General features: G+C 45.0%; 1 long non-coding RNA gene across 1 annotated transcript; it reads right to left on the minus strand.

Annotated features, from left to right (window-relative positions):
* Positions 1-8,267: 8,267 nt before the first annotated feature.
* On the minus strand, positions 8,268-11,606 carry LOC121834857. The gene is made up of 3 exons (XR_006077360.1): positions 11,575-11,606; positions 11,045-11,106; positions 8,268-8,526 (listed from the first exon to the last, which is right to left on the minus strand). It is a non-coding gene; the product is annotated as an uncharacterized LOC121834857 (long non-coding RNA).
* Between the last annotated feature and the right edge of the window lie 60,483 nt (positions 11,607-72,089).

A 72,089-nucleotide genomic window follows, 5' to 3' on the forward strand; every position in this document is an offset into this window, starting at 1 on the left:
CACTCCAGAGCTTGCCTTGTACAAGGACGAGGTAGTATTGTTGACGCGGACGTAGGCTTGCCTATCAGACAAATAGCTTTTTAACAAATTGTATACCGAACCACATAGTCCGTACGAAGAAAGCTTGTATAAGAGGATGTTGTGGTTGACTACGTCGAATGCCTTACTCAGGTCGAAATAAAAAACATCAAGCTGACCTCTATTACAAACTACTTCAGAGGCAGCAGACATAAAAGATACGAGATTGGTGGATGTCGATCTGCCGGACATGAAACCATGCTGATTAGGAATGACTATACTACGAAACTTGAAGGAGAGAAATTGATAGATTACCATTTCAAAGAGTTTGGAAAAAGAAGAGAGAAGAGAAATCGGTCTGTAATTAAGAACATCACCACTATTTCCAGATGTCAGGACCGGAACAACCGCTGCCAGTTTCCAGTCGTCAGGGAATATCCCTGACGTCAAGGAGTTATTGAAAATTGTGCACAGTATAGGCGTAAGTAATTCATGATAAGCCTTAACAATTGCAGCGGGTATCCCGTCATGACCTGCAGACAATGTGGGTTTCATTTTCTTAATACATAGCCTAACACATTCCTCATCGACAACCACAGAACCTAATGAGTCGCCAAAAACGTCCGAGTGAGGCAAAATAGATGAGGAGCAGTTATTATTATTAATGTAAATTGACGCAAAGTGATCAGCAAACAACTCAGACATGCCCTTCGCACTGTCGCTATGCTGATCCAAGACGATTTCAGACTCAATATTCTTCCCCAAGCGCGAATTAGCGTACCTCCAAAATTTCTTGGGATTTTTAACAAGATCTGATTCCACCGAGTCAGAATGCGCCTGGCGATCACGGTTTAAAATTTTCTTACATCGCTTTCTGCAAATTTTAAATTCAACTTCCCACTTTGGAAGACCACTTTTCTTAAACTTCCTGTGCAAAAAATCTTTCCGTTTTAAAAGCGTTCTGAGTTCACGAGAGAACCAGATAGGGAAGCGAGATTTTTTAGACGTTTTAAGAGGGATATACATGTCCATAGCCTCCTGAACAACAGTTGTGAGGAGACATACTTGGCCGTTGATATCAGACGACTCCAGGATAGAAGCCCAGTCAACACCCGAAAGATGGTAATACATTCCAGTGTAGTCCCCCGCTGAATACTTATATGATGTGTGTGGGGAAGGACCATTAGAGGGACTGAGGACCGGAGGATCAAAAACAGAAAGAACTACATCAAGAGCAGGGTGATAGCTATCCTCAGGAACCATAGAAAGTTCACTTCGAGCCACACGTATACCGTCCGTGTTTGAAAAGCATAAATCTAAAGCATTACCTTGGTCGTTTAGAATGTTATTGTGCTGTCTAAGATCTAAAAAGGAAGTAAAGTTGAGGAGATAGTTGCACTTTTGTTTACAATAAAAGTTGCCAGTAAGGACATTGAATTGTGTCCAGTTAATCCCTGGAGCGTTAAAATCCCCCAAGATTAAGATATTGCTCCCCTGTGAATCATTAATAGTATTTTCAATGTCAGCAAGACATCTTTGGAAATCATCTGGTGTCGTCTGAGGAGGAAGGTAAAACAGACCTATTAAAATACGTTCCCTGCTAGAACACTCAATTTCAACCCACAGAGACTCGGGAAATCTCTCCAGATCCTCACGTCTTCGTGAACTATATTGTTTGTTAACCGCGACCAATACACCGCCTCCTACTCGGCCCCGGGAAGAGAAATTACGATCATGACGGTAGACATCAAAACAGGCGGAAAGTAGTCGGAGGAACTAACACTAGGACATAACCAAGTTTCCGTTAAGCAAACAATTGAGTAATTAGATAGAGTAATGTTGGCAAAGAAACATTCAGCTTTCGTCCGCAGGCCACGGACATTCTGGTAAAACAAATCGACGTTACTCATCTTTGTATTTAGTGTTGGGCTTGTGGGCTTCTTCAGACGAGTGAAGGAGTTCTTGACGAAGAGCGCCTCTGAAAGGTTTAAAAAGACAATCCTTCGGCCACAAAGCAGGGTCAGAGAGTTTCTCAAAGTCTTCGGCAGCTACAGAGACGTGAAAAGAGGCGTAAGTGTTGTAGCGAGTCTTCAGTCGGTGGCACTTCAAGTTTTCCACATCGAGGGAACACAGATGCCCAACGACGTCAGTAGAGGTGGTGACCGGATCCAGCTTGGTCACAAACAATGCCCTCCGGCGGGAAGATGAGGGGGCAACGCTCAGCTTGCACGCCACGGACGCTCCGGCTTGCGCGGGGATTCGAGTCTTCGGGCTGATCGGATTGGGCTTCACAGAAAGTGGATCATCTACCGACGCCTCGCTCACCAGCGCAGAGACCGGTGCCTGCGGGCTCATGGGGTTCGGCTTACCAGGCAGCGCATCACCTTTCGTCGTCCCGTCTGCCGGTGCACCTGCAGGCTTTGCAGAGAGAGCCGAGGCAGGAGGGAAGCGCAGGGCTGCAGCAAATGTTTTTCCTCCACAGGGCCCTGCCTGATTACAGTATATATATATATATACTGTAAGCGACTTCATTTTCGCGGGAACCTAATTTTCGCGAATTAGGTTCCCGTGAATCATTCACAATTCGCGAAAAATAGGTCCCGCGAACAATTCCGGTAAAACGTGAACACATTGGAATCTATATTGAGATCCCACCGCGTCGCGAAAATTAGAACCCGCGAATTATTACAAAACTTCAGCCTTGACCTAAAAGGCGAAATATTGAACCCGCGAAAAATCCGTCGTTTACAGTATATATATACACAAAACTATTTGCCCTTAGGAGACGGTCGTCCAAATCAAGGAGAAGATCGCCAAAAAGGTTGTGTCTGCTGAAACGTTACAAGCCTGGTAGGCTCTTCGTCAGTCTGCGAAAGAACACTTCGTTTTCCTTTTCTTTCAATCAAAGCAAAAACGGCCGCAAAGAAGCAATTGAAAAAAGCTTACCGGTTAGCGGTTTTCTACTAAACTAATTTCTCGCTTAAAAGTCTAATATATCCCGATAAAACAATAACAGTAAAATTTTATTGAAATACAAGTTGTGAATGCGTGTCATGGGGCAAGTTAGGAAGATTTTATTGACATAAATTATAAGAGAAATTTGCGAGAACTTATCCCGGAACATGAAGATAGATCGCTGAAGTTGGATAAAAGCAATCAATTACTCCGTGAAGGCAGTATGTATACTAACGGTATGATTTGTAAGTTTTCTTGAGATTTTTAGATACCTTGGATGTAATATATGGATTGCACATTGTGAAATACATTTGAGATTATTTTCAATGTTTTGTTCATTAAATTGTCTGTACCTTTGAGGCACTCCATCACTTTTACGGGTTTACGGGGAATATTTTTGATTTGCTAAGTATCTTAATGATTCAAGCAAACTCTTTCGTGTAAAAGTTATATTCTATCAGCATCAATCAAAGAAAAAGTATTTCTTCTTCGGAAAAAAAAAAAAAGAATGGCGCATATCGAAGTTAACAAATTGAAAACTCACCTCGTCTTGTAATGACAAATACTGCTTAGGCTGCCCTCCAGTCGTTTCTATCGTGGTACTTAGAAACTCACTTTATATACACACTTTTAAAATCGATGAAAACGGCTGTCATTAGTAGTTGGAACGCAGGTGCTGTACTACATATATTTCTGTGTCACAAGCCGAGTCGGCCTATTTTTGTACGAAATATGCTTTCATGGTATGCAGCCAATAAGGGATCGGCCGCGCGACGCAGTTTTGCATGTTATTAAAAAAAGAAAAAAAGTGCTTCGTGCGAAATTTTTTGCGTGGGTATGCTCGTTCCGTATTTGTCATTTGGCTCACTGCACACATTTGAAAGGAGAGAACTGAAATAGATAATTATTTATCAGCTAGGGAAGGACTGATTTAAAATCTTTTGCATGGCGATTCTCCGCATACGTTCTTTTCGAACAAATTGTGTGGTTTGTACATCAAAGTGCATCTGCTCACGTTTTTTTTTTTTTTTTTTTTTTTTATAAAGTTGAATTCTTATATTCGTCATGCTTCACAGAAAATAGTTTCGATGTATTGTGCGCACAGGATAGAAAAACTCTGTGCACGACCTTCTCAAAAGCCCAGAGATGAAAGCAACACCGCTGCAATGGACACAGAAAGCGGAAGAAGCGTTTACAGTAGTCAGAGGGGCCATCGCAAGCACCACTATGTTTATGAATCCCAGAAGTGACGCTTCCACCTCCCTCATCGTTGAGGCCTCAGACACCGCTGTCGGGTGGGTCCTACAACTCATTGGGAACTCCTGGCGTCCTCTGGCATTTTTTTTTCTCTCGAAATGTTTAAGTGCCACTAAAGCCCGCTACAGCACTTTTGGTCCAGCGCCCTTCGCCATTTATCTCGCCTTATGACAGTTTCGACACTTTAATGATGGCCCCCATTTTAATGTGTTCACGGATCACGAGGCTTTCACGTAGTCGAACAGCACGACACATACACCTTGAAAAGACCGACAGCTTCTCTACATATCCGAATTTATAACCGATATCCGCTTTGTAAAAGGTTCCGACAACGCCGCAGCAGATGCACTCTCCCGGCTAGGTGTCAACCTCTCCGATTCCGACTGTCCCGAGATATCCTATACACAGAACTGACTGCAGCCAAGCAAGAGGATGCAGAACTCCAACGCCTACGAACATCACCTAGCACACTCGTGTCCGAAGATATGGAGGTGCACGGCTCTTGTGACACAGTGGCCTGCGACGTGTCCACTGGCCCTCCCCGCCCGTTGGACATATATTATTCGGGCGCAAGGTTTTTGAAGCTGTTCACTCACAGGCTCATGCTGGCATACGAGATACACAGCGACTCATGGGCTCTCGGCTCGTATGACCGCGCATGAACACTGACGTGCGATAGTGGACAAGAACGTGCATCCAATGCCAACGCTACAAGTATCAGCTTCATGATGTCACTGAGTTGATCGCCTTCAATCCACCTGACGCGCTATTTGCCCACATTCATGCCGATCGTGTCGGTCCGCTCCCTCCATCGCACGACTGCCGTTACTTCTCAACTTGCGTCAAGAGGTTTACGTGATGGCTGGAAATAGCCCCCATGAAAGACACATCAGCGTAGACCTTCGTCCGCACGCTCGTCGAAATGTGGCTGACTCGCTTTGGGGAACTCAAGACAGTTACCACAGATCGCGGGCTGCAGTCAGAGTCGTTACTGTTTCGCAATTTGTCTCAATCACTGGGTGCACTCTACATACACACTACCGCCTACCATCCGATAGCCAATGGAATGGTAGAGCGATTCCACCGGCAATTGAAAGTGGCCACAAAAGCTCTAGATGAAATGTTTCTGTGGAATGAGACCCTTTCCTCGGTGATGCTAGTCATGCGGACAGCATTCAAAAGCGTCCTCAATTGTAGCCTAGCGGAATTGGTATATGGGACATTCGTTCTCATACCAGGAGAATTCTTTCGATCACCAAGCAAGCAACCCTCCAATTTCCAGCTCGGAAAATACGTCCATTGGTTGCGGCTTCCGACGCAAGACCTGCGGCCGATAGCATCAAGAATCCTTTCCACGCGCAACACTTTCATCGGTACAGATCTCGCAAAGTGCTAGCACGTTTTTCTTTTCTTTGGCACGACGGCGTCAAGAGGCCTCTACAATCACCATACGATGGGCCGTTCTCCATCATACATAGAGACACCTAGACTTTTACGATATTTGTTAGTAAACAAGAATGAGTGGTATCTATCGACCGAGTGAAGCCTGCTCACTTAGGCTCAGCTTCCGCACTGCCTCTCCTACATATTGCCGCGCGCAAGGTCACGGACTTCTAGAACTTTCTCGTTTATTCTTGCTCCGGACATAACTTCTGTCGTTTATCCCTGCTTATGTTGTTCTAGAAAGTGCGTGTTCATTCTCGCCCCGAGCGCGCTACGCTCGAACCTTCTCCGCCGAATCTTCGAGATAGTGCCTCATTCTAGATAAGAGGCCACCCGTAACCTTGTCGAGTCAGTTTCGCCTCAGCGTTCGACCTTGCTGCTTCGCCGCCTTCGACGCCCGCGACGCTCTGTTGTTATCTTTCTATTTCCTTTTATTTTTGGCACAAGTTCGCCACATTAAACGTTTATTTATTCCTGTTTATTTCTTGTTTATTGGTCACCACCCGTGACAATATTTCTCGTCGCACCCTAAGGAGCGGTACCTGAGAGAACTGCGCAAACCTACTTTAACCCTCCGGCCCTAACACTCAAGTTCCTAAAAAACACATGAAAAAAGAACACCGTTTGGTTACGGTTCTTTAGGCTAGGGAGGGGGTTGGATATTGTAATGAACAGCAGGCACAAGATCCGACGCCACAGGTTCAGAGGAACTTGAACAAAATCCTGGCAGAGATTTTCAAAAAATACCCTGAGTCCTAGAGCCTTTACTTGCGACTTATTTGCAGGAATGGCTCCGCTCCAGGTTTTTTATGGCCTTCCAAAGATCCACAAACCCAATGTGCCTTTATGACCTATTGTGGACTTTACAACAGCACCGCTTCGGGCTCTATCCAATTATCTTCACCGGACTTTGGCTCCCCTCGTCGGAAACACGTCGACCCATGTAGAAAATGCTGGCCACTTCGTGGAACGCGCCTCGCAAATACATCTCAGCGACAGTGACGCCATGATGTCTTTCGACGTGGTGTCCCTCTTCACAAGTGTCCCAGTTCCTTTTGCAGTTGCTGCATCCCGCGAAGCTCTCAAAAAAGACAGCTCCTTGACCACAAGAACCAATCTCACTGTGGAGGAGCTGTGCCGTCTGCTCGAGTTTCGTCTCGGGAGCACATACTTCGCCTTCAAAGGGGAGCTTTTCAAACAGGTCAGTAGCACTGCAATAGGTGCGGCCATCTCGGTCACAACGGCGAACCTCACGATGGAGGCAATCGAGCAAAAAGCGCTGAGGTCTTTCCCCAACAGCCCCAAAGTATTCATGCGCTATGTAGATGATTGTTCCTGCATTCTCAAGGAACGGGACGTGACTAATTTTTTGGCGCACCTCACATCTATCGAGCCGGCCATTAAATTTACCGTGGAATATGAGACGGATGGCACCTTGCCGTTCCTTGATGTGCTGGTGAACCGACAAGGACAAGATGTGACGTTTGCGGTGTATCGAAAACCAACACACACCGGGCGCTACCTCGATTTTGACTCCAACCATCCAACGAGTCATAAGGCCTCAGTGGTTTCGACCCTGCTGCGTAGGGCAACGACTATCTGCTCGTCGGAAACCGATAGAAAGAAGGAGAAGAAGACCGTAATTGAAGACCTAAAGAGAAATGGCTACTCTAGTAGCTTTATTGAGCGCATCGCCCGACGCCAAGGTCTCGCCAGACAAAACCAGATGCCAATAGAAGAACGACAGCCCCATCGAGTCGCGCGCTTAAGCGTTCCCTACGTAAAGGGAACCTGCGAAGCGCTCGCACGAGTACTGGGAAAGGAAGGTATTCTGGTGGCCACAAGCCCACGTCCACACTGGGAAGGTTTACGCCAAGACCGAAAGACCGTCTACCAAAGGAAAAAGCACAGGGCGTGGTTTACACCATTCCTTGCGCAGAGTGCCCCGCAACCTACATCGGCGAGACAAAGAACTTTCCCGAGCATATCCGCCAACACAAGAACGACGTACGGAAGTTTGACAGTGAGCGCAGCGCCATCGCCGAACATTGCGATACCCTACGAGATACACAGCGACTCATTGACTTCGCGAACGCGCACGTGGTGGACACAGAGCCCAATTTTCTAAGAAGACTTTTCTTGTAATTGTGGCAAATCCAGCACACGCCAGGAAACCTAAACAGGTCGCTGGGCGCTCTGCCCTCTGTATACGCTCATGGCCTACGCGTGACCTGACGGAAAAGCTGAAGAGACGACCATCTTCATAACTAACAAGCTATTTTACATCTTTTTTTTTCAATTTCCTAACTTCTCCTTTTAATTTTTCCATTTCTCTTTCTTTCTTTTCTTTTCTTTTTTGAAGACGAAGAGGTTGGGAGCTGCCGGTGTGTCCGTGTGCCTTCAGTCACCCCTGAAGAATAAACCCTGTTGGTTTTGAAACGTCGGGTTGCTTTTCAATTTTTGGTTGGAGATACATTTTCAGACTTTAACTCACACCCAACCAGGCAGATATTTGTCAAATATGTTTACTTTCAAGTCCCAACGGTGTGTACTCTCGATAACGGTGTCGTATCTAGAAGTTTTACCGCAGACACTTCCTTCGAGAACTTTTATTGTAGATGCATACTTCGAATTAAACAGTGGTTTAGCATCAATGAACGTAGTTCTCTCAATGGGAATGCTTCTAGGCTGAAGTCCCGTTCCCGGAGACTCGGTTACGGGCATCCTCGATGACTTTCTGATAATATGCCCGCATCTTAGCGTAGTAGTCCATGAGTTGTTGCCAGGCATCCTGTCCGGAAGTTCCGTTGACCGCATCGATTCCGACGACATCATGAAGGACCACGGCCAAAACTGAAAGTGAGAGGAAGTTTAATAAAAACACTTGCACGACCGAAAACGCCGTGCGAAGGTGCAACCACTCGAGGCTGGTTCACACGCTTGCCATTTTGTTTACGACAGAGTTCTTGTGATCTCTTATTATGAGGAAACACACCGGCACGCTGGAACCATCTATGAGGGGATTCTGGAACTGCATTTCCCTAAAGAGCGAAGCTTCTGCAGTTGACTGCAAAACATCGCCAAAAGATGTTTTAGAGCCAACAAAGAAAAAGCGATGCGCAAAAAAAAAAAAAAAAAGAAAAGAGAAACACACGGACCAAGGGTTCCCCGGCACCCCGTTAGATGGCGCCAGTCTCTCGTCCCTTCAGATCACAAGGCACTCGCGGTCGTAAGCAGTACCGACAAGTGTGCGAATCAGTCTTCGGCTTTAAAGCGACATCCAATGATACACTTTCCCAACGTCGAGGCACATTACAACGTGCACAGATATATTCTCTCTCAAGTCTAATAAGAGCACATGTGTTCTAATATTGTCGTTCTATATTACAAAAAAAAAATTGAAACACGTAATGGTGGTTAAGACATTGTAGTCCGTGTCAGTTCAAAAGGGCGAATGGCGTTGCGAATTCTGAGCATCTCATTGCTGCTCCGCTGTCAATGAGATTGCAGCGTTAGCTTACGCCGAAAAATAAATGACAAACCAAAAAAGCTAGATATAATGAGGAAGTTTGGTGATTAAAAATTAGTAACTGGGTTTGAAACGCTGTGTTTGTCTTCCCCCCCTCGTGGCACATAAAATACCGGCATGACCGCGAATGTCGTTATGGGGAAGCTATGTATACTGGCCATAGGGCGCACAGTCCTCGAATATTACTACTAGGCGAGATGGTCACGCGTTATTGCCACCAAGCGGCAAGACTCGCAACTACAGTACCCCTGATCGTGCGAGAACTATCGACGTCACGAGCGCGACGCGCATCGCGCTTCTAGCTGGCCGACTTAGAAGCGAGGCGTAGAGAGCTCGCGCTCACGTCATATCGTTTCCGTACCCCTTTAAGGGCGAACGGAGTATATGGCCGTCATCGCAGCGAGCGGCAACGAGTCACTGCCCAAGTGCATGTCGAGGCATTGATTGTCACGAGCCCAAATCGAATGCTCACGCTACGTTCGTGTTCACAGTGTGAGCCGCACGTATATATTGCCACCGCGGGGATCAAATTGTTGACAACGCCAACAATGCCTCCCCCACAACGTTGTCATCAAGTTTTGCGAAAGGGAGGGAGACTGAGAGAAAACGCTGGCTTTTATCCTTGAAATAGAACATATGAGAAAATGTTCGAACGTCTGGCAACACTGTGCGCTGCCATCTCTGCTACGTCGAATTTTCTCTGCTGTTTGTTGATTCCGGAGCCTTGTCGGTAACAATCGAGGCCTACTGCTCGCCGTCAACTATCCTCACCCACACCTGCGAGCTAAGGGTTATTATTATTATTTTACGTGCTCGACGCACCGCCGGACGCTGGTTTCTCGCCTCAATCAACATGGCGGACGTACACATCTGCTCGAAGTTTGGCTGTGAGTGCCGGCAAAGGCACGGGCGCGGGCTGTTTTCGAAAACGCTTTCTCTGCGAGAGTGCTCGTACGAGCGAAGGATTCTTCACAACTACGGTTTCACGTCCTGACCTTTGCTACCTTTTCCAGCGCCGAAGCCAGCTGGTGAGACGAAGCATGTTCTTTGGCAGCCCACTAGATGGCGCTGCGTATTTCGCATATGGTTTATTACGCGGCGACGAAGAAGCTGTTTGGCCCGTGGCGTTGCGTACGTGTTTGCTTGGGTCCCACTAGTGCCAGTAAGCGTGTGTAAAGTGAGAAACATTCCTACGCATTATCGCTGCACGGCTCCCTTAATAATGCGACAAAACAGCAGCCAGCGACTATCACAACCTTTACGTCTGCATAGCCCCGTGCGAAGGAGACGTACTGGTTTCTGAACTGTTGCTAGCAACACGTCTCTGACTTCAAGCGCCTAGAGTACCAACCGAACTCTACCTATCCCAGCAAGTTCCGTGCACAGAGTAGCCGGATTCACAAGCGAAGCCGACTGGGGTAGTGCCGACTCTTATGTCCGCGCCGTAGGTGACGTCAGCAGTGGAAAGCAGTGCATGGGGCGGAAGGATCGACGTCATTGGCGGTCTGTGTGCGCTTAGTTTCGATTTTTATGCACGGCTAGACCGAAGTGAAGACAAACGTCAATTCTAAAAAACTTTATGACCCCGAGAAATAAATAAGAAAGGTTAAAGTAATAATGTTTTAAAGAAAATGAGCTAACTATTCACCAATATTTCCTCTTTTTTAGTGCTTTCCACGTCCACCAACATAGAAGCAGGGATAATGAAAACCCTGACGCAGGTTAGACATTACTTAGAAACATTTTTTGAGGGGAGGAGTTTTCAAGCATCTCTGTATTGTTCTTGTCAAAAATTAAGCATTCCAAAACACTTCAGCTTGACACATAGAAGAACCAACTCACCTAAAATTACGATCAAGCATTTTCCAGTGCTGCCAAGCATATTGAAAAGTTTGTTTCCAATCCTGCATAAAACAATGAACAAAACAAGATGCTTTACCCATAAATATTTAATAAAATAAAACAGGCGAAAAATTAGGTGTCCCACCATTTTTCCAGTTCTTCGGTAAATAATATACTGTAGCAAAAATACCCTTTTTGTGCCTCACATTGCTTTGTAATATTATAAATATCATTCTGGAAACACAATAGACCCTCCCCTACCCTACAGAAATGCTTTGTTCAAAAAGTTGCATCCAACGCATCAATTTTATGTTGCCATTCAATCTAGACTTTTTACACTATTTCAGGGACTTTTAGTTTCATTTTATGGCCAAACAGTAATTAAAGATTGAATTAGAAATGAGTAAATGTTGCAGGGAACCTTCATTATTTAAAATATATTACTTACAAAATAGTTAGTAAAACTTAGTCAGTGTTTGAGGAAAAAAAAGTGCGACAAAGAAAATAAAACGGTTAGTGTTTTGGCTCACCTCTGCAATGAATACCAACAAGATCTTTGGTTCTGTACATCTCTATACCTTCCGACAAGGTTTTTATAGCCCCTATGGACTGCGTAGCAGAACCGGATGCCACTTAATGCTGGTATTGTTCGGGAATTCTATTTCGAGCAAAAACCAATTAAAATTGTCGTTTGAAAGTCCATTCGCAGAGACAACTTTGTTTTTTCATCCACCTAAGGTCACCCAACCTGAATTGCCGCTTGCAATGCCAACAAACCGGCATATTTGCTTTTCGAAATATACTTGTATTTTCTTTTACATCTAGAACCTGACGTGGCATGCATCGTGACCGGGATTTTAATTTAAAGTTATTTATTTGGCTATGTTTTAGTTAACTTACAAACTATCGGTATCGCTTTAGCCTCTCTCGTCGATAGCAGAATTGGGCACCCTCATGCAAATGTTTTAAAGTAAAACTCAGAGGGTTTTTTTTTTGTCACGAACGAGGGTTAATAGAACGTAAAAAAGTATTCGCGCGAAAGTCCCAACATTTTCTTAGGTAAAACTGTTTAAGGGTCATCGTTATTATGTAAAACTGAGCAATTAACTGAAAAGAAAAAAAAAAAACAGTGACATGATAAATCCCTTGAAAATAAAAAAAGAGCATACAATTAAAAAAAGCTCGAAATGACCGCACAATCGTAGAAAAAAGTAAAGAAAATCGTTTCCCGTGTGTTGTACGAGGCAGTCAAAAAGTAAACGCTATATATTTTTTAGCAACCTAGCAGCAGTGTGGTGGTCCGGCCGTCAGCCATAGCGGAGGGCGCGTTCCTCTCCACCAAGATGTCCCCTGTATTACATTTTCGAAAGACCCCGTGCGCAGTGGGGGTCGACATTCGGCCTGCTGTTTATAGCCGATTCACACGAGGGACCGAATCGCGAATTCCGTCCGCGGACCGTGTACCACGTGACCGGCACGTCACCGATTCCTGCGATCCGCGCCTCGTCCGCGGACGGGCAGACTGATAAAGTCGAGCGCCTTTTTCACTCGCGGATTTTTGGCGGGAGATTGACTTGAAAAGCGTTCAATCTGGCAACGGCACGTAGTTTTCTTGGTTTGTTTTTGGACGATCAAAACAAAAATGGCGCATCGTTGTGTTTTTTGTGTTCGCTGGTTCATTTTGTATCGCGATTCTTGGTTCCACGTGTGAAAGAAACTGCAGAAACTTTCTCCGGCAGACGCGATGCAGGTTCTGCGCCGCGAGGAGGAGCCAGGGAGAGGAGCACACGGAGTCGGCCACTCACAAACCTACACGGAGCGAGACGATTCGGGAGCAGCGGCCGAGACGAACGCCAACATTGCCTCTGTAACCTAAACATTGGCCATCCATTGACCAGTTAAATAAATTATATACATTTGTGGAACCGACAGAAATTACTAAAATGTGAACAGGATTAAAATAAATTTGCCGCTCTTTCAACATAGTCTCCAACGCGTTTAACACATGTGCGCCAGCGCTTCAGCAACACGAGGCTGTGGCTGAAGAAAACATCTTGCTTGTGACTCCATACCCAAAGATGCACTGAAGCTCTTTGCTCATTTCACCCCCCCCCCCCCCCCCCCCCCCCCCCCCGTACGTAACTTTAGTTTTCCGATACCTTTTTTGAGTGAACCGAACAAATGAAAATTGTTCGGTGCCTGGTCCATTGAGTATGGCGGATACGGCATCACATGAACTGAAAACGTAGACCCTTGATTTTTGTTTCCACTGTCGCACGTGCCGTGTGAGCGCGCGCATTGTCGTGCTGCAGCAACACGCCAAAGGTCGGCAAACCACAGCACTTTGACCTGATCACAAAGTTCGAGTTATCTCAAACAGGTCAGAATACCACGTGCGGTTAACAATAAACCCTCTGGTATGTATTCTTCGACTATTGGTCGTTCACGGTCAGAGAAGACCGTGATCCTAACGTTGCCTTACTTCGGAACTGCCCGGAACTTCGTTGGTATCGGAGACGAAGTGTGCCTCCACTCGTTGCTTGCCCGCTAGATGTTTGGCTGGGCAAAGCGGATTAAACATTCGTCCCAAGAAGCAATGCGTTGAATAAAGCAGTCTTCCTCAGCTTCATAACGTCGGAGGAACGTCTTGCACGCATCCACACGGCGCTCCCTAATGTCCGGTATAAATTTCCTTAGTACCCTCTGGCGGATACTTCATGGTACAGCAGAATATCGTGAATCATCTAGTGCACCGAGCCATGACTAATGTTCAATTTTTTAGCCATTCCATTAAAAGGGACACCGCTGTTTTTGTGTAAAAACAGCTTCTGATATTGACGGCGTCGTCGTCGAGGTCTGAGTGCAACCGGAGCGCGGCACGTTATTCAGAAATGGCTCTGTGCTTAAAGAAGTTTTGTACCACCTGTGGTCCTGACGAAGTGAAATACAGGCTCCTCTGTATTCCTTCGACGTCCTGCAAAAAAATATTAACGCGGAAGGATGAACTGTTTAATGAAGCGAACCGGCGTTATCAGCTCTTGAAGCCACGCCAAACGGCACCTAAAGTCCCCTGTCCCAATGGAGCGAAGCCTGTAGTCTGTAGCAGCGGAACGCAGAATAAACTCCCCTTGCCTGGCCGCGCGCCCTAGTTGCAAGGAACGCCACTCCATGGCGCTGCGGCCCCCCCGCCATGGAAGGAACAGGCTTAACATAAGGCCCCCCTATGTTGGGAAAAGCGGCGCTATTCTTTAAACTAGCCGCCGGGAACACTATTGGCCGGTCGTCACGTGATATCTGGCTTTCGGTTTTGGACTTCTGGTCGTTATGAATTTCCCAAGATGTTGCTACGCCGCAGCTGACGGGCTGCTGCACAGGTAGAAACGTCGGCCGGAAAGCTTTTCTGTGTTCCCTCGGAAACGGAAAATGAACCTCGGAGGAAGATGTTGCTTCACCGAATCGGTCGAAAAGATATCAACCCGACGGGAGCCGGAAATTTATGCGTGGTGAGTGCTCGTTATAAAGCTCACCAGCAATGCAAGAAGACAGCTGTTTAGAGCGAATTATGCACTCCATTCCACCGTAAACGCGAGCGTTGTAATAGCGAGCATAACATTGCCAACTTGACATGCACGGACGCCCGTGCCGTAGAAGTAAAGGCCCCTACGCACGGTTGCGTTTGAAAGCGTTTAACTGCGTTGCGCCGAGAAACGAAAGTGAGTGACCGTCACACCTGTGCTTTGTATGAAGCGTGGAATCCAATTCAAGGATTCGCTTGGCTTGCGACAAAAGAAGTGTGGATGTCCTGCGTTCTCGCAATCGCAATGAAGTGAAGCGCTCTCAAACGCAACAGCTCCTGCTCGTGCTTGCACTTGGCATCAGGAGTACGCGCTCTCGTCAAGTGTTGCGTACGTGTTCGCGTACCATACTTTATTTCGCACACATAGCTTGCAACACTGCCGCGGCTGCGGACCCGAGTATGTGGATGTATCTATGCTCCATTTCAATATGACTGCGAGCGGAGCCAGTGCTACAAGCACGAGTATGTTTTCTCTGTCGACGCTCTTACTGGACGAACGTGTGTGCTTAGCCCGCTCAAAGTGCGTTCGCTCTCGTAGTGTCAATAGGGTCTCCTTCGCTCTCAGTCTTATTGAAACAAAAACGCAAGCAAATAAAACATTTTAGATCAACCCCATACTCGCGCGAGCAGCTTTGACAGCGCAAACTTTACGTGCAGATCTTTGGCAGGCTAACCTAGGATCTGCAGAAACGGGCGTGTGAGGTGGTGTTACATGATGTGCTCCGACTAAAATTCGATCTCTTTCGTGATCGAATTTTTGTCGGAGCACATCACATCACATCAATCCTGAAGTGGTTACAGGACCACTTCAGGATTGACCAATTCAAAACACTAAACATGCAAAATAAAGTAGAGCGAAAAATTGAGGAAAGGTGTTCTTCCAAACATATCTTTTTTCGTTACTTTCAACCAAGAAAGTAAACCACCCCTGCAAGGGAACTGGAAATGTAAGTGGTATGTACAACATCTCACAAACCATTTTGTTTTCTTCAGTAAGACACGTTATCTGTTTTACAATACAAATTCGATGCACAGACTGCTAATTTTTGATGCCTCCATTAAAAAATGCAGTTCCATTTATTTGTTTTGGTTGGCTCCCTAAAGTCTCCGAGGCACCCCGGCATAACCTGAATAGTACACCACAAGGCAATGCCCACAGTACTGAAACATCCCCAGAACCGACTGCTGCAGCAACCGCAGCAACCGATACTGTTTATTGGTCGACCAAGACACAGACCTACCACTAATGCCATCTCTGTCCATTCAAGGAGTGTGTGTCCTCCGGAGGGCCCCCAGCAAAGTCCAAGCGGAGCGTTACCCTCGGGGCAATCTGCCTCAGTGACCGCAGCTGTTGGTGAGTTTGGCAATCCTATACTCTTTCCAGGTCAACTGAGGCTCACCTATCGCTAGTGACGTCTTTGTCGATTCTAGGCGAGTGGGTCCTGCTGAGGCTCCCCAGGAAGTTCCAAGCGGTGCTGTACAGAACCTAACTTTCCCAGCTTCCCTAGAGTAGCCTGGTTCGGCAACCCCCCAGCTGCTGGTGAGTTGAGCACAATGATACTGTTTCCGGGTCGACCGAGGCACACCTACAACGACTGTCGTCTCTGTTCATTTATTCATTCTAGAAGTGTGTGCCGTCCCATGGCTGCCTGAACAAGGTCTGAGAAGCGCCCTGCAGGCCCTTGCTCCTCCTGGACAGATTGCCGCAGCAAAAGCTGATGAGTTTTCATTTACGTCTGCTGTTTATTTCCTGGCAGAGTGCTGACAATTACACACTGTTACATTCGATCTTATTGTGTGACTGTTGGCCACTTGACAAAGCTAAATAATAATCTTTTTCTTTTCTTTTTCAGGCACACTGTTTACACTTGGCATCAGGCCGTATCATCAGAATGCCAGTCTTTCTGGTGTACTGACAAATAACAAAGAGCTACAAAAACAACTATATTCAATGCGGGTAAGACTGATATTGGCGCAACGGCAGGAGTATTAGTTGCAACGTGAAGAGAACCATTAAAAATTTGGTCTTAAGCGTTTTCTCGTTGCAGATCAACCTAAGTGTCTCAAAAAGTCCACTATGAAGAGGACTGCATGAAGTAAAGAAATCTTCGAGAAAGCTTTTCGGATTCATCTTTCCTGTGGTTCCGATGGTTTCAATGTGGTACTGGGGAATCGGGGTAGCTTTTGCCTGTAGAACGCACATTTCATTGGCATCTCCGGGACTTCAAGTTCGCGTTCGACATGGTGCACAAGCTAAAGAATTCTTTAGCATACAAGGTGAGTCAAACTTGCAGCATATAACACACTCGTGCATCCTTATCTTGAGTATGCATCTGAAGTCGGATACCTGCAGACTCGTCTCATCAAGCAGCTCGATGTTTAACCCCATGTGGTTTGTACAATTTATTGTCTTCAGGTGTACCATACCAATAACGGCATTAGAAGGTGTAAGGGCTTCAGAAGTATTTTATGATACGTAGAAGCAGCTGCACCTGCCAGTAAAGCCACCTGCACATTTGTGAAGTGTTAAGAAAGCATTTTGATGGGTGTATGGTGTGTCTCCGTGTTGTTTATCTTCTTTTATTCATTCTGTGATCTATTTTGTTGTGTACTCGGCATGTGTTCTACTTGTAGTGCATGCTCCTGCCATGGCCTTTTACTTGGCTGGAAGTTGTGAAATAAATAAAATTGTGACTGATTTTGCTCTTTTTAACGTCATCCGTGCTTGTGTATTTTCACAGAGATTTTGATCTCGCATTCGCTTGTTTTGCATTCTTCTCTGGATGAGATTTGAATTATTTTTGCCTCCTTCCCTTTCACTGAAATAACCTGCAATTGCTTGACTCTTTTCTTAGATTTGATGTGGACTCCAGAGGCCTTATGCGCACCGACAGGAATTAATATGTATGAATATTGACGTGTTTAATAGATAACTTTCAGGTCTACATTAAAGTTGTATTAAAGTAAAATTCGTAAGCACTCAATTAGGTGTTGAACCCGAGCGCTGGTTCCCAAGTCTGCATCAGGTTTCTAGCCCTAGGACGCTGGCCCAGAGGTCTAAAAGCAGTTAATCGTAAACCTGGATTCATATTTTTTTTTTAGTATGAACGAATGATAAAAGCGATACAGACACTGATAAAATTACGGAGTAACAAAATAAAACGAAAACGAAGTTTTCATTTCTAAAAACGATTTCATCAAATAAAATAACGAAAATAGTTTTTATTACGCTCGAAAAGTTGCGGCACCGCGTAGCCCCGTAGCCCGTGCCGAGAGGCCCGCGGTGTCGCAAATTTTTACAGCATGCACAGAATACACACGCACAGAAATACGCAGCGATTTCTATCATTACTAGTAGTGCAGTCACCTTAAAAATGGTAGCTTAGCGCCATTCACATCAACGCTTCCCCGATTAAAAAGAAAATGGTATCTTGCTTTCTAGGCCGCCAAATTGTTTTTGGCGCCCGTAGGCCAAACCCTCCCGAAAGCTCGCCAAGGACACATATTAAAAATTAGTGAATCATTTAAAATCGTGGAGAATATGATGGCAATTCGGCGGTTCGATATGATGATTTAAAGACACTTGCAATTCCTGTGAATCCGAACACTCACGCACTCACGAGACACTGACCTAATACAACTCGGTACGCACGATCGGGACGATTATCCAAAGCACTTTCGGAATCCACGGTTGGACGAACAGATCTAGAGCGGCTTCGGGACGGTCGGATGTGAATGCGGGCTCTAAATGAGGTCATTGCCACACTGATATGAAGAGAAAAGTCCGCACGATCGGCAACTCGCCCGCTCCAGATGACCGAGACGTCGAGACGCTTGGGAAATTCCAGAGGGCGCCTCCGTCGCAAACCGGAAGTTAGAGGTGGGGTAAGGAGGGTTTTTGGAGGAGGAGGGAAGAGAATGCGCTCCTTTTCCCAGGTAGAGAAAGGGGCTTTAGGTTAACACGGTGGCGCGCAATCGCCGGAGGCCCCGAGGGCCGAGGAGGGGGGAACGGGTGCTTTTCTCGGAGCAGACGAACATGGCACCGCCTCAATACCCGCACCACAAAACTGGAAGGTGCACTCACTGGCGCTCGAATAGACATTCATGCTTTCGCATTCACGACTCGTAGGAAGTGCTTATTTACGGGCTGGTCGCCCCCTGCCCCTAAAAACCGGATTGTTGAACGCCGCTCCTTCCTGGAGCACGCTTTTAAGAGGGTGGCCATTTTGAGTGTGCTGTGTTCACGTGACAATTTCCTGCAGGCCGCTGGACCGGCGTGCACAGCATATTATGGTGGAAGACCAAGCAATGTATGGAAGCAGAGCTGTCTACAGCGGCATTTTGATTATTTTAAAAGTAAAATGCGGTTAATTTTTTAGTTTGCTTTGTAGTTCTTAGAATTGATAATAACAACGACAAAAAGTAAGATGCAATTGCTAATAATTAACAATGCCAACGCGGAGGACAAAAACAGCAGCAGGCTGACGGGTTTCAATTTTAACGCAAGTTTGTGCTAACTTATTAAAACTGCTGTGTAACGAGTTATTATAATTATTACGTGGGCTAAGGCAAAACGACAAACGTTAAGGACTTGGAAATGAGAGTATTTAAAGCGTTGTCACCGCCACTACTAAAGACCAGATAATTGCACCCGAAAATACGTTTGTAGCGCTCTTTATCATGCCAAAACAAATGGCCGATCAGTAGTTTGCGGGGCGCTACCTGGTGACGGCTGCAGATATCAAATCGGATGCCGAATTTATGCATGAAATACAGGCCATTGGAAGTAGAGTAACTCGGTCATTTCGACCTTTGGTTTTGGTTCACTTCCTACTTCGGCGTCCCTGGTTCAAGGTTCATTCAGAGTTGGTACACTCTGAATAATCTCACAACAAAATATGAATATAAAAAATCGGGAAACTGGATGTTCACTGGATTTAAAGGTTCTCTCAACCTTTAAGGGAGCATAGATTCCTATTTTCCGGATTTGTTTCTGGACGTGGCAGGCAGTAGCCGCATTTACACGTTTTATAGTCACCGTTAAGAACGCAAGATGTAAATTCCAGTGTTAACGTTTTTTTTTTTTTTTGCTTTTGGATTTTTTTTAACGTTTTATTTCGTCAATATCTAAATCGCATTGGCTGCGAAGCGACGACAAGGTGCCCGGGATTCGCCGCACCCTGCTTTTCTTGGTATTCAGTGACTATAGCTGATACGATGCAGTATTTTCCTGAGAGCAACAGGTTCTCTTTCGCGCTGAAAGTGGATCAGAGAACCAAAGAATAAAATAGTTCTTGCATGCCCGGAAAGCCTTCGATACAGGATAATAAGAAGTTGAATTGAACAAGCTATGAGGGTTCAGTTCCACGTTTTTTTCTCATCACTGTTAGAAGACACACCAAAGAAGGGCACATGCGGTTTATCTTAATAAAGATTACATTTCTGTACAAATTTTGCAGGATGCCGTTCCGCAGGAATCGGTATGGTTTTTGTTACTTCGCAATATTCACGCTAATGATTTAGTATGGGCTATCTTCTTCGAAGCGTTTAACCGGATGCCGGGGAAAAGGCACTGTCGGCGTACGGTTTCACAAAATTTGAACCATTTTTGGGCGGAACGTTTTCATGCTACAGTTCATTGTAATTATAGTCAGAGATTGATGTGCGCCCAACCGCATGAATGTATACACTTCGGAGTGGCAAAATCTGCTTTCGAAATCTGCTAAACCTAAATCCTTTGTGTAATTTTTTTTTGTTGCTATAATTCGGCTTTTGTAAGTCGCGTTCTTCTGCACCCCGGGACGACAGTACTACTGTTCAAGCCATTTTAGCGGCGTTTTAGTCTAAGACACCTTTCGGGAGTTTGTTTGAAAATATAGAGCTATGAATTTGAATTTGCAAATAAAGTGGAATTATGTTTGTGGGTGATATGACCAGGAAAGAAGCAGATCATGTTTACAGGGTGCCGAGAAATGTGGTTTTATATAATGTGAAAACAAAGTAAGTGTCTATACTGTCTACATTAGAAAAAAAAAAAAAAAACTGATCGGCCTTTAGTGTATTGGGATTTAGAGTCACAGTGTGTTGCCACTGTTTGGTATCTTTGCACCTAAAAATGACGTAACATCTTGAAATTAATTTTCCAAAATGTGTCTTATAGTTTTTTTTTTGTCCAGTGAAGGTTTGTATATCTTGCGTAGGCCGACTTACTGTCGTTTTAGTCATACAAACTGTTATTCTTTGTCACTTTTGCAGTAAAAGAAAATCCGAAAGATCTTACAAGCTTTGCGCCAATCTCAGTGAGTTTACACAGAACCTCCTACAGCGTTGTATTGGGGAAAAAAAAAAAAGACTTCTTGGCGTAATTTTTAGATTTTTGAGTTCACCCACCATACTCTCGTCGTAGAAATGCTTAGTGATAGTGGTCGGTCAAAGTAAAAACAAGCTTTCGATCTCGTGTTAATGTAAGTTGAGTTACATTTTAGAGCGCAGCTCTTAGGCGCCCGTTTCCGGTTTTCGCGTCGTTGCCGTTGGCGTCAGCGTAACCGTCCCGCTAAATTTAGGGGGAAATTGAATTGGTGTTGAGGTCACGTGACGTAAATTTTCCCGGTAAATTTAGCGGAAAACATGACGTCACCTGACTTTGTGTCACGTTACCCATGAACACATTCAGTTTTCCTCTATATTTAGCGGGAAAACTGACGTCAAGTAACCTCAACACGTATCTGAATTGTACGGAGGAGGAGGAGGGGCATACCCTTTCCCCCGTATCCACCCCTTCTCCTCCTGAAGAGCTGCGCTCGAATTTCGCGTTACACAAATTTTTAAACATATTTAATTTTTGTTTCGTTGTTCAAGGTTATTTTATGCATGTTAGCTCTAGTTTGTTTCCTGTACTGTGCATATTTGTTGTTCACCTCTTTGGATTGGTCTAACTTGCTCGGTTGCTGTTTTACAAACTATTGCCGGAATGGGCGGACCTGTTACCGGATGTGCCGAAATTAACGTGTGAATAACATGGAAACAAAATAACAATATTAATATTACTCGACGTGTATACCTTTAATTATTTAGTGTTTGGTTGTGTTAGTACAAAGAAAAAATGTTGTTCTATAAGACCCGAAGAAACTGCTAATTTATTATTAATTTTCTTTTCTTATAACTTATAAAATTAAATTTTTATTGTTGCACAATAACACATGAAATTAATCGCAATTCCTGACAAAAATTATTTTTGTTCGTTATTCATAATTTGCGGACGAGAGTCGTCACTAAAATTTCTTTTAGATTCTTCTAGAAATCAATATGGTAAGAAATAAATATGGTAGGACTTTGCTTGACATGAGTTGGCACTACAGTTTACAGAAAACCATTTAGGTTATATTCTAGGACATTCCGCAATGGATGACGACATACAAGTTCTCATCGTTTCAATGGAAAAACACGGGCCGGATGTTATTCGTGATTCCAGGTGGTGTTGAACCCAATTTCAACTACCATGAGATCATATGTGCAATAAATTATGATAACTGCGTTGTTTTCAAAAAAAGCCGAACTCCCACAGTATACGAAGACATCTGCGTCATAGACAGCAGCAGTTTTGTCGTATTTTTGATATTCTTTTTTTTTTTTTTCATATTTCGTTCGTGTACTAAAGAAATTCACTATTTTTGCTTTCACTCGAGATGAACTGTAGTTGCTGACCGTTTAGAAACAAAAAGCGTGATTTAATTGTTGATGTTTCTTACTTCATGATTCCTTCTTCGGCCTTCTTATTGGATAACGCAGCAATCAAATTGGCGACAGAGATGCTAAGAATAGGCCACTCCCTTCGTTTTTTTTAAGGAGTCGTCGGGTTTACGGGTTGAGATCTGCAATTTTTATAATAATATTAATAATAATAATAATAATAATAATAATATGAATAATAACAATTATAATAATGATTTATTTTCTCTCTCATGGCATAGACGGCATGGCTAGGTTTTTACAGCACGCAAATTTCCTTTCGTTTAACGAATCATTTTCTTCTTCTTCCTCCGAGTCTTTCACAGTTTTACACGTAAACATTCGCAGTATTCGAAAATACTGGGACGAATTTAAAATCATTGTTGATGAAGTACGTGACCATATTGATGCAATTGTGTTAACCGAAATAAATGTCAGCGCTGATAATCTGTGTCAGTTTAAACTGGAAAGATTTCAAAACCTCTTTTATACTCGTTCATCTACTCGAGGAGGCGGAATTGGTCTGTTTATAAAAGACACGTGGATGACAACTCAAATCGATATCCAATTTAACCACTCAGAAAGCTTGATGTTTAGTATTTCCAATTCTAAACGCACAGTTTGCTTGCTAGCACTCTATCGACCTCCATCGTCGAACTGCACATACTTCTTAGAGGAGTTAAAACAAAGTCTGGGAAAACTATCAAACGAAGCACAGTTACTTTTGGTAGGAGATATAAACATTGACATCCTCAAGACATCCAAATCATTTGTTTGTGATTATCTATCACTACTTGCTGAATTCGGGATAGTACCTACCATTAACCGTCCTACCCGAGAAGAAGTGTTAAACGGGAACCTCGTCTCTTCCTGCTTAGATCATATAAAAATTAGATCTTCCGATTCTTCTATCCACTCCGCTGTCATTCTACAGAAGCTCGCGGATCACTACTTTATTGCTTGTAAATGCGTTTTTCATTCAAGAATAGTTCATAACATTGAGAGTACGTTTCGTTTGGAGAGACTTGATTTTGGTACTTTCGATCGGTTCATTAAGAACCATGAATGGAGCAAATTTATATCCTTCGTTAATAGCATGAACATGCATTCTGCGTTCGTGGACATCATTAGAAAATTTCGGAACTGATCGACAACGATTGTGCACGTTAAAAAACGTAGACCTTCATTGCCCTGGCTTACATCAGATATCCTTGCAGCTATAACTCGTAAAGAACAATTATGGAAAATATTTCGGCGCTCTCCTAACGACATTAATCTTGAAATAGAATGTAAAATACAAAGAAATAGGGTTAATGCTCTAATTAGATCAGCAAAAAGAAACTATTATGCTAAAAAGATTTCTGACGCTCGTTCTGACTCTAAAAAAACTTGGTCGATTGTAAACGAACTTCGTGGTCACATGCAGACGAGCGCGACTGAATCATTAGAAAAGCATTTCGGAACAGACTTAACTTCTACTGTCAATGCCTTTAATGATTTTTTTGTAAACTCACTCACGCACTCATCTAATGATGATGATGTACTAACATCCCACATTCCGTTTACCTCTGAATCCGCTTTTCTTCCAACTCTTTCAGAGCCAGATTTGCGGTCATATCTGTTTGGTTTCAAACGCTCTAGGTCGGCGGGTGTTGATGGCCTGACAGTTCGTGACTTATGTCGAAATTATGACTCCCTGAAAAACGTTCTCCTTGTTCTTATAAATAATATACTAAAACAGCTCATGTACCTGATGAATTAAAGCAGGCCTTGGTTGTTCCTCTCTTCAAGGGTGGTGCACCAAGCCAAGTTTCTTCATACAGGCCTATTTCAATATTGTCTTGCATATCCCAGATATTAGAGAAACATGTTTTTGTCGTTATGTCCGGGTTCCTTGAGAAGTACAACATAATATCGCTGCATCAATACGGGTTCGTAGCTGGTCGCGGTACCACTCATCTTCTTGAGACTTTTTCTGACATGATACACTCGTCCTTTGAAAACAAAATGTATACGTGCGCAATCTTCATTGATGTCGCCAAGGCATTCGATACCGTTAACCACACCATCCTTTTAGACAAGCTTCATAGGGTGGGCTTTCGTGGTCCGTTCCATGATTTACTAAAAAGTTTTCTCACGAATCGTTCCCAAGTTGTATCGATAGATAACGTCCGCAGTTCTCATGCTTCCTTAACCTCTGGTGTTCCACAGGGCTCCATTTTGTCTCCACTATTATTTAACATTTTTGTAAACGATATTTCAACAGTAATGACCACTTCCAATTTATTCCAATACGCGGATGATACTCTCATATTCTCACAGCATCTTATATACCAGCGTGCAATAGAAATGCTCCAAGCCGATGTAACTAAAATAATGGACTGGTTCTTAGCAAATAAGCTTCGTGTAAATGCTTCCAAAACCAAGCTGATATGCTTTCACAATCCATTAAAAAATGTCAGTTTGACTTCTCCACTGTTTCTACACGACTCCAGCTGCTCATGTGATAATTGTAAACCTGTTGAGTATGTGGACTCAGTGAAATACCTAGGCCTTAACTTTGACTGTGATCTTTCGTGGAACACACACATGTCTTATATATGCCAACGATTTGAGAACTGTTTCTTGCTTGCTTCACCATATAAAAGGATTTCTACCATTGTCACTTAAAAAAAGCATTACGCTAGCGTTAGCCTACAGCATACTCAGATACGGCATCACTGTTTTTTTTAACTGTCCTCAGTTCTGGCATCTGAGAGTTGATCGTATTCTAAAAGGAATTTTGAAAAGTGTCGCATATAGCAAAGACTTTCTATCCTGTGACAACTTGTTTGCCACTCTCGAGTTACCTTGTTTCCACTCACTATTTCTCCAAACTGTTATCTGGCGACACTTCTGGGGAAGTGAGTTCAAAGTGTCGTCAAGTCCACTTCGTGATCTGAGATCTGCTCCGCGTTTTCAAATTCCACGGATAAGGACTCATTATGGTGAAAGTATTCGCTCATTCTATGTCCCAAAAATATTTAATGAAGTCCCTGATTCTTTGCTTCTCCTTACTTCAAACAAGACATTAAAGAAATTTCTGAGGAGCTCGATCTCCGACATGTATAGACAGTGAACTTTACTGCTTTTAACTCTTGTTTCTTTGTCCTTACATATTGCATATTCCCTTGTGTCATTTTTTTTCTTTTCTTTTTTACTAAAGCACTTATTTTTTTTTTGGACACACAACGTGACTAGTGGATGTATTGTGTGAAATTTGCTATTTGTTTCTATGCATTTTTTTGTGTGAACACACCCTGAGTGAATTCGCCTGACTCAGCAAGATACATTCGTGTCTTCAATACGATATTTATTGTTGCATTTTTGCGTAATTTCGTGCGCGAAAGTGTGTGCCATTCAGTGATTTTTTTTATGACTCATCTTTATGCTACATACAAACACGACTAAAACACCAACTCTGACTTTTCGCCTGTACTCTGATGAAACATTGAATGTGTGTGTGTGTGTGTGTGTGTTTTTTCCCCTATGTTCACGGCAATGTGAGTCCGTGCGAATATCCGGTCTGCCACACAAAATGCTGGATCTGGTCCCACAAGCCTCTGCTGCTTTGACCAGACCCGAGACTCAAGTGGTTATATTTGCAATGTTGAATAAAAAATTATTATTATTATTATTATTATTATTATTTATTTTCCAGTGCCCACAAACAACCTAGCGGTCTACCGTGTGGTGCACAAACATGGGTGAAGTATTATACATAAAGGACAAAATGCAAATTATCAAAGAAGAACAAACAACATACGCAAGCAAAAACAAACACAAACAAACAAACAAACAAACAAACAAACAACAACTAGGGCTAGGTTTGATTTAACCTGCTTAAGGCAATTGCATTCATTCGCGTAATAGTTGCATAAAATCCTGATGTGCACTAAACCTCTAATTAGGTAATTAAGGTTTTTTTCATGTAGAAACCTAATAAGTTATTCACCCCCAAAACAGCTAATTTTAGTAAAATTTCTAACGCTAATTAGTGAGCGAAACCAAGACTAAAATAAGTCCAAGCAGAAAGGAAGAACATGAGCCGTCTCCCAACTTGTCAGTGGCAGGTACGTCTCTAGATTCTTTAGAGGTTTCTGCGTTTCTTAGACAGCTTCATTAAAGCAGATTCAACTTGATAAAGCTATCCGTCTCTTATTAAGCTTATTTTGCCGATTTCGTTTCAAATTTGTCTTGCCGGTACGACGGGTTTAGATATGTGCAACTAACCGGATTCGCACACTAAATGACCTGTTCTTATTTTTTTACGAATGTGTGTAGTTATGGACAGTTTTCAACCTAGTATACTGCTTGCATTTCGATCCGGCTATATTTCTCCCGGACGGACCTCCCGCAACTAACTAACGACTTCTGTTGAAGCATTAAAGCGATTGAAATGTTTCCCTCTTACTATGGTGACATAACCGTAATATGCCCGTCGTAACTTTATTTGCCATTCAGATCTATTTAAGTTGAGACCAGTTCAAATATTTTTCTATAGCGACTGACAAGATCATAATGGCAGAATGGAGCGTCATTTGTCCAGCCTCGAGCGCCAGTTTCCTTAACTTCGAAAGGCTTTAGCATCTCGTGTTGAAGGCCGAACATTCGAAAGACGTGGACTATGTTCCAAATCTTACCCGAGTAACCTGCCTCCTACGTCAGCGGGTAATACCACTTGACATCGCAAGTAAACGATCCGCGACTCGATTTTGGAACGGCCGGGAGAATCACCTGGCTACTACGCAGAGTGCCTTCGTCTTGGGCAATGGCAAAAAGAAAACGCAGCAGCGATGGCAGAAAATAGCAGACAAACATTTGCTCTGAAAATTATTTATTCCAGCGATGACTTGGTTCACTGATTTAATTATATATAATTCGTTTTGCAGGAATGATCAAAGTTCTGATATTTTTTTACAGTATTCTGACTTTGTTTATCCTGTTTATTCACCAAAAATGTTTGGGATGTGGGAAGAACAGAATCGCTGTTTTCATACAGATAACGGGACGCTTTGTAGAGCGCTTATTTAAAGAGGAAAGTGAGTGCTCTGTGGCCAGATGCTTGCCGGTCTTATTTCTTTATTTACTAAATTTAAATTTCGGCCAGATTACTGGAAAAAAAAGACGAAGTTTTTTTACGGTAATACAACTTTCTGTTGTTACAGAAAATACGAGTATCTTTAGACTCTTTATTTACCAAAATCTTGTGTTCCTGACGAATAACATAAGCCCTGTATTTTAACCGGTAAGATTGTCTGCATTTGAATTTAACAAAAACCAATTCCTTATCTTGACCCAAAATTTACCGGATATTTTGTGTTATATTGCAAATATATTTTACACTACACGTTCCGTTTTATCTGATCTCCCAGCTCCGCCAAAACTCCACGTAGCAATGGGGCAAATCAAACTTCTCAGAAAGCACTCACTATTAGCGACGTGCTGCGCGACCGATAGCGTCGCTGTCGTCGAAGATCGCGATTGACCAGGCCATGGCTTCTTGTATACGGATGATGCCTGCCCAATCGCCAGTTCATGGCAAGGCGAATCCTGCCAATCATGGCGAGGCAAATACCGGTCGTGACGTCACGAAAAGAAACCGTAAGAGGGTGCCACCGAAACACCCCGGCGCCAATAAATCATGGCACTTTTCTGTATGTGTGTGTTTTTCTCCGCGACTGTTTTCTATAGTGCCAACTGATTCAAACAAGAGCGCAGAATCCGTTGTGACGACTCGCTGTTAATTCCTACATTTGCGTTTATGTTGCCACTGGATTCCTGTCTCGTTCGGACCTAGTGCAGACGGGCGTTAAAGTCTAAAACGCCGAACACAAGAGAATCAACCTTTTATTTCCTTGGAAGCAAACCACCACATTACACCGCTCAAACAAACAACAATACAAAAACCGTCACCAGCTGCAGGACATTCAAGTGACATTTGATGCAATTTTTAATGCGCATTAGCTATAGTCATATTCATTGCAATATGAGGTGTACTTCATTCTCCAGCCATCCCATTTCATAGCTCCTGCTAAGGATGGTGGTGAGCCTGAACCTAAGCTGTGTGAGTACGGTGCCTCGATCGCGACTTCGCCTGGTGTGATTACCGTCCTATCCCGCCAAAGCATCGAAAGTGGTCCCTAAGTGACAACGAGTTGCATCACAGAAGCCGCCGTTTCATCATCATCATCATTATCATCATGGTAGATGTCGCGATCCTGGCGGTTGATCGTAGAAAAGCTGGCGAAAAATGCGAGTAGACGCTATAGGGTCGCCGTCGTTGAGTCGTCCCAACTTGCGTCTGCTTTGGTTTCCGTCGACTGTCTGGCGGCGGAGCGGCTCAATACAGAACAAGCGTCTGCCAGACGCCGCCAGGATCGCTACAGGCAGCAACATGACATCATTATGACGTCATCGGGCGAAAATCGAGGAACCACTTTTGACACCACGTTAGAAACATCAAGCGGAGACGTGTTCCAGGCACCTTACTAGTAGCGCGCGTTAGTCGTAGGAAAATTCAAACCAGAAACGGCCATTGAACGGAAAGCGCTAAGCGGCTTCTTCGTGATTGCCGTCGACTTGGAGGCTTTTTGCCGCGCGGTGGTTCGCCGCGTCCACAGCTGAAAAAGCCTGGCTGTCTTTCATGGCGAAACGCCTGTAAGTGACCTCATCGTCTCCGGTCACGTTGTTAATAAAGATGGCCAGAACTGCAATAAAAAATTACAAGAGGACGCTTAAGATTCGCCTTCAATAGTGGAACGCCATAGCGAAATATGTAAACATATAAACTCCCGCTCGTACCCGCACCGTGCTGCGTGACCTAAGTGACCTAGTCTTGTCTGGCTCGCAACCGAACGGTCGTGGCCGAGGGGCGGTGGGTTCAAATCCCGCCTAAACTTCTTCAAATATTTTAGGGCACATTTATTACTTTATAAAGTTAAATAATATGACATATAGGGAAAATATTAAGTCGGATTACATGTCACGTTTTTTAATCCCTTTAATTCTACGCGTGACGCCACGCTTCACGTGAGCTTTGTGGGTTGTTTTAAATTCACGGGCGAAGTAATGTGGCTGTGACGTCATGATTCTATGGACCAATCGGGATTTTCACGTCGCAACGCCGCAGACATCGTTTTTTTTTTTACGACACGAGCTCCTAGGCGCTATCACACTAAACATAGGAGACATCAGAAAAGACCAATCACGTGCAAGAAAAGCGCAGGGTAACGATGCATTTTCTCTGCGTGATTGATTTAATTGGTGACCACAAATGCACGAACATGACGAACGCCGTGACCAAGCAGTGTTAGACTTACACGGAAAGTAACATAACCGTTATATATACACACACACACACACACACACACACACACACACACACACACACACACAAACACACAACACACACACACACACACACACACACACACACACACACACACACACACACACACACACACATATTGTCACGGGTGGTGATTCGTGACCAATAAACGAGAAATAAACAGAAATAAATAAACGATTAATGTGGCGAACTTGTGCCAAAAATAAAGAAGGAAACAGAAGAAAGCAGAGCGTCGCGGGCGTCGAAGTCGGCGTGTCAGCAGAATCGAGCGCTGGGGCGAGACTGACTCGAGAAGGTCGCGGGCGGCCTCTTATCTAGAGTGCGTCGCTATCTCGAAGATTCGGCAAAAACGGTTCGAGCGTCGCGTGATCGGGGCGAGAATGAACACGCACTTTCTAGAAAACAAAAGCAGGATAAATGATAGAAGTTACGGGCGGTACATGAATAAACGGGAGCTTTCTGGAGGACCGCGACCGAGCGTTGCTTTCTCAGCCTTGCGCGCGGCATTACTCCCCCCTTTAAAAGTGCATCGCCCCGATGCAGTGTAAAACAAATCAAAATAAAAAGAACGATAAACTAAAGAGTCTTTTGGAGCACAAAAGGTCCACAGTCCTATCGAGCGTAGTACGGCTTCAGGCGCACGACGTGGACGACCTCAGGTCGTGGTGGGCGGCGTGACGATGTTCGTGTTCCGTCGGGCATCACCTCGTAGTTCAGATCCCCGAGTCGACGAAGCACTTTGTAGGGTCCAAAGTAACGTTTCAGGAGCTTCTCGCTGAGACCGCGGCGGCGAATCGGTGTCCACACCCACACCCTGTCTCCGGGCTGGAAGTGGACGTCCCGACGACGAAGGTTGTAGCGGCCAGTGTCGACACGTTGTTGAGCCTGAATCCGAAGCCTTGCGAGCTGACGGACTTCTTCTGCCCTTTGGGCAACCACCTGGGCGTCGTCACTTGCGTCGACAGCCACTTCGTGGGGTAACATAGCGTCCAGCATTGTCGTTACCTTGCGCCCATGCACCAGCTGAAAGGGTGTCATTCCGGTGGTCTCTTGTACGGCCGTGTTGTAGGCAAATGTGACGTACGGCAGCACCTCGTCCCATGTCTTGTGCTCCACGTCGACGTACATGGAGATCATGTCGGCGATGGTCTTGTTGAGTCTCTCCGTTAGCCCGTTGGTCTGCGGGTGGTACGCCGTGGTGCGGCGATGGCTGGTGTGGCTGAGACGAAGGACTTCTTGCGTCAGCTGGGCCATGAATGATGATCCACGGTCTGAGATCAGGACTTCGGGAGCGCCGTGCCGGAGGACGATGGATTCAATGAAAAACTTGGCAACTTCCACAGCAGTTCCGGAAGGAAGGGCTTTCGTTTCGGCATACCGCGTGAGATAATCTGTGGCGACGATGATCCAGCGATTTCCCGACGTCGACGGCGGAAAAGGGCCAAGTAGATCCATTCCGATCTGCTGGAAGGGTGCTGTTGGCGGAGGAATTGACTGCAAGAGTCCGGCCGGCCTCGTCGGAGGTTTCTTTCGTCGCTGGCATTGATGACATGATCGCGTGTACAGGTGGACGGTTTTGGGGAGCTTGGGCCAGTAATACTTTTCACGAATACGTGCCAGGGTCCGGCTGTAACCAAGGTGTCCGGACGTCGGGTCGTCGTGGCAGGCTTGAAAGATCTCCTCCCGAAGGTCGGTTGGGATTACCAGCAGCCATGGCGAGTTGTTGTTCCCGAAGTTCTCTTTGTAGAGTACACCTTGTCTAATGGCGAAGGTCGGCAGCGCTCGTGAAAAAACACGTGGCACGGTACTCCCGCGCCCTTCCAGGTGCTCTATTAGTGCGCGCAGCTCAGGATCGTCTCGTTGACGCCGGGCCATGTCGTCGATGTTCACTGCGCCCAGAAAACACTCGTCGTCATCGTCGTCGCTGCTGCCGGAAGGTGTTGCGACGGGAGCTCTGGACAGGCAGTCGGCGTCGCTGTGCTTGCGGCCTGACTTGTAGACGACGGTCATGTTGAACTCTTGTAGTCGGAGACTCCACCGCGCGAGGCGTCCTGACGGGTCCTTGAGGTTCGCAAGCCAGCAGAGCGAGTGGTGGTCCGTGACTACCCGGAACGGGCTCCCGTATAAGTACGGACGAAACTTCGTGATTGCCCAGACGACCGCAAGGCATTCTTTTTCAGTCGTGGAGTAATTTCTCCCCGCCTTGGTCAATGTCCGACTTGCGTAGGCGATGACTCGCTCGGTGCCTTCTTGTACTTGAACCAAAACCGCGCCAAGCCCTGCGTTACTTGCGTCCGTGTGAATCTCGGTTTCCGCATCCTGGTCGAAATGTCCAAGATCAGGAGGAGTCTGCAGTCGTCGCTTCAGCTCGTCAAATGCCTGTTGCTGTTCATCGGCCCATTCGAACTTCTCGGCGTCCTTCGTGAGGTGTGTGAGCGGTGCGGAAATTCTTGCGAAATCTCGAACGAAGCGCCGATAGTAGGCACATAGCCCAAGGAACCTTCGGACGGCCTTCTTGTCTCTTGGCGCTGGAAATGCTGCGACGGCACGAGTCTTCTCGGGGTCTGGGCGGACACCTTTGTTACTAACCACGTGGCCGAGGAACTTCAGTTCGTCATAAGCGAACCGACACTTTGACGGCTTGAGGGTGAGTCCGGCGGTCCGTATGGCTTGGAGAACTGCTCGGAGTCGTCGCAAGTGCTCGTCGAAGTCGCTGGAAAACACGACGACGTCGTCGAGGTAGACGAGACAGCTCTGCCACTTCCGTCCTGCCAGTACGGTGTCCATGACACGTTGGAAAGTTGCTGGCGCCGTGCACAGTCCGAAGGGCATCACTTTGAACTCGTACAGTCCATACGGCGTGACGAAGGCTGTCTTTTCTCGGTCTCTTTCGTCGACTTCGATCTGCCAGTAGCCGCTCTTCAGGTCCATCGATGAGAAATATCGAGAGTGGCGCAGCCGGTCTAGAGTGCCGTCGATGCGGGGGAGTGGGTAGACGTCTTTCTTCGTCACCGTGTTCAGCTGCCGGTAGTCTACACAGAACCTAAGCGTCCCGTCTTTCTTCTTAACCAGTACGACTGGAGAGGCCCAAGGACTGCTTGACGGTTGAATTATGTCGTCGTTCAGCATTTCTTGAACTTGCTCCTGGATCGCCTGCCTTTCCTTAACGGAGACTCTGTATGGCGATCGATGCACAGGGCGCGCGTCGTCCTCGGTAACGATGCGGTGCTTCGCAACGGTGGTTTGGCGCACCTTCGACGACGTGGCAAAGGAGTCGCGGTATTCGGCGAGAAGGTTAATCAACTGTCGTCGTTTCGGGCCCGGGAGTTTAGGGTCAATGTCGAGCTGCGCTGGCGACGCACTGTCTTGCTGAAGTGGCGAGAATTCGTCAGTAATGGCGGCGACAGCGGCGGAGTTTTGGAGTTCCTCGACCTGGCCCACGGCTGCACCTTTTGTGAGGTGTTGCGCTTCGTTTCGGAAGTTCGTGACGAGGACCACAGTGCGGCCATCCTGAAGTTCAGCAACTCCTCTTGCGACGCCTATTCCTCTTCCCAGAAGCAACTGGAGGCTTCCTTTTCGAGCAGAACTTCGCCGCAGAAATCTTCGGTGATCCCGACGGGTACGAAAACACTCGACCGCGGCGGTAAGTTAACGTGGCTGGCGAGGACTCGGACCGCAGATGACGTCGCTTTGGGTTCCTCCGGTGGTGAAACAGGCTTTCGCAGCGTCAACCGGTTTGCTCCGAGGTCGATGACGGCGCCATACTCGCAGAGGAAGTCCATTCCGAGGATAACGTCCCTCGAACAGTCTTGCAGAACGACGAACTTTACAGGGCACGTCTCACCGTGGATCTCGACGCGAGCGGTGCATCGCCCGATTGGTGTGATGAGGTGCCCACCGGCGGTTCGTATTTGAGGTCCATCCCACGGCGTCGTGACTTTTCGAAGGCGGCGGGAGAGCCTCCCACTCAAAACTGAGTAGTCTGCTCCGGTGTCCACGAGTGCCGATGCGTCGTGGCCGTCGATGATGACGTTTAGGTTGTTGGACACCGTTTCAGGAGCGTCGTTTCGGTCTCCGGTAGCGTTCGAGTGGGGGCCCTCCGACGTTCGTGGAGGATCTTGGCGTCGGTCGTCTTCGGCAACTCCACCTCCAGGGGTTGCCGCGCCTAGTTTCCCCGGCGTGGAGCAAGGGGCGACAGGCTTTCACGTCGGGGTCGGTGCATCGGCGAAGCTGGACGTCGTGGTGAAGGCGATCGGAACTCTCGGCGGGACGCAGGCTCGGGGGACTGGGGTCGTCGCAAGTACTCGTCGATCTCCCGAGGGCGTTCACCATACCTGGGACGCGGGTCGCTTGGGTGGAATCCGCGCAGCCCGAGTCGTCGGTATGGGCATCGGCGGTACACATGGTCAGCTTCCCCGCAGTGGTAACACAGCGGGCGTCGGTCGGCCGTCCTCCAGACGTCTGTCTTCCTCGGCGCAGGTCGGTCTGGGTGAACGTGCGCTTGATCTTCCTGTCGTCGGGGGTAATGCGGCGTTGGGGCGTCTCTTCGGGGTGGCGACGTGGCTTGACGGGGGGCTTGCGGCGGTCGTCGGGCCATTGCGGCGTAGCTCAACATCGGTTCCTCCGGTGCCACCGTGGTGACGGGAACCTCTGGTTGGAGCGCCCGACGCACTTCTTCGCGCACAGCCTCGGCAATGGAGAGTGTCGCTGGACGACTTGCGGCTGGCAGCAACTGGCGGAGTTCCTCCCGGACGACCTCCCGGATAATTTCGCGGATGTCCGTACCAGGAGCGTTCTCGCCGCCAAGCAGCGCGGTTGCAGCGACACTTGGACCTGGATGTCGCTGGTAGTGGGAAGCGTGCGCTTGGAGGGCGCGCTCGATGTTTGTCGCCTCGGTGACGAAGGCTTCGACGGTGCCCGGCGGGTTGCGCACGAGGCCTCCAAAGATGTCGTCTCTCACCCCGCGCATGAGGACCCGCAGCTTCTTGTCGTCTGTGGCTCGTGGGTCGGCACGGGCGCTCAGGCGGAGGACATCTTCTACGAAGCTTGTGACGCTTTCGTCGGGGCCCTGCGTTCGAATTCGGAGGAGATCTTCTGCCTTCTCCCCTCGGTGTAGGGTGGCGAACGTCCGCTGCAACTCGGCCACACAGATGTCCCACGACGTAAGCGAAGCCTCGTGATTCTCGAACCAATGCCTCGCAGTACCCTCCAGCGAAAAGTAGAGGTTCTGGAGGCACTGCTCCGCAGTCCATCCGTTGTGGCGCGCCACACGCTCGTAGTGCTTGATCCAGTCTTCGACATCCTCGTGGATCTCGCCGTGGAAGGGTGTCGGCATACGGGGAGCGGCGGGCAGGTAGACGATGGCAGGAGCGGCGGGCGTCGGCGACTGGTTGGCCATCGTCGGCTTTGTTGGCTGCTTGGTCCTGGGCGGCAGAAGTTCGTGTTCCGGGGGTAGACCTCGGATGCGGCGACTTGACCGGGTCTCGATCTGGTCTTCGTCGGGTCCTCGGGAGGCTGGGTCCGGACTTGTACTGCGGGACCTCGGAGGGGTACGCGGCAGGGGCATGCGTTACCCCGCACCTCCACCAGAATGTCACGGGTGGTGATTCGTGACCAATGAACGAGAAATAAACAGAAATAAATAAACGTTTAATGTGGCGAACTTGTGCCAAAAATAAAGAAGGAAACAGAAGAAAGCAGAGCGTCGCGGGCGTCGAAGTCGGCGTGTCAGCAGAATCGAGCGCTGGGGCGAGACTGACTCGACAAGGTCGCGGGCGGCCTCTTATCTAGAGTGCGTCGCTATCTCGAAGATTCGGCGAAAACGGTTCGAGCGTCGCGTGATCGGGGCGAGAATGAACACGCACTTTCTAGAAAACAAAAGCAGGATAAATGATAGAAGTTACGGGCGGCACATGAATAAACGGGAGCTTTCTGGAGGACCGCGACCGAGCGTTGCTTTCTCAGCCTTGCGCGCGGCAATATATATATATATATATATATATATATATATATATATATATATATATATATATATATATATACATACATTTTTGTTAATGTTTGGTACGGTCAGTTTATGCTTAAGATCAAGTGTCCAAGTTCTATTTTTATGTTCAATCTTCAAAATATACAATCACTGTGAATGTATTTATTAACCCCTCTTTTTTTACTTAATTTAGCCAGCCCATGGTTTGCGTGTCGATTGCGTGTCGTGAGGCGAAAGTTTGACCCGGGAATATTTAAACCATAGTGAATTCTTGCGACAAGGCGCTGATGTGTTTTTCGTAGCTTAATGCCTGTAGGCCCTCTTGCGTGAATTTTATCAAAGGTCTTTTAAGTGATGCAACTTACCGAATAAAATGACAAAGAACTTTCCAATTCCCTTCATCGTTTCTTCAGATTTTGTTCCTTCGCTTCCAAGGTTAAGAACTTGAAATGACCCTCTCTAGACGCAGAAAAAATGCCAAACGATGCAGTCGATGTTACTACCATTTCATTTGCAATAATACGACGGAAGGTTAAACATATAGCGCGTTATATCAGGACATCAATTCACCATTAGGGTCTGCTGCCGACGTAACCCTATTGGCATGTATGCAGTGTGCCAGATTTCATACGAACCGGACAAGGATGCTTAAGATCGAACGTAAAGTCAGCGAACCCCCACGGGCACACTTTGAGTCGCCTGCCTTGATACCGACGTGTAAGACGAAATAAGGCCGATTCCCACACTTGGGTTTAGTACGACCGAGTGCCAGAGTTGCCATGGCAACATCTGCATCGGCTCAAACAAAAGCGGTTTTAACTTTTCACCCCGTTTTATTGGAGTCGAGGCAGCCGTTCCCATAGCAACTGAGCGCTTGAAGGTGACCTAGTGGGAAACGAAGAAAAAGGAACGCAAAGTAGCTATACGGGACAGGTATTCCTGTGTAGTCTTGGAAGAAATTAGACCAAAACCTCCATTATCGCCAAAACCCCGTGACTGAGGCCTTCATCGTTTCAGTTCAGATTTTGTTAAGAGCCGGGAAAAGCGTGAAGATAAGTTTTCTTGTGTTTTTCGCCTACACGGTTCGTCCGACAGCGTGGATAGGGGCCATGAAAAGAAAAAAAACCAGACGCCGTCGGACCACGCGGTCGCTTGTACGGGAAACACTTTGGTTAAATTCATGAATACTTTTGGTCGCAAAATTTGCTTGTTTGTTCCAACATGAAAGCGAGAAAACCGTCAAAATAGCCGGACAACCAGCGGACCACGTCCAGAGCGTCTTCACATTCAAACGGCCATCTGATCGTTTAGAATGCCGTCTGCTCTTTCAAACTTGTCCATACAGTCCTTTGTTCCTTCAAACGACAGCAGCCAGTACACCAAAGTTTGCGACAAGAAGTAAGTGAAGGCCTTAAAAGACTTTTTGAGTTTAAAGGTTGCTTGGGATAAGTAGGCTCGTTGTAAGCAGTAGATACACTCTCAAGAAAAAAGGGTGTCAAAAGGTGCATTCTTACACCCTTTGTCCCATACAATACACCCCCAAACTTCAATTCGACATAAAGCGCCCTACAGTCGAACGAACGGCCCGAAATTTTACGAGGGGCTTGATAGCCGTGTGGTACAACATTTTAAATAGCTAAAGTACGTATCAAAGACCACGCAAAGAAAACACCGAGTTTTTACAGTAGGGTCAAGAAAACCCGGATAATTTTTCGTGTTCAGTAAAACGTACATTAGCTATTTTAATAAGTTGTACCACACGGCTATCAAGCCCCTCGTAAAATTTCGGGCCGTCCGTTCGACTGTAGGGCGCTGCATGTCGAATTGAAGTTTGGGGGTGTATTATATGGGACAAAGGGTGTAACAATACACCTTTTGACACCCCTTTTTCTTGAGAGTGTACTAGGAAATCGTGATCATTGTTACCAGAGGCAATCACCGACTTGTCATGCCTGATTCACTTGGTCTGATTCTGCTCGCGATTTTCAGTATCGACGACGAGCATCCCAGCTCCGTCCACGCTTCCGCAGCCCGTGCGACGTAGCGACTCAAAATAGCGAGAGAAATCTTATCATGTCGATGAGGCTTGAGCGTCCATTTTGCGGAGTTTACGCGCAATGAATCGCCATATGTTACATTATTTACGCGGAGTTCTGCGGTGTAACGAGCTTCGTTAATTTCGTCAGGCCCCTAAAGTAGGAAGATATTACAAGTAAGTCACAAAATCAACAATTCCAACGCGGAAAAAAGAGCACGGCGGCTCATACTTACGCCGACAACATCACAGTCAAATGGTAATTGTTGATACGGAACGAGCTGCTTCTTGCCCTCCCATACCGCGAATGCGTGGCGCTAGCGGTGTACCGCAGGGGGCTCTCCTGTTTTTAGTGATCTTGAGTTCTTTCATGCAAGGCGATTTTTTCAACCAAACCAGAATAAAAAGGAATAAAAAAAGAAGAAAAAGCACAGCAACAACAGGAATTTGAGTGTAGAGTTCCTTTGGGTGAGGGCTGAGTCACAGTACGAACTGTGACACGCACATACCGTTCAGTTAAGGTAAACGGTACTCCAACGTCTCTCGTAGCCAGCTGAATTGACGCGGAGAACCATTGATGGAAAATAAAGCCGTTTAGATTCTACAGTTGCAATAAAACGAAACGCATAATCGAAGTAAGAAGTTGCGATAAAATTAAAATATTTATAGCTATGGCATGCAAGAGCGAATATAAATGAACTAATTTTGAGAATACAAAAATATTCCGAGGACTTACTTGTGCAGATTGCTCTTTACAAACTAGAAGTGAGCTCTGATACTGGAGTTAGCACGCCTACTTATATAGCTGCTGCTTAACAGCGAACTTTCATAAACACTAGAAGGGCCTCCAATTTGTCGCATTGTGGGAATAAAAATAAACACACACACACACAGATTAAAAAAATATAAAAAATAAGCAGAAATGTTTTCCAAGATCGAAACAACACACGTGTTGTTTTCTCTCATAGAGGAAAAGCAATAAATCGTAATGCCTTAATTGGACCTTCACGCGTTACAAAAGTAAAAAAAAAATAAAATAATAATTGACGCGCAAATGTTTTTTTTGCAGTAGTTACCAATGACGTACTTAAACACTCCCCAAAACAGAAAACGTTGCACTGAACTACGTATTTGGTTTATAAGCAGGTGTTATACATTGAATGCCTTAGCATTACTTAATTCGCTTTACAATCTAAATGGCGGTTGCAGAGAGCACTTTTAGCAGTAGTTTATATATATATATATATATATATATATTCCCCACCTCACTCTTTCTTTGAGCAGAGGTGGCAAATTATTTCCGGAATTTAGCCTATTCATGTTACTAATGATTTTTGAACGTATTTAAAATAAAATGAAACAACTTTACAATCTACTACAAGCCTAAACTTATACCACCAGGATTCCGTTGGTTACAGATTTAAGGAACATTACCTTTAAATATGTTTGTTATTGCTTAACGTATTCACAAAATACCGCTATTGCTTGTCCAAAATAGTTCAAGAACCGTGAAACCACTAAAGTCTTGTTCCAATAACATTCAGATGCACGCGTAGTATAGGTTTATGGTAACTCGATGGGTGGGCATGGCCGTATCCTTTTACCTCCACATTCGTGTGGCAAATATTACAGCCTCTCCACCTCATGATATCTCCCCATATTGATTTGGACTCATAATTACTGGGCTTATCGCCACCTGTTCTAGGTTTGCTTCAAATTCAAACGTTTTCTTGTTCTTTATAGGCACTGTTCGCACGATCACTTAACGATAAAAATGCTTAAAAAGTAAGAGTAATTTACTTGAAATGACCGACAGAGTCTACATAATAAGATTACCAAATTACCTCGTGAAGCCAACGCCTGACGTTAATATTACTTCAAAAATGATAATATTATTTTAATTTTATTGCAGCCATGTGACTTCTAGAAACTTTTGATTTCGAAAAGAAAAAATCTTAATACGCATGTCTGTACAGATGCTGTCGAAAACGCTTAACAAAATAGTATACCTAATTAAGATTAGTCATCGTGACTTTGTTTTATTTTTTGTCGGTTTGTTGAATGCAACACGTGCGGCTTTTCATAGAAACAACGCCGAGCTACTCTGAATCACCTGGTACTTGGAGCGTCAACATTCCGACATGTGCTCGGGGATGCTGCCGTCATGTTCTGTTACATCCATCGTTGCTTTGTGCACACGACCCAGGGCAAAAAGCGAAAACATGTTCAAGGTTAGAATGAGGCGTTTTAGATTGGAAAATGCTAGCATTGCTGGCTGCAGATATCTAATTGGTTATTTACTTCATGCTTTTGATGCTTTTCTATTGCTGTCTCTGGGGGCTTGGAACAAGGCAATCTCTTTTTTCCGTGTTTTTCCCCGTGTCCTTCACAAACGTTGTCTTTTTCTTGAAAAAAAGAAACAAAGAAAACCAACGTTATGTTTTAAGTATCGATACTTTTAATCACCAATTTCTAGAAAAAAAGACTGAACACTGAAGGAGGATGTTAATTGCTGTGGAAGATTTCGTGGCACTTCCAATTAGCTAAAGGAAGATCGACATCACTGAAAATGGTGCGCTCGACAACAACAAAGAACGCTAGCATGCGCTTTTCTTGGCAGCAACAAAACCTAAAAAAATGATTTCTAATTGCTTGTCCCATATGTGCACTACTCAGTCAATACCATCTAGAATATTCAAAGCCTGTGCGCTAAAATATCGGCGTCCTCACAATGAAATTGCTCGAATACATGTATTGGACGCCTGTGCTGCCACAACGTTCAGCTAGGCCTCGTGTCGATTTACGGTTAACGCCATCCAACTGTGATGTCGTCACGTTGTGCATGAGGAGGATGTTCGCAAGCCTCGATTATTCTAGACTTGGCCGAGCCCTTCATCATGCTGCCGCCGGCCCTTAACGAGCTCAGGAGCGTTTATTCAACCACGCGTGTGACATGCCTGAAAAATAAAACCGAATGAAGGTGAGGCGGAAAGGCGCAAGTTTCCTCCCGCCTGCCTAGAGGAGGAAAAAAAACATATTGTTCCTCTCTTCTTCTCGCGTTCGCTTGGAGGCGCGTCAGTAGCAGGGAGCAAAACGCGCTGTTGCTACCTTTTTACTCCCTTTCTTTCTTAGGGTGTAGTACACAACCATGTTGAATTAACCTGAGACTGGGACAGAGAAGAAACATCAAAACGTAGAAGGGACAGAAAATAGACAGGACGACGTCTCAAACTCAGCTCAAACTCAAACTCACTAGTACACACCTCACATCGATTTGCCGACTTGCTGTCACCAAATACTGACTTTGCAGCGAGCTACGGTATACCTGACAATCTAAGAATCGCAGGGTTTCTTTAATTTTCAGAGATCTTTAACGTGACATTTTTATCCGTCATTAGACTCAGTGGTGTAGCTTCCAGTGAAGCATTTGGCGACGGGAATGATATCAGCCAACCACGCTGTACACAGATCCTCCGCCACGTGCACTCCTGGGAACGTTCCTAATCTCCCCCTTTGTTCCTTCGATATCTCTCTTGACGGCCACCATCGCCCATTGACCTGCAGCCTTTTTGTTCGATCAAATGTTTAACTAGAGCTACTAGCACTGAAATAAACTGCAAAAGTACGGTGAACTGGTTAAACAGCCAGGGACAGTTTCAAAAACGCACAACGCGGCGCGTCTTAATTAATTTATAATCGATCCGTAGCCTATAAGAAAACCGAAAAACGAACTGCGAAGCAAGATGCGCATGACCATAAGCCACGCACTTTGTTTCTTAAGCTTTTGGTGTCTTTAGCAAAGGTCTGCAGGGAGCGACATATCTTTAAGAATGCAACCCTAACGCATTTATATGGAAGTGTGCTTAGGAAACATTTTTTCACGCGTGTGGGTTAATTGGCCCGTAGTGGCCCGAATGTATACGTCAAAAATTAAAACCGGAGCACGGCCTTATTTGCAGCATCATATGATTAAAAATACAATGAAGACCTTTTTGCAATTTATTGTTCTGTTCTACGTCGCATGAAATCCAGGTAGTGTGCTGTAGCACCTGTGTTTTTGTGTCACAAGCAGTGACGGCAGATTTCTCTTCGACATGAAAGGCCATGGCACCTAATCGTTGAAAAATCAACTACAAAAAAAAAAAAACAAAAAAAAAAACAAAAAAAAACGCTATTTTGTTTTGTATTTAAAAAAAAAAAAAATGACACGGGGAGTCGTGCTTCTTCTTCTAGAGTGGCTATGATCAGGCAGTATATGTTGTCGACTCGCTGCCAATGCACAAAACAACAACACCAAGAGTTTTGACACGCGATTTTACATCAGCTAAGGAGAACCGATTCCGACTGTATTTCATCACAATTCTCCGCGAACTCAGTGATGCGGAATAAATGAGCGGTCTATACCAGTGTCCCGGATTGGACCACCTCATTCCTTTCCAATTCCATTCAGTGGAACTGGAGATTCCAAGAATTCCGTTCCCTTTAACCCCTCGGAATGAAAACGCTGGGCCCCTTCCCACTCCTGGAATGGCTGAACTCCACCATTCCATTCCTTTAATTCCTAAACGTGAAAAAATGGCAATTGACAGCCACATTGTGTTACTGGAAAAGACCAGCATAAAGCTGCTGATGTTACCAAAAACGGAAAATACGAAAAGCTGCCTGAAATCATTCCTTTCACTAACCCGAAAGGTGGTCGCACAAAGCGCTTCCTGGCACTGGGCGTCACTGCAGACATCGATCGCGCGATCAAGCGCAAAAGGCTCGCGAGTCGTAATAGACGCCAATAAATTAAAACCACCCATTTTCTTCCCAATCGGACTGTATATCCTTGTCAGAAACATGGTTAGCCTGTTGTTTGATTGATAATGCCTTGAAAATGTCTAATTCATGCGTGGTGGAAGAAGTTATCTTGCTCTCTGCTTCGAATACTTGCAGAAGAGAACCACTAGTGCGCCGTTAAAAGCAACACGGCGTATCCCTGCCTCAAATTTCCACGCATTGGACCAAGAACAGAAAACCGCTGACAAGGTGCAAGCGGTATACGGAGGCAACACAAGGGAGTGTAGCAGCGTATTATGCAACCTGCCTTAAGATGTACACATTTACGTGTGACGAATTTTGCGATGTATTATCATATTGAATACAATTTGTTTAGTTGTGTTCCACGCAAACGCTATAAAAAATCGGGTGGGTTAAAAGTGGGAAAGTAGGTTCCGTTTTGGTTCAGTGATGCTTTTCAAATTACGGTTCGGTTACCGGTTCCCCCAAGCGCGAACCACTTAAAACCGGTTCTTCTTCTTCTTCAAAAAAAGTCGAGAAGTTTTAGTCGTTCAGAAGAAAAGGTTAGTAGAGCACGGCGTCATCTACATTACAAATAATTAGGTCATCAGAAGCCGTGTTGCGGAAACGATGACACCAAAAAAATATATGCTTAATTTTGTTTTGCAATCATAATTGTTTAACGCTAACACCTTTCAATGAAAATGACGTGGTTATACGGGTACTTGGAATCAATTCCGAACTGCAGTACTCACATGTGAAGTCAATCAGCCATAGCACGCGCAGTCACGGTAGCACGCACCGCACTCGCAAACTGCCCACCAAAACAAATTAGTCCTTAGTTGTTTTGGAGAGCAGGAGTTTAGTCTGCCAAAGTATGGCGACATTGTTACCCACTGTAGGTGAGAATACACGATCAAACACCGGTACAATGCTCATCAAGATTGAAACGGCAAACTACCCACACCGTACGCCCGAACGACTTGCTCGAACGACTGAGTTGAAGAGGAAAAAGACCGCAAAAGTCCGTCGAAAGACAGTTAAAAAAAAAATTACAACCGGCGATTTGTTGTTTCTAGAAAACGCAAACACACGCACACATACACAAATTTACTTCAAGCAGTGTTTAAGGCTCTTGGCGACTGGCGTTCCGGCGACCGGCGCCGCAGTGTGGCGCTCGTCTGGGTCGTAGCGGCGTCGCCTCTTGGCGCATCCAGATTTCGGAACCGCGGAACAAACGCAGCGACAGCCGTCACCTTTTCGTTTTTATTTCCATGTTTATGCTTTCTCTTTTCTTGAGGAATATTGCTTAACACCAAGAAGAGAACACACAAGTCGCGTTTACATGAATTCGACTTCAGCGCGTCGACTCCAGTGACGAGTCGTCCTGAGAATGAAGCCGACGCGGCAACGTTTACATGAATGTGCACCAAGCCCTACGCGAAAGTGGCGCCACGCCGTGTCAAAGCTCAAAGCTAAAGCTGCGTTTCCGGCACCGGCCGCACCTCGTGACCACATTTTCACGTGCATCGCACGTGAAGGCCTTCGGACGCTTTCGGTACACTGTACTTTCGGCGAGCGCAGATACCGTGCCCATTGTCTCCGGTGCGGGAGGAACTCACTTGATCGAATGACGTTTTAGCGAAAGCCCACGTTTCACCGAACGACCCTTTAGCGAATAGTCGGTCATTCCCTTATGTCATATGGACCCTGGGCCACTCTGGATCAGAGTCGACGTGCTTGCGAACAGCCTGGCGAGCGAGATCGTTTCCAACCGCTTTGAGGACGCCACCGCGCTTCGCCTTGCCAAACCTTGGCAACCGCGACCGGACACCGAGGGGGAAAGGCTCAGGCGCAGCCAGGAACGGCACCGAGCTGCTCATTCTGCGCTACCCTGCAGTGCTCGGAGCTCTCAGCATCGTTCGTGCTTGCGCCGAAGCATCTAGGGATTCCTCGGACGCGCAAGTCGTACTTCGCGAGGTTTGGACGAGGGCCGCCATTACCGAGCACCTCAGTTATATTCCGCTTACTTAGTTCGGCCATAAAAGCTCTCGTTTCCTCTCGGGAGAAACCTGCGGGTGGCCCCACGGTACCGCATTCGCCGCCGCCGACTAGGTTCGCCGCCGCCATATTCCCAGCTGTTCACTCGCTCTCGCATCGAGCGCCTTCCCGCAATCCTCCCCGCCCCAAAATGCGATTCAACCTCCGTTTACAGGCTAAATAAATGCGCATTTGCCGTCTCGATCCACCTCTGCATAGCGATTCAAACGCGATGCGCTTCCCTAGCGCATTATACCGTTTAGTATTTGAACCAGTAGTGTTAGGTAAAGTAATGGACCATGGCAGTGATCAAATCAAGTACAATATTTTATTTGCTTCTCCATGTGCTGATATACGATGATCATGCTGCAGCAGCCATTTTCGCGTGGGCGCCGCCACCTCCGCCACCTCCACCACCTCCGCCACCTCCACCACCGAACATTTTCATCATACAATCCATCATCATGGCGAAGCCTTTCTGCATGGAAGCCATAAGGCCTCCCCCTCCTGAGCCTCCCTGATGCATTGCGTTCACTATTTGAAGGAGAGCCACAAGCACTGTGGAAAGAAGTGTGCGAGTGAGCACATCAGTACCGGACCTACACAATGCATACATTGTGATACGTATTACATCAATTCATTAGCCGATACATGCCGATGAAGGAACCGCACAATACACTTCAAATAGAGGTTAGAAATTACCGGCGCGACCAGAGCTTCACTTTGGTTGAGTCGGGAATTCGAACTCCGGGTCGCGTATGCTGAAATTCTTGAGAAATAAGTCAGCGGGGATAATTGCTGCACTCTGATGGCTTAATTCTTATGGTTGTCACATGCCTTGTTTACGGAGAAATGGAGAGGAGGGGTAAGGGGGGGGGGGGGAGGGCGCGGAGCTTTGGTAAAACCGTGTGATTCGCGCACTAGCCTTTAATCGGCACAAGATTTGCTTACCCGATAGAGTGTAAGAAAATCTCGTCTCTGTTCCCGTAAAACAGATGGTTACATTCATTACCAACCCCAAACCAGGAGCGATACAAAAAGGTACACAATACAGAAGGTCTCAAGTCTCAATCGCATTTTCATGGATGTTACTTCTACGAAAATGCGGCAAACGTAGTGTTGAAAGTGACACCGTGGAGTTACTCTGCAAGCTTTTCTGAATACGCATTCGGGCTACTTATCGCCGGTCGGGTATGCTAACGACTTTAAGCCAGTGGTTAGCATACCTGCTGTAGTAAAACTAGTTCCAGCAAAGTGCGTTTGTCATGTTACCCTGTACCAAAACAAATAGATGGTAAGCAATATAATGCCCTGAAAACACACTATAATCTTGGTCTGCGTAAGCTTTGATTAGTATAGTTCCCGTGGTAGTTTAAACATTTTGAACGCGGGCATCGCGAGTTACTTCACGGTTTGTTGTAGCGTGCGGCCAGCGCGGCATCAGCAGTTTTCGTGGAGCCGCCGTGTCCGTATTATAGGTGCTTCTGATCCGCGCTGCCGACTCTGCGCTTGAAGGAGGTCCATTGATTTTTGGGCGACAACGCTGTATGATGTGTTCGTGCCCGCGTTGTTTAGTATTTCTAACAGCTTCGTTTGTTACTGTGTTGTCTGCCCGCAATCTCAGATTACATGTTTGAAGTTCGCTGTTCTAATGTCGAATTGCCATTCTACAGGCCCAAAGCTCTTGGCAACGGACATTATCTCCGTTTCTGTCGGTTTGTCTTCAATTACCCTGATGTTTAAGCCACCGCCTTACTATCTCTTCGACGAGACAGCAGTCCAATAGCACTTCGTAGTTGTATTTGCTTTCTACAAATTAGTTTAATGTTTACGCACTTATATGCGGCATTGGCTGCGTGTATGATGTAACAATAATATATTAAAGATTTGAAATACAGAAAATATAACTTGCGCTTGTTTATTTGTAATTTAACGTATTTTACCGACTTGTTAACGCACTGCATGTTACCTAAAATTGTTCCCGGCGTTGTCGGTGGCTATAAAAGCCTTGTCGCGAGAAATGCCTCACACCGGCATTTGATTCACCGCGTAGCGCCAAGTTGAGATAGAATCGTGTTTGCGGTGCCGAAGCGCCCAAAAAGTTTGTATTACGTATTCGGGTATTCAATGTGGAATCCCTTTCTTTGTTTTGACTGGATTAACCTTAATTCACCACCTAAGACGGTAGGCCAATTCAAGTCCGAGATCTTGAATTAGGTTGGGCAGATTTCAAAAAACCTAATCAATACTATATCCTACACGTCCAAATAAATCGCCCATCATAAAAAAAAAGAAAAACGTTTAGCTTTAATCTGTAATATGTGCACGCCTTTTTTAATCCTCGATAGATCTGACATTTTTCATTAGCGCTCTTAAAGCTCTGACATTATATCACGGGGTAACCTACTGATGTAACAAGTGAAGTGACTTTAGCACCTGCTTTTTTTTTCTTCTAAGAGTTCAAAGTATCCTGTATAAATCCGGAAAAGCAGCGTGTATACGATTATGCTATTAGGTGCGACGCATCAAGAAGAGTTAGTCGCAATAAGTTACGAGAATTAAACAAAGAAATGTGAAAAGCTTATACATATTCATTGACATTAAGACCTCAGATAGCAGAAAGTAATCAGACGAATAGAGTAAATGTTTCAACGTTTTAGTGTTGCTAGAACAAGTATCTGGTGTAAGAGCAGAAGGTTACAGTTTCTATTAAGCACTAATATATTTACCTATGATTTCCTATTTTTTTTCCCGTCCTTATATTCAGGAAAAAAGAAAAATAACGTTCCAGGCGTAGGCTCTACGGATAGAACACATATTTGTCACGCTGGGCGTTTTTTTTTTTTTATATTCAAACATTAAAGACGCATTATATGCGTATTGCGAAGTACACCAGGATGCTGATTAACATTGTTTCTAAACGTTTCGATGTGAAGACGACAAAAGCAACAAGTACCCGTTCATTGGTTTGCTCTTTATATTATGGAGTATTTATCTAAGGACCGTGGCTACTTCAGTATGTGGCATGCTACCAGAAACCCACAAAAATCGCCTGTATTCAAGCGTCTACTTTGCACTCTAAGGGAAAAAGATGATGACATTCCTAAGAACTACTTGAAATAATCAATTTAAACTTGAAGTACACATTACGTTGAAGGCAGCGCCTTTTTTTCGGAGCTCTTGAAATATAATAACATTTGATACCAATAAAACATCGCATGCATCATTTTGATAAATGATGTGTTTTATGCACAAAATAGAAAATCACATTCTCACCTATAATGGTCAACATAAAATTTCCCGACCGAAACATTTTGAAGTGCAGAATATTCTGAAGAAGAAAACAACGTAGAAATAAAATGAAAATGAGCAAGGTGTGAATTCCAAAGAGTAAAGTAGAAACCTCGTTGGAGGTAACAGGTATAAAAAGGGATATTGGGTTTAGGAAGAATCGGTGCCTTCTTTCATTTATACAGGGTGCTTTTTTAAGGTTAATAGATTTGTTAAAAAATAACAGGAACAGCTACACGTATGTAGTTTGTGCAGATAAGTTATAGGGTAAGGGGGACATAGTATAGTGGTCTGATCGCAACGATCAGTCGGCTAGTTAAGTAAAAGTTTGTTAATGAACTTTTTAAGTAGTAGAAATAGCCATGCTTTCAATTAGAAACTTGCTGATCGCCATCAAAAACTACTAAATCGGTAGGTTTTACGAAGAATTTGAGCGAGTGAAAAGCTCAGTGGTGCGCTAAATTGACCACTCGTGCAGCAGGTACAAGGCTACCGGCGCGATAACGCGCCCGCGCTATTTTTCCGTCTTTTATCATAGGTCCAGCCTTGTACCTGTAGCGGGAGTGGTACCTTCAGCGTACTACAACGTATCCCACGAACTCAGACTAGTTTTAAAAGTATTAATTTACTGGTTTTTGTTTACGCTCAGGAAGTTTATATCTGGAATCATGTCTCTTTTCAGTGATAAAAACGTTATTTAACACATTTTGTATTCTAAATCTTATCGCGAGATTACTGAAGTCGCAAAAGTCTGGAAAATGTGATGCTCGCAAAAATTAAGTCGTTTATAGTACAGTTAATTAGTAAACATTTTTCGGTATTCGTAGTATAGTCACCGAGCGTTTGGAAACATGTGGCCTACACTGTAAAAAAAAAAAAAAAGGCTATCACATTACACCCTTTTGTCCCATATAATACATCCCAAAACTTCAATTCGAAGTACAGCGCCCTATAGTCAGACAGACGGCCCCAAAGTTTACGATGGGCTTCAAAACAGTGTGATATAACTTTTTAAATAGCTAAAGTACGTGTCAAAAACCACAAAAAGAAAACGCTGAGGTTTTACAGTAGGGCCAAAAAACCCCCCAATATGTTTTGTTTGTAGTCGGTAACATTAGCTATTTTAATAAGTTGTACCACATGGCTATAAAGCCCCTCGTAAAATTTGGGGCCGTCTGTTCGACTGTAGGGCGCTGTACGTCGAATTGAAGTTTTGGGGTGTCTTATATGGGACAAAAGGGTGTAAGGTGATGCTCTTTTTTCTGAGAGGGTATTTGACTATGGTTCTTAATTCCCGATTAATTTTGTAACGTTCTTATCCTTTCTCGCCGCAGCTTGATTTGCTGCGAACCAATAGTAAGGTGGATGGAACTTACCCCGCCCTGTGTTTCCTACCCTGTCAGGGACTATTTTTTTTATAAAGTTATTCTTTACATTAGTGGAAACAAGATTTTAACCTAAACACACTATAGCTCTTACATTCAATTAAGGGTATTTAAAGGTTAAAGAAAAACGCGTCATATAAGTTTTTTTTTATTTATCCACTTTAATTTGAAATACTTTATAGAGTTTGATCAAACTTATTTCTATAGATGCTGTAAAGAAAACGTCGTAATTGGATCCAACAATTTAGGCTAAAATTGAAATAAGTTTTTTTTAACGTTTTGCAAATAAGGATAGTGATTGCGTTTCAACACTTATGTTGTTATAACATTTTTTTTTAAATCAAGAGCATCATTTTATAACGTTCCACTGCTAAAGAGAAAAGTAGCGGACTTTCGTTCGTCTCTTTTTGGTTAAAAAGGGTTTGCATGCGAGAGGATAAAAGAATAGCTCACCTGGTAGAATAGCGAAAGTAGAAATGCGCAGGATTCTCTTGACTCGTGCGCGTCCCTCTCCTGTACAAACCGGCTTTATATATACTTTTAAACGCGGAAAAGACAAGTGTCGTCAATAATTTTAGCTAATGCACAAAATGTTTTTCTAGAAAAAAAAATTAATTGCTTTCTAATGTTCGTCGTTTTTTTTTCAACGGCCCAAGGTCTGCGAATTAGCTGTACCATCAGCGTCCATATAAGTAACAAAATGAGTTGGAGGATTCCTATACTACCTGTACATCCATAGCTTAAACGTAAAATGCGATTCAAAAGAAAGTCTTATGCAACGTTTTTTTTTTCTTTAAGTAAACGTTTGAGTATATTCTTTCAAAACAGAATTGTCTTCGAAACTACTAACTAGGGCGTAGAAAGTAGCTATTCCGGAAATATACGTTAGCGATATAATTTAATATTCTACATTGCGTAGCGTCTGTAAAAAGCAAAGGGGCGCCATTGCTGTGTTCGTCCTAAATATGCTGCGCAGTGTGCTGCTCAGTGTTCTTTTGCATACACTAACTGCTTAGTTTTTCGTCAGTTAAAGGTCATACAACTCGTCGTGCATTTCTGTGGTACCCGTAAAGCCGGCGCATTTCTGTTTGCTATTTACATGTATTGTTGTTTTACTCTATGAGTTTGCACTGACGAATCTAGAGTCATCCGAATGTATTTTTTTTTTTAAATTCACTAATAGTGTTGCTTTGGTTGCCGCTGTCATTGGAAAGGTTGTTCACTATCGCAATACAAACATAGCACGAATGAATTTCCGAAGTATAGCTTGTGACCGAGCTTCTAAAAAATGAGGGACAATTACAAATCTCTGTAATGCGAAACTAGAGCGCAGTGTAGGAGCCCGCAAGAATGGCCGCAGCACGGAGCTCGGGTCACGAGCTCAGTGACGCGGGTCACGCGAAAATTAAAAACGTGCGAGCAGTCGGAGCCCGAGCACCAATTGATTCGGTCGTGTTCTTTTCCCCATAAATGGTGACCCGAAATCTGAAGGCTCCCCGTCGCCTTCTCCAGCAGCCTCAACCAACATGGATCAAGGCAACGCTCACACCGGCGACGGCGCGCCGCTTCAGTCCTCTGACGCCAACCTCGCAACTGTCAACTTGCGCCTTCCCCCTATTTGGCCGAAGATCCCGCGAGTTTGGTTCACCCAAGTCGAGGCGCAGTTTTATCTTCGGCGCATCACTACCCAGCTCTCACGATTCTACCACGTCGTTGCCTCTCTGCCGCCAAACGTGGCCGACAAAATCGACGACGTGCTGACGGAGCCACCGCGTGAGGACGCATACGATCACTTGAAAAGCATTCTGTTCGAACGAACAACGGCATCGGAGCGGTCACGAATCCAGCAACTTCTGTCAGCCCAGGAGCTAGGAGATCGCCGCCCATCACAACTTCTCCACCAAATGCGACAGTTGCTGGGTCCCCAAGCCACCGATTCCCAAGACCGTATACTGCGGCAGCTATTTCTTCAAAAACTTCCGCAAGGAATGCGCATGGTTCTTGCAGCTGCTGACGACATGACGCTAGATCGCCTTGCCATGCTGGCGGATCGGACTGCTGAATATTCAGCCCCTTCTATTGCTGCTGCGGCATCTCACGAGCCTCACGAGCCCCAGCCCTGGCAAGCAACAGTCGCAGAGATCAAGGCAAGCATAGCAGAGCTTTCCTGCGCTGTTGCCGCCATGAAAGCGTCAGACGAAAGACCTCGACAATCCAGGCGCGGCTCCCCTCACGCCCGTTCATCCTCGCGACGAGCCTCGCGGTCAAGCAGCAGAGCCCTGTGCTGGTACCACCGGCGTTACGCGGAACGGGCCACACACTGCCATCAACCATGCTCCTGGTCGGAAAACACCGAGGCCCGGCACTAGCAGCGGCGAGTGACGATGGCCAACACACAAGCCGCCTTTTCTACGTTGTTGACCAAATCTCTGGTCACCGCTTCTTAGTGGACACCGGGGCCGAGGTGAGCGTCGTGCCTGCGTCACGACTTGACCGTCAGCAAGTGCAACATACCGCGCCCCTACGAGCCGTCAACAGCTCGGCAATTGCCACTTTTGGCCAGAGATCCCTAACCATCGACATAGGACTAAGGCGACTTTTCCGGTGGATCTTCGTTGTCGGGGATCTCCGTCAAGCCATACTGGGAGCGGACTTCCTGGCAAACTTTGGCCTTGCCGTCAACATCCGTGGCAGAAGCCTCACCGATGCCACCACATCCTTGACCATCCAGGGTATCCTGTCGTCATTCAACGCTTCCCCGATGCGTCCCCTGGCGACGACGTCGAGGTATGAAGCCCTCCTCACAGAATACCCTCCCATAACCCGGCCCTGCAATACGGAGGTACCAACCAAGCACGGTGTGACGCATCACATCATCACCAGTGGCCCGCCCATCTCCGCGCGTCCTCGCCGCCTATTTGGCGAGCGACTAAACATCGCGCGTCGAGAGTTCGAACATATGCTGGAGCTCGGATTCGTCCGCCCGCCTTCCAGCAACTGGGCGTCGCCACTACATATGGTCCCGAAAAAGGACCCGAATGACTGGAGGCCATACGGAGATTAACGAGCTTTGAATGCACGCACGGTACCTGATCGGTACCCTTTGCCGAACATTCACGATTTCTCCGCTGGGCTTGCTGGTACCAACATCTACAGCAAGGTAGACCTGATAAAGGCCTACCACCAGATTCCCGTAGAGCCAGCGGACGTGGCCAAGACTGCCATCACCACTCCGTTCGGACTTTTCGAATACGTAAGGATGCCCTTTGGCCTGCGAAACTCCGCGCAGACGTTCCAACGCCTTATCAACGAAGTCACCAGAGGACTTCACTTCATTTTCGCGTACGTTGACGATATCCTCGTGGCCAGCACCTCTGCGGAAGAACACGAGCAACACCTGCGACTGTTGTTCGAGCGGCTGCAGGAGTACGGTCTCGTCATCAACGCAAAGAAGTGCGTTTTCGGCGTTGATGCGCTGGACTTTCTGGGCCATCGCGTTACCTCAAGGGGCATCTTACCACTCGCAGACAAAGTCCGGGCAATCCGCGAGTTTCCCCAACCCACGTCACTTCGCAAGCTTCGCGAGTTTCTGGGCTTGATCAATTTCCATCGAAGATTCATTCCGCACTGTGCTGAAATGATTCAGCCCGTGACGGATCTTCTTAGAACCAAGAAAGGGCCATCATCAGCAGTTCCATGGAACGCAGAAGCTGCGTCCGCTTTTTCCAACGTTAAAGAAGCCTTGGCCAATGCAGCCCTGCTTTTATATCCGCAACCTGGAGCCCCCACCCGTCTCATGACTGACGCCTCCAGCACTGCTGCCGGCGCTGTCCTGCAACAGATGCTTGACGGCGAGTGGCGAACACTTGTATTTTTTTCCCACAAACTGAAGCCCGCCGAAACACGTTACAGCACGTTCGGGCATGAACTTCTTGCAGTGTACCTGGCTGTCAAACATTTCAGGTATATCCTTGAGGGTCACGAGTTTCACATCCTGACGGACCATAAACCTCTAACGTATGCTTTCCATGGCAACCACACCGCCTACTGCTCCCGAGAGATACGACAACTTGCTTTCATTTCCGAGTTCACGGTTGATCTCCGCCACGTAAAAAGGCAAAGACAACTCAGCGGCGGACGCGCTCTCCCGTGTCGACGCTGTCTCGGCAAGTCGTGGAGCTGTCGATTTTGAGAGCATTGCTGCCGCACAACAAGATGATCCGGAGTTGCTTGCCCATCCTGACATGCTGAAGTCCTTGGTACTCAAGGAAATTCCTCTCCCTCATTCTAACGGTACCATCCTTTGCGACATGTCTACCAGCAGTCCTCGACCTCTTGTTCCGCTAGCTCTTCGTCGGAAAATTTTCGACCACCTTCACAACATCAGTCACCCAGGCATCCGAGCCACACAGCGCCTGATAACAGCTCGCTACATCTGGCCTACCATCAACGCGGATGAACGTGGCTGGGCACGAACATGTCTGCAATGTCAGCGCTCTAAGGGGAGCCGGCACACGGTGACTCCATTGGTACCGTTCCGCTCTCCTTCTGCACGGTTCGACCATGTGCATCTTGACATTGTGGGTCCACTGCCTCCATGCCGGGGATTTACTCACATCTTGACTTGCGTTGACCGCTATACCAGGTGGCCCGAAGCTATACCCCTACCCAACATCACTGCCGAGACTGTCGCCAGTACGTTTGTTGAGGTTTGGATCGCCCGCTTTGGCTGTCCATCCACCGTCACTACGGACCGGGGACGGCAGTTCCAGTGCTCGCTTTTTGCCGCTCTAGCCCAGCTCCTAGGGGTTCACCATGTGCATACTACCGCCTGCCACCCCTGGGCTAACGGCACGGTAGAAAGACTGCACCGACAAGTCAAGGCAGCAATTACGGCACGAGACGGGCGACTCAACTGGGTCAATCACCTACCATTCGTCCTCTTATTGTTGAATTAACAGCGCAAATACGACAGGAAGGAGAGATAAGGGAGACAGGATAGAGCGCTGAACTAACAACTGACGTTTAATAAAAAGAGAAAGAGGAAGAAGAACCGAAGAATGCTTTTAAAACATGCATAATGAAAACCCGCAAAAACATATGCTATAGCTTGAGTTGCCTGAAAATGGATTGCTAAGAATACCAAGCTTTAAGCTGGTCGCTTAAATGACTCGTTGAAATCGATTGAGTCCTGGGACGACGTGAATAGAAATTCCGGCAGAAAAAAGAAAGAGGAAGTTTACGTTTAAAATATTCACCGAATCTAAGGACCGTTAAAGATCGCGACTTAAAAAGTGAAGTTCTTTTTGTGACAAGGCCGCGGACGGCGCGCTTACGCAGGCATCCCCACAGGACAGAATAGCCTGTGCCTCGTAGAGCTCGCGAGTTCGTCGTTCCCCTTGTCACAAAAAGAACTTTACTTTTTAAGTCGCGATCTTTAACGGTCCTTAGATTCGGTGAATATTTTAAACGTAAACTTCCTCTTTCTTTTTTCTGCCGGAATTTCTATTCACGTCGTCCCAGGACTCAATCGATTTCAACGAGTCATTTAAGCGACCAGCTTAAAGCTTGGTATTCTTAGCAATCCATTTTCAGGCAACTCAAGCTATAGCATATGTTTTTGCGGGTTTTCATTATGCATGTTTTAAAAGCATTCTTCGGTTCTTCTTCCTCTTTCTCTTTTTATTAAACGTCCGTTGTTAGTTCAGCGCTCTATCCTGTCTCCCTTATCTCTCCTTCCTGTCGTATTTGCGCTGTTAATTCAACAATATGATCAACCAACTAGCCCACCAGATGATCGTGATGCATGCGTCCTCCCCGGCGTTCGATCCGCGCTCAAACTAGACCTTGGATGCACCGCAGCGGAACTCGTCTATGGCTCGACACTTAGACTTCCTGGTGAATTTTTCAACAGCGACAAAAATTCCCAAACTGTCCCATCCCAAACGTACTTGGACAACCTGCGAGAGCTCATCCGAGAGCTTCAACCGACACTACCCCGATATCCTGATTCTCAGAAAGTTTTCGTCAGCCAGGAGACCCAAACATGCACACATGTTTTCATCCGCAAAGAAGGCAGCAAAAAAAGTCTGACTCCGCCCTATGATGGACCTTTCAAGGTGCTCAAACGCACCGAGAAAACCATGACTCTAGACGTCAACGGACATACAGAAACCAGAGCGATGGACAGAGTCAAGCCTGCATTTCAAGAATTTAAGGACCAGTCTCCATCCAGAGAACACCTACTGTCTCTGCGAGCCAACAAGACCCCTCCCACAAGAAAGCGCGTCTCATGGGCCACATAGCTCCATATAGCTTTTCTTGCACTTTAATGTCAGAACCAAATCTACTCATTATTTTTCTTCCTTTTTTTGTTTTTGCCAGCATGGGATCTATTAGTTTTTCTTCTCCTACGATTCATGCTACCAGGGGGGGAGCCCTGTAGGAGCCCGCAACAATGGCCGCAGCACGGAGCTCGGGTCACGAGCTCCGTGACGCGGGTCACGCGAAAATTAAAAACGTGCGAGCAGTCGGAGCCCGAGCACCAATCGATTCGGTCGTGTTCTTTTCCCCATACGCAGGTTTCTAGGAGGAGGAGAGGAGGGTACGAAGGGTAGGATACAGGGTGTCGAACCGGAACCGAATCGAACCGAAAACCGGAACAGAACCGTTATTTTTAGCCGAACCGGAACTGAACCGAACCGAAATCTTCGCCGCCATCTTGGAACTGAACCGGAACTGAACCGGAAAAAATATAACGGTAACCGGTTCAAAACGGTTCAAGGTAATTTTTTTGTTAGTACTACAAATTTATTATTTGGGAATAAAAAATTGGCAAGTGTATTCCTCTACGTATTGATCAAATCGTCATATACAGAATTCCAATGTATAATAAATCCTGGTTTTTTGCGGCGCTTTTTTATTGGCACTATGAATAGCCATGTGTCACATCGTCACGTGACGTCATAATGTCAAGACATGCTGTCAAGTAATGTCACATCACGTGACCCCGTGACGTCACGTGACTCACCGCGTAAAGTCGATTCAAATTGTGGACGTCGCTAGATCTATTAACGTTGTTGATACCGTGACGTCACATGACATCACAACTTCGCACTGAGAGTCCCGTGACACCGTGATGTACCCGATTGTCATGATTCCGAGTCAAATGCTCTGGTTCATGACGACCAGTATCGCCAAACATTCGGGTAACGGCTCGTGTTCAACTCAAAGATTATAATGGGCCCGAGTCCCACTAGAGCTAGAAGCAGAAACAAACGAAAGCGACAAGCCTCAGACACATGCAGCATGTTCGCGATGGTACCTTTATACGGCTTTGAGTTGTTCGGTGCTCGCGAAGTTAGCACGAGTGTTTACAAGCCTGCAAATGGTACCATCCTGTGCATGATACTCGTGTTTGAGCATAGCCTTCTTTATTCTACAAAGCCTGTCAAATCGCGAAATACTCTGGTTTAAGGCTAGCCGCTGTCGTTTGTTTCTGTTTGTCGCTTTCGTGGGGCTCGGGCCCCATTATAGCCAAACTAAAACTATATCTGAAGATTAGCCCATGCTCTGCTTTGCCAGCCCTGCTTATGACTATGATAAACAATGACGCTGCATATATTAGGATCAGATCAGGTGGCTGATAGTTCTAATTGCGAGTTGAGGAGGGGAAAGCTCTTTCATTTCTTTCTTTCGACTGTCTCCCATTTCTCGGAGGGGCAAACTAATGGATGCTTTTGCAAGTTATCAACGTCAGGGATTACAACTTAGCGGTATTTATTGAACTGAAGGTAAGAAAAATGCTGCACGAACCCATTTTACATGTATGCACACCATTGAGGCTCCCAAACATGCTTTCGTTATTGCTGAACTGCCTCAGAAAGTTGTACCGAGAATAGAAGTGTTAAAGGGTCTGAATGTGACGTATTAGTCCGACGTTACATGGAACTATTAGTGTGTACGGGAAAGATACCTGAAAAGAAAGATCCTGGTGGCCTCACGGAGATAGCCAAACGTTGGCAGCCGCTCTAAGTCTCACAGGAGTGTCGTTCTCAAGTTCTCCAAGTTTCGACCGCCCTGTATTTTGTTTAACCTTCACAGTTTGGTGCAAAGTAAAAGCAAGGAAGAATTACTGTTAACGAGTGACACAAATATAATTGTCGAGTGAACACCACTCAATACGGAGCAGGCAATCCCTGAGGAATAAAAAGTATCTTGAGGAGCAACTAAAAAAGAAAGGGAGTGGGGAGGGGGGTAGTTTCAAAGCATACTGTGTCGTAAAGATTCCTCTACCCCGCACTTTCGCCGCAGACTAGAAAGCGTGGCCTGGAAACGATAGTGACAGATGGGTAGTTGGTACAACTTTCATTTGTAAAAACACTCTTGCCACAAAGAACGTTTTGCCGTGCCAGATACTCGCGCCGTGCCCAACGACGATGCACCAAAAAGAAAAATGTGTGCCTCTCAAATACATAGCTTGCACTGAGCGTGAAAATTTTGCAGGGTGCATTTTGCCCCATCGGATTTGATTTTCTCAGCAAGAACAACTCGCAATGACAACCAGTATCTAGTGCGATTACGTCACGTGCAAACATGTTAAATACTTCAGCTTTCTGGTGAAGTGCGACGTTCGCAACACTAGCAGTAGACGTCCAAGGTGTAAAGTTGTGTAGTATTTATAGCAGTCTCGCGATGATATACGGCAACCTAATGAAATGTAGCAAATGACTGATAAAGAACAGAGTCGTGAAGTAAGGTCCCAAAACAAGTGCACGTAAAGCCTAAGATAACATTAGCCTCCCGAGGTAGTATCTCGCGACGTTTCGAGCTGAGGCAAGCTGATGCCCAAAAGTGATTTATATTAGGATTCTAAAAATCTTCATTTGCCCTGCGCGGAATCTATGTTTAATTAGGAATATCATTTTATGCATTTCTATGCATTTCTTTTTGCTGTAAAGCGTTGTGTAAGGGATTATTTAGAAAAATTGCATGTCATCTCCTTATTTCTGCACATTTCGTGTATTTGCCTTCCGATATATCATGTGACCACAGTTTTTTTTGGCATACCCTGCAACCCAGTATTTTACACTGCAAAACAGCTAACAAAAGCACGTTGCCGAAGACTCAACAGCTGGCGTATTTTCGAGTATCGTCCTTTCGTGTCGGTCTCAGGCGGTTATGTGAACTTCATAAAGTCAAATTTATCGATGATAATACAAATATACTTAATTCCTGTCTGAAGATTTGGCAGCATAAATAGAAGATCCTCACCTCAAAGATATATAATTAAATGCACTTTTAAATTAACTGAAAGATGTTCTGCAAATCTTTTTCGGCGCTTTTATCCTCTATAGACACGTTATAGGTGATTTGGAAAAGCTTTAAATAATGTTTTTTTTTATTTTGAAGCTAATTTAAATAACTATATGTGTTCCTCACGCATATATAACTTTTCAAATATATAGAAGTTTATTATCGCGTTTTTTATGTGTTTTTATTATCGCCTTTTTTTACTGGAACAAATGATAGAACTATGACGATTGCACACTTAAACTCTCAGAAAGTGTCCAATTAAGTAGCTTCCGAATTGAGTAGAGCATGAAATCCCACTTTGTTCTATTTAACAAAAATCATCAATTAGAGAGGGTGATGCTTATTTGCAAATTAAATTGACCGGCATTTTGTCAAGAGCAAACCTCAGAACCAGGCTATGCCAGTTTATCCAATATAGAAAATGTTCACATGGGTAAGCACTGTTGCTTACCCATGTTTAGGTCAGATTCGATCTCAGTACGAACGTGCTCATAGGTTAGAGTAAACAATTTCAGCCACTCCTCAGCACCATCATGGTGCTGAGGAGCATCGTTTGTGCAACGATGCACCATCATGGTGCATCGTTTGCTCTCAGCACCATCATGGTGCTGAGAGCAAACGATGCTAGTTAAAAAAAACAAGCATTGCGATTGTCGCTTAGTGTTTTTATAAAATATAGAGTGGAAGGACTTGTCCCGTGACTCTCGTGACATTTTTAGAATTATATTGCCTTAAGCTCAGTCGTCTCGTCATCATATATATTGTGAAACGTATTCCGTAAAACACATTTTATGGTATATATGGCGACGAGGTGCCCATTTCATGATTTTATTCACTGTAATTAATTTCTTAGTTCAAAGGCAAAACCACGATTCAACATCTAATACTGCGATACAAAGATTTACCAATCACGGGTATTTTAGGCAACCTACTTCACTTCGCGAAAACATTTCGATTCAGGTACAATGTGTGTGACTCTGGTAAACGAAGGGATGTTGAGTCGTATAAACAGGACGTTCTGTATGTTAATGTAGATTTTCCTTTCTTGTTGTGTAGGTATAAATAACAGAATTTTATAATTTTTGTACCTGAAAATAAAACTGGATTCAACACACGATAAAAAAAAAAAAAGAAAACTATATACTGTAAACGACTTATTTTTCGTGGGCTCAATATTTCGCGATTTAGGTCAGAGCTGAAGTTTTGGAATAATTCGCGGGTTGTAATTTTCTCGACGCGGTGGAATCTCACTATAAATTGCAATCTGTTTACATTTTACCGAAATTGTTCGCGGGACCCATTTTTCGCGAATTGTAGGCGATTCGCGAAATTCTCAAAAATAGGTCCTCGCAAAAATCAGATCGTTTACAGCCGTTAATTTCATGGCCTAAATAGTGCCTATTGACAGAACAACGCGGAAAATATATTCTCAATTTAGCCGGTTCAAACCGGTTCAAACCGGTTCGAACCGGTTCGAACCGGTTTGAACCGTTATTTTTTGCGTTCCGGAACTGAACCGGAACTGAACCAAAAGCCGTGAACCCGAACCCGAACCGAACCGATAAAAACATCGGTTCGACACTCTGGTAGGATATGCCCCTCCTCCACCTCCGTACCCTCACCTCTACATTTCCTCCTCCTCCTCCTCTCCTCCTTCTCTCCTCCCCTCCTTTTCTCCCTTCTCCTCCTCCTCTCCTTATCCCCCTCTTCCCCTCCTTTCACCTTCTCCTCCCCCTTTCCTCCTACTCTTTTTCTCTCGTTAAATTTCCTCGCTAAATTTTCCTCTAAATTTATCGAAAATGTCCCCACCAAATTTAGCAGGTTAAATTTCTCCACTAGATGTAGCGCGAGAATTGACGTCATGAGACCTCTAGAACAATTTAATTTCCCGCTAAATTTAGCGGGGCGGTTACGCCGACGGCGACGTCGACGACGACGCCGTGAAACGCGGAAACGGGCGCCTGAGAGCTGCGCTGTAAAGCAGTTTTCAAACATGTTTTATTTCCATGTCAAAATAGATGTCTAGAAGCATACCTTGTATTCTAATGTAATCCGGAATTAGTATGGCTTATTATATTTATTTGGTCATTGAACAACAATTTTTAGGAAAGCGTAGACGTGTCCCAAACTTTTAGCACTGGAAACTTAAACTTCCACGGATGTTTTAAGTTGGAACAATTCATACCGGCCAAACGGCCCCATTCTGCTTGGTTTGCCAACAGGTTAATTTTGCTCTAATTTCTTCGCTACTTTCTGAAAATGTAATTTTGTGCAGCTGCCAGCAAACATGCTTTTGGTATAATAAACATCAGTGTCTGCGTTTAAGCGTAGTATTAAGAAATACACCCAGAAGAATATTTCGTCGTCCGTTCGACTTTTACATTCAGGGCTTGTATAATAAGTAATATGGGCGCCTGATGAATGGGGGAACGAAGTATGGTTGAGCGAAAGCTAGGATCGAGTAGGGCCAATGAGAAAGCGTCAGAGAGTATCGTCACGGCGCCTGTCGTGTGTACGCGAAGGTTGTGACCGGCTAAGCGTCGCTGTAGAAGAAAAAAAGCGCTGAGAAGTGGGAAACGGAGAACAGCACAAAGAGCAACTTTCAGCTGAAGTATGCCAACTAAAAAACTACATGTACATCGAGTTATAAAGGAAAAACATGTGACTTAATCAACGTCGCACCACTAATCTACCGCTTTTCTGACCATATCAACCAGTTTCAAATATACTCCTTCAATACCAGACAGGGTTGTCGAGGGAGCTAGTGGTGCAACACATGGGCCTACATAATATTTGAAAACATTTGAAGTAATCTATAAACGTTATGTTATCTGGGCGGCGTTGTTGAAGTAACGTGTATTTGTTAGGATCAGGGTGTATATATACATTCGGAGGGGGAAAAAACCCATATATATATATATATATATATATATATATATATATATATATATATATATATATATATATATATATATATATATATATATATATATATATATATATATATATATAGGTAAAGCAAGGTAAACATAAAAACAATGGACCGGGAAAAGTTAATAAGTGAAAGATGCGTATTGTCGGAGTTACTAATTCGAAGTTTATTACGACGTTTCGAGCGGTCCCCGCTCGAAACGTCGTAATAAACTTCGAATTAGTAACTCCTACAATACGCATCTTTCACTTATATATATATATATATATATGTTCTGTAAACCTAAGGTAAAAGTTCCGCAATGTCATGTTCCTCGGTTTTTCAATTGTCCGTCGACTTTTAGCACTTTTTTATGTCCTATTAGGATTGGATTAGCTGATGCGTCACACACACAGACGAGCGAACGCGCTGTGGCGTGTCGTTTTTGCCGCTGCTTGACTAGGCCTAACGGCTTCTAGTGTTGACTGCACCGCAATGACTTACTACCCAGGCACCAAGCCAGAGGAACGCGTAACTTGGCACAAGCTTTGCAGTGGCCTAAATTGGGCGTTATACGGTTTTGCACTAAACGGTTATCTAATACCAAATACTTTAGGTGTTTCTAGGATTTTCTCTGGCGCGCCGGACAATTCACAGAGTAATAGACTTAAGCCACGATGCCTCGTATGAACCAATGAACCACCAGTGAAGCTTAAATCTGGTATTTTTGTTTTTGCAGTTTAGGCCCAAAGTTGTCATATAAAAACCGGACAACAATACGTGAAGCCCAACTTTGGCATTTAATTCATTGATTGATTGTCATATATTATTTCGACACAATTGTGAAAAAGGTATAGACAAAAGGAGATTAAAATCAGCTCATGAAGTCCCAAGGACGAATACAATACTCTGGCCGCGAGCTTAGAAATTTGACAGGGAAATGAAGTGAAAGCTGTACACACGGTACAACTTTTGAGGTTACAGCACTGGATTAGAGGTGATTGGATAATCCTTAACATACTTTTTAAAAAGGAAAACAAAAGAAATTTCATGGGTCAGCTTATAGATGCCCATATGTTTGTTAAGTTTATCTAGGATTTGATGAGATAAATTTTGATTTCCGTGATTAGTTTTAACTTTGGGTTTTAGAAAATACTGATGTATCATGTTTTAATTTGTTTGTTTAGGTAAATATATGTGTCGTTAAAGCTAACGTAATCAGCGCCGATATGATAATGTGTTGAAATCGCGGCCATCAATCAGAAAGGTTTATACGATGTTAATATTTTACGTTCGATAAAATGGGGGGCGGTGAATTGGGGCCAAGGTAGGTTATCAATTAACCGTACTGCACGTTTTTATAATGTAATTGTTTAAAGTTTGTTATTTTTGCCACAACCCTCAACCCCCAACAAAAAAAAACAAAAAAAAGAAAAGAGATTGCTATTTTGATTTGAAAAGATGTATGAAATTGTTGTTTTAACGACTCTGGAAAACGATGTTTTAATTCGTCGAGGAAAAGTTAAGCCTAAATTTTTTTTCGAATCAAACACCAATAAATTTAAATGATGTCACGCGTTCAGTGCTCGAAACTTGGAAAGACATGTTAAAGGAAAATTGTAAAGACATGTGCTCTAGAAATTATACATTTCATCTTTGACTTATTTAACTGTAGCTGATTAGAGGATAACCACAAGTGCAGTTGATTTAGCCAAGTATTATATCTCTTTCTAGTTTATCTAAATGCTTGTTGGGAAAAAAACAGTTCTTTCATGATAATGCAATTAATACGTAGGTGCACACGAGCTGGACAAGAATGACGATAATAAGCTTGCATATTTCTGTGTGTATATTGTCCCCCTTGTTCCACCTCTCCAAGACTATGAACGTTATTCGCATCATCCGCGTATAAAATTGAATTAGGTGTTTGCAGAATTTTCGCATAGTTATTAATATATATAAGAAAGAGTACGACATTAGAATCAATCACTGGCCGGCTATTGCAAAAAACAGCTTAAGCTGGTCCCAGCTTCAAGCTGGGTTATTGCCCCAGCATTCCCAGCTTGGCATGCTGGTCATGTTGGTTGAACTGGTCATACTGGTCATGCTGGTTGATCTGGTTATACCGGTCATAATGGTTGATATGGTCCCAGCTTCAAGGTGGGTTATTTCCCCAGCATGGCCCAGTTTGTCATGTTGGTCATGCTGGTTAACTGGTCAAGCTGGTGGACTTCCCAACCAGTTTAACCTGTTTAAAATAATACACAGAATAAACAAGCCAAGCTCTTCAGAAGAGCGAACTCGGCATCCAATTTATTTTTTTCGTAATTGCGGCCGCCTCACATGAACTCAGATGCTACATAATCTCGGCGCTGACACAGTACTAACCGATGCAGTACTAACCGACACAGTACTAACGGACGGTGAAAAGCCAACAATGTTAATAAAACCAGATTGCTTATCTTTCAACACGAAAAATACTAGAAACACGCCAAAAACAGGCAATAGCAAAAGAAAATACTACACGGATGAGAAAAGCGAACCTGGGTCCCACCAGGTTCGCAGACAAGTAAACGAAACTCGAATTACTTTAAAGGTAGTAGTAGCACAAGAGTACCGAACTGCAACCTGTCTTTCGATTAAAAAGAGTTTCATTTCTCTTTTTGGGGAAGTGCTCGTGTGACCGGGAGAGAGTCGGATGAGTAGGTTAGGAAGGGCGGAAGGGGAGTTGGGGAGGGTGCCGCGAGCCGCACTTTAATACGCGAAGAGCCGCATGCGGCTCGCGAGCCGCAGTTTGGCCACCCCTACTCAAGAAGAACGTCATCAATGGCGTAAACAGGACGTGTCGAGTTAAGACGAGACACACGCATGTATTTACATTTAGCAGTATTTAATTTCATGCCCCACAAGCTACACCATTCAGAGATAGAGTTAGCATCAGACTAAAGGAGAGATATGTCAGAGTCATTAATAATTTCACGATAAATAACACAGTCATCTGCAAAGAGACTGTCAGAGGAACATACATCGTTAGGCAGGTCGTTAATATAGATAAAAAATAAGAGGGGCCCCAGAACAGGGCCCTGGCGGACACCTGAAGCGACTGGTGAAGGCTGGGAATCCACATCACTGACAGTTACAAACTGCGATCGATTAGTAAAAACGAACGTAGCCATGCAACAACGTTAGGGTCTAAATTAAGTTTGATAAGCTATTGAATAAGGAGGGAGTGAGGGACCTTGACGAAGGCTTTAGAAAAATCTAGGAAATTACAGTCTACCTGAGAGCACCGGTCAGGAATGGAATGAAGGTCATGGGTAAAACACAAAAGCTGATTCTCGCAAGAAAATGATTTCCGGAAGCCATGTTGAGCATTACAGAAGTAAGAGTTAGACTTTAAAAAATGAGCAAGGTGAGAGTATATGATATGTTCAAGAATTTTACAGGGTATGCTAGTAATTGAGATGGAACGATAGTTAGTTGGAGAATGTTTGTCACTTGATTTATGCAAAGGAATCACTTTCCCAATCTTCCAATCGTCGGGGATAAAACCAAGCTCCAAAGACTGCTCAAAAAGTTTGAATAAAATAATTGCACTGTTCATTTTCGTATTTTTCTAGAATTTAGAATTGATGTTGTCAATACCTGCAGACGATAACCTTTTGAGAGTATCTATCTCATTGGTTATACCTATAGTGTCAATACAAATTGGATCCACTGGAAAATAGGCCTTGGTAGAAAATTCAGGAATGCAAGAAATCTGAGAGGAAGAAAACGCCAACACAAACATCTTGTTGAAGACACTTGCACAATCACTGCTAGGAATATAACCACCATACGTATTTCTGAGAGACACGGCACACTTATCATTCTTATTTACAGAGTTCCAGAATTGTTTGGGATTATTAATCAGCATGCTGGGCAAGGTAACATTAAAAAGCACATCTTTGGCGTTCGTATAATGGCTGTCTTATAAGCACTAGCTGCGGGCGCATAGGCGTCCCAACGCTGCTGAGAGTTAGAGCTTTTTGCAGATCGAAAAAGACGTTTCTTCTTGTTAGACAATCGTTTAAGGGATTGATTAAACCATGGAGACTGACAATTATAAGTAACGGATCCTAGCGGTATGAAAGTGCTCATGAGAGAATCAACTTTGCATTTAAATAGATTCCCATTTTTTTCCAGGGAGCGATTCGCAAATTGTGGTAAGTAGTCATTAAGAAAAGGCAGAACTCACTATTAATTGAGCCGAAGTCCGCTCTCTTATAATCTCTGACGCGTTTCGTATTATCAACAGCACGAGATACTGCAACCTTAAGCTCGAAATGAATCAATGAGTGGTCACTCAAACCAGGCAGGCAAGACACAGAAGAAACAATGTCGGGCACAGTAGAAAAAATAAGGTCTAGAATGTTTGATGTAGATGAAGTGATTCTCGTAGGTTGTATAACGAGTTGCGAAAAAGTGGAATCGAGACATATTTGTAAGAAGTCGTGACAATCCCTTTAAAAAGGAATCGAAAATGGTCGTTCGCTCAACCACACTATGTTGGGATAACTAAAGTCGCCCAGTAAATTTAGTGGGACACTAGGAAAACTAACAGAAACTTTATTGATAGCATCATGTAAATCTTGAACGAAGTTAGAGCTACTGGAAGGGGGACGATAACAGCATCCCAAAATCAACCCCGAGTGGCGCAAGCGAAGATGAACAACTTGCTGCACCATATTGCAGATGGACAACTTGCAATTGCAGATGAACAACTTGCAGCACCAAGCGATAATGAACAACTTGCAGCACCATATGATTAAAAATACAATGAAGTTTTTTTTCTAATTTACTGCTCTATTTCAAAGGCACATCAGATCCAGTCAATTTGCTGTACCACCTGCGTTTCTGTTTCACGAGCAGTGACGGCCCATTTCTGTTTGTCATGAACGGCCATGGCTTGTAGTCGTGGGAGGATTGACTGCAAAACGCAATTCTGTCCCGGATTAAGGTAAAAAAAACATAATACACGGGGTTGTACCTATTCTTCTAGAGTGGGTATTATCAGGCAGTATTTGTGGCCGACTCACTGCGCACGCACAAAACAACAACAACAAACGTTTTGATTCGAGATTTTGCGTCAGCAAAGGACCAAAGCCAACTGTCCCGAAGGAAAAATCCATCAATGTAACCCTGCTTGGCAGTCAATGTTTTCTAGTGGACCGCTGACTGTGCCTGACTGTACGTCAAGCATGTCTGATTGGCCAACAAGTTACTCTGACCGACAGTCAAACTCCAGTCAGACCAGGGTGTAAGATAGACAGGTGGGGAAACGGCCCATAGAAGCCTACCTCAGCGCCGTGACCGGATTGTGTACTCGTCTGCTTGCGGGTACCCCCGATTTGCGACAGATGGCGCTGCAGCGAGAAGAAAAAAATCGGAATCGGATTTGCATGGAACTTTATGGGAGAGTGCGCAAAATTAACCGAGAGCACGACAGTCTTCCAATAAAAATCCACGAGAAACCATCTCCGTCAGTTTAGCCGGTCGCCACCGGCCGCCCCCCTGGAGTGAGAGTTCGCGGTGCTCCGCATAGATGGCGCCACAGAAAAAGAGAAAACGGAGGGGGACACAATACGGTCGCTCATTTGGCTCTCGTTTCCCCACCTGTCTATCTTACACCCTGAGTCAGACCCCGCTTGTCGGCTTTCTGATAGTTTCCTGGTGGCAGTCGGCCACCGCGAAATGCCATCAGGATGTCTTGGTGGTGATTCTGACTGTACATCGACTGTCTCTGACTGTACGTCAGAAAGCTTTGACGTGCAGACAGACGTACGGTCAAAGGACGTAAAGTTCGTTCGGATACCACTATTTCGTCAAATCTATGAATACGAAAAGTAATCTATGCACGAGAAAACGATTTTGGGACGTGAGCCCATAAAACCGCTGACGTTAGAGATATGACACGCAACCGACCGACAACCTTGACCAGAAGCCCGCCGAAGCACCGAACACGACACTTCGCTGACTTCGGTTCGCCCAGAGAGGCTTCGCCGAGCTTTCATGAACGATCGCTCTCGACTCGTTTTGTTTGCCCGCTTGCTCCAAGCTGTCGATCCTGCCCGGGCTCTACAATGTTTTATGTTTTAGTAGAATTTCTACTCGACAAGACCCAGCCTGTTGTGAGTTCTTCCGACGATGTAATGGACTTAAGCGGTGTAGTTGAAGACGACAGGGTGTACCAGGTCTACTGGGCCGGTGATGCGCGAACAAAAGGATCGTTCTACGACGCGAAAGTACTCTACATGGCAGGTGAGTAGAACTGAAGTACGGCGAGTGATGTACGAGTGCTTTGCATAACATGCTGACGGCTTAACCGCATCTGCAGCCAAAGCATTTCGTATAAAACGAATAGTCAAATCGAGTTTCTTTAACGGTCGCGTAGCATAGCGGTTAAGGTGTCCGATTTGTACGCATGTGGTCGCGGCTTCGATGCGCGGTGGTGCTGTTTTTTTTTTTTCGAACATTTTGTTTTATCGAGGCATTTGGCGATATTTATGAGTGCGTATAGCTTTACTCTTATATAAATGCTGCCCTTGTTGATAAAATTCCCTTGGCAGTGGCAGTCATCTGATGGACCATCAGATGACGTCTGATGGTCCATCACGTTCCACCAAGGCTGCTGACTGGCAGACATGTGTCCCAAATTACGTAGCTTGATGGAATTTTTAATATGGGTACTTCATCACAATTCTATGCGACCGCGAGGATTCGAAATTAATGTGCCGTCTGTACATTAAAAAAAAAAAAAAAACAAACATCTGTCTATTAGTGTTTACATTATTTGAGTCATGTTCTAAGTGTTGTTTTGAAGAAATAGTTTTCAAATTATATTCATAAAAAGTGACAAAACAAAATGGAATGATTTGTTATTGTGATTTCCGATGTAAACTTTGAATTCAGTTGAGCTACGCTACCTGGAACCCTATTCGAAAAGACAAATGACATCGATCAATGGTTAAAGGCTGATTGTTGTGGCGTTTTTTAGGCTTTTAAGAATCGGTATATAGCAAAATTGTTTAAGGGTATAGATATAGGTGCAAATTAAAAAAATAATATGGTGCAGAGAGCAAACTTATTTGCCCGACCAGCGTGGTAGACGGTTTAAGTATAACTCAGCCATATAGTTCCACGTTTCACATTCATTTTTACAGCGAAGCTGTTGTGGGCTAGGATCTGGAAAAAAATCCGTCAATGGAAGTTAAAAAAAACAAACAAAAAAAACAAAAAAAAAAAAAAACTTCTGTTTAAAGGGCTCTCCTTCGTTCCGATTGGTCGTGGCAAGTATAGATAAAAAGAGGGGGCAACACGTGCGAGTCAGCCTTCCTTGGCATTATTAAATAGTGAGGTCCTGATCTCTTGTTGCCATCCACGGTCACCGACTTATCTCAGCTAAGAGTGCGCTGTGACGAGGCTGAGGGCAGAATGCGCCTATCTAACCTTCTTTTCTTTCGCTTCCGCAATGCTGATAATCAGACTTGGGCACAATCGAAAAAAAATCGGGTTTAGAATTTGCCCATAAGTGACGATAGGACAGTCTACAATTAAACAAGGAAGTCGTGTAGGTGTCGTCATTGCAATCAATGTAAATTCTATAGATGTATAGTTTAAAAGTTGTCGTAAGATAACATTTTTGGTGGTCCTCCATTTTCACGTGGAGTGGATATGCTCTACAATTTTTGTTTACTACTTTTGCTTCTTCTTTGGTTCGCTTCAATACGTCCGAGAGGGGTTATATAATCACCGAATTTCAAGAGAGAACTGAACAGTTATTCCAAAAGTCGTTATGTGGCTTTTGCTGGGCACCACTGTTGACCAATGTCGACCCAAACAGCGAAAAGAAAGTCAGAGTTGGTTTAATTCAAATGTCACTGAAAGTGTCCTAGAAGCTGGAGATTTGACTTCATTGTTTTCAGATGCCTTTATAATGGCGTTTTTGTCGCAACGACAAATTAAGTAATGGGAGGTGGGGCTGGTATTATCGGCGGCCATGCTGGAGGGCTCGCTACATGCACCACTGGTTATTTTTAATAGCTTCCCCGTCCGCAACCATGACTTTCTTGATGGCAGCCCTCAGTCTCTGTCCTGGACCATCACTCTGCATTCCGGTCGCACAGTGAACGAGAGCGATGCACACTGGAAGAAAGTGTAAGGGTGTAGTGAGCAGGTTAGAAAAGGTAAAGCATAATTAAGATATGTTTAAAGGTAAAAGCACACTGCAGTGATTACCAAACTCTGCTGCCTTGTGGCCCATAGATCGAAAATACTAAATATCGCACGATTCCCCCCCCCCCCCCCCCCTCCCCGGCTATTCGCGATACCTCGAACATTTCAATCTTCACTGCACGAGTGAACTAGTACACAAAGTGTTGCTAAATTTTTATTTTATGAATAGTTTAGTTAGACTAAATCAGCTAAGCAAGATAAAATTTCACGCCAAAAGAAAGTGCTGTTCCCAATGTCTAAGTTACCGCACTGCGGCGCTCATGAATTTTTGGAACATGAAACGTTCCAAGTTATTTATTTTAATTAACAATACTCGCAAACCTATCTTCGTCACTTTCATAACATGCTTTGTCAGAAATGACAGCTATCTCAGCGCGTTCACTGCCGAAAACGCGATGAGTTGACAACTCTTTCCAGGCATTTGCTTTCGTTCCGTTCTGAAAAACTTAATTCGCATACTCCACCGTACGCTGTAAAATCTTTTTTATATGCCTTACCGCTGTCAAGAAGTTTTACTTCCGTGACTGGTTTGAGAATGTCAGAGCGCTCTGAACTCAGCAGTTGTAATCAACTGAAAAGGATTCCGAGTAGCTCTGGCGGCGAGGAGGGGGCGCTCTGCTGAATCAAGGTCAGAGGAGAGAGGCGACCACCCGAATTCACCAATAAATAACCCATCGCCAACGGGTCCTGCCCTGATTATTAACTCTGGCATTTGTTAGAGAGTCGAGATCTCAAGATGTCGGATGCTAAAAGCTGTTACAGTCAGACGTGGAGCGTAGCAAACGGCAGCGCACACGCACACGGATACTGATTGGTCGCAGATATCGAGTTCCGTCTCTCCGGCTTATGAAAGGCGCTCGTTATATACGCTGCGTTGGTTAGACTTAAAGGAATTTTCCGGTCAAAATTTGTATTCGAGAAAACAATTGAATCATTGTTATTGCCTCGGTACCCATCGTACGTGCGATATCAGAATTTTATATGCTTCTCTGTATGAATAATTGAATTTATACTGCTCCAATCGCACTCTAGCCTAAACGCTGCTTTCGGTGGTAACATTGGAGCTCTGACGTCACAAAACATAAAGCGAACATTTCTGTCTCGTCGTTTACGTGCGAGTGAACGCCTCAGCGTGCTTCGTTTTTGTTGTTGTGCTCGATTTATTTCGTGGCTGGGTGAGATTTTCGCGGCGCGGTTGGGTGCCACAACCACCGGGCAGCAGATTCGAGCCAAGACATGACGTTCCGCACTTTTCCGCGCAACGTGCAGTGACGAGCAAAATGGACCGTCGTCGTGCGTAGGGACTGGGTTCCCGTCAAGATTGAGATCCCGCCTATGTAGCGATCATCTCTCAGAAGAGAGCTACGAGCTGAGCTCTAAGCGGACAGAAGGCTCGTAAGCTGAGGTGTGATGCTGTGCCAACAATATAAAACTACGTCCATCCACTCCTCGCCCACATCGATCAATCAATTCGTTAAAGTGCCAGCTGAACGTTTAAAGGACATACACTCAGAGACGAACAAAAAGGCAGACACACCGCTGGACTAGCAACTATTTTAATGAAATCTTTTTTCTCTTTAGTGTACAGCTAAACAGATTCTTCCTCTTCGTCTATACCTGAACCTTTGCCTTCGACTCTTCCTCTTCTTTCATGTGCCTGTCAAGTGTGCGGCTCTTCGCAGATATACCATTTCCTTCTGGTGCTGCGCGATTGGCGGTGCACTCACGCAATGATCTCCTTTCGCGTCAATAGCAAGGGCCTCGAGAATTTTTCGAGCAACCCTTGTGAAATTTTTTGCCAGGATGTCAATGTTGGCAAGGTTTGGCGCAGATGTGCACACTTGACAATGGGCCGCGAGGTGCCCTGCTGCTGTGATGGCCTTCACCGACGCTGCGTGCTCTCTTGTTCTGTCATTAATGCGCCTTCCCGTTTGACCAATGTAGCATTTGCCACATGACAAAGGAATCTGGTACACGACTTCTTTTGTCGTGTACCAGATTCGAACTAGGTGCACCGGATCGGTGATGAGGCTCCCGGTGCAGAAATGCGGATCCATGGATCCGCAGAAATGCGTACCCAGATGCCGCTTCGTGCACCTATAGTTGCCGCTTCAGAGGCGGAATCTGCATATTTTGCTTTGCAAGCGCTCCTTGTTCGATCGGCGGCCGTCGCAGTAGTGTTTCCGCGAAATGGCATACGTTTGCTCGAAGCTTATGGCTGTTTTCGAGTAATATCCTGCTAAACGGCGTGAGTCTTTTTGCATACGCTTGGGAACTGCATTAAAGGAACCGTATTTCAGTAGGGTACAGCCTAGGAGTCTATATAAATCG

This window comes from Ixodes scapularis, unplaced genomic scaffold (genome assembly GCF_016920785.2).
Source record: "Ixodes scapularis isolate PalLabHiFi unplaced genomic scaffold, ASM1692078v2 PGA_scaffold10__122_contigs__length_95168666, whole genome shotgun sequence".
NCBI classification, from domain to species: Eukaryota; Metazoa; Arthropoda; class Arachnida; order Ixodida; family Ixodidae; genus Ixodes; species Ixodes scapularis.